Source organism: Indicator indicator, chromosome 11, assembly GCF_027791375.1.
Source record: "Indicator indicator isolate 239-I01 chromosome 11, UM_Iind_1.1, whole genome shotgun sequence".
Classification (NCBI taxonomy): domain Eukaryota; kingdom Metazoa; phylum Chordata; class Aves; order Piciformes; family Indicatoridae; genus Indicator; species Indicator indicator.
In genome coordinates, this window is record NC_072020.1 from 8,549,182 (window position 1) to 8,621,270 (window position 72,089).

At 42.2% G+C, this 72,089-nt stretch overlaps 1 protein-coding gene across 1 annotated transcript; it reads right to left on the reverse strand.

Moving 5' to 3' along the window:
* Positions 1-32,930: 32,930 nt before the first annotated feature.
* ABHD5 (abhydrolase domain containing 5, lysophosphatidic acid acyltransferase) lies at positions 32,931-57,888 on the reverse strand. The gene is made up of 7 exons (XM_054384923.1): positions 57,856-57,888; positions 42,741-42,826; positions 42,108-42,480; positions 39,100-39,254; positions 35,974-36,085; positions 35,146-35,332; positions 32,931-33,104 (listed from the first exon to the last, which is right to left on the reverse strand). Exons 1-7 carry the CDS (start codon positions 57,882-57,884, stop codon positions 33,015-33,017), a joined length of 1,032 nt encoding a protein of 343 aa, XP_054240898.1. The 5' UTR covers positions 57,885-57,888; the 3' UTR covers positions 32,931-33,014.
* Between the last annotated feature and the right edge of the window lie 14,201 nt (positions 57,889-72,089).

Below are 72,089 nucleotides of genomic sequence, written 5' to 3' on the forward strand. Positions count from 1 at the left end.
CCCTTTTGAATGAGGTTGGACTGAAGCCTCAGACCCTGGTTTTGCTCAAGACATAAAAAAGCCTTGGATATAAATTCCCTTGTGAAATACACCCCATGGAATATGGCTTTAGAGCTATAGGTAACAGTCACAGGATCTGTCTCAAGCCTCTTAAACATCAAATCCTCTTTGTTGTATTTTCAGCATCTTTTACTAGTTCTGAATCTGATCTGTTTGAAAAGTGTGTGCGTGTTAGGGAGCACAAAGACAACTGCAAATTACAAAATATTAAGAAGGCTTGTGTAAAATCTGGGTGATGTCAAAGTATTCATGATGCAAATGAGCTTACAAACACAGCCCATCTGCTTTGCTTCAATACTTTCTGACAATTCAGTGCATTACTTCTTTGGTTAAAGCATTTTCTGATATTCCTTTTGCCCTCCTTCCTCAATGAAATTACCTTGACCTTTTTTCTTTGCAGAGAAATCCTTAAGTGCTGCTTCCGATCAAAAACACATGGAATAAGAACAGACACCAGTCATGCTATAAATGAAAACAATTACACATCAAGAGGCACCAAAATCTTGTTAAATATCAAAAAAAGGCACTCCTGCTTCTGAGAAAAAAAAAAAAAAGAGACTTCATTCTTCTAGGTGATGCAGACAGTGAGAGGAAGGATTCAGTAACAATGGTAAATAATTCATGGTTTCAGCCAATTTGCCCCAAATCCCTGAGGAGCTTTATGTGCTAACTCAACCACAGCAGAAACACCTCCTCAGTTGCACTAGACAGCAAGGTATCTGCTCTGTACCCCAGTTCAGACACAACCCATGTGCTCTTCCAGGTACCACCATGGCTGGCAGCACTGAGCATCCTGAGCAGCTGGGCCATGGGTGCCAGTCTGGGCAAGGTGAGGCACAGCTGGGGTAATGCTTAGCTTTCAAAATGGAGAGGAGGGAAGACTCACCACTCAAACAGAAACATTGTCAGAATCAAGAATATAAAAAGAAAAGATAAGGAAAAAAAACCCCAAAACAACACCACCAAACTTTTAGAAGTCTCACAGCTGCTACTGCAAATTGTGTGTGACTCAGAGGGTAGACTGCACAGCTATAAATGGAACTGGGTTACTTAAAACTTGATTGATAATGTCTTCATTTTCATAAGAAAAATGTCTCTTGAAGAAATACTACAGTGGGGTGGCAAGCTGTACCATATGTTCTTTGCTGCAGCTGACTTTATAATACATCTCAGCTACATTTTAAACTGTATAGCACTGATTGCATGGCAGTCCCAATGTCCCCTGCAGATAAAGTCGTGGAAATATAATGACTGTGCTTCAGGAGACATGCCAGCGTTGCCTGTACTATTTAAAATCAGACAAGAGAAGAGCACCTGCTTGCTAGGCTTTCCCTGCTTGTTTACCACTTCCTGCACTAACACTGAGGGAGGCTTGCAGATCCCTCAGGGAGACTAAGCACCAAAAATAAAAATCCATGTGTACTGGAGCCATGCTTTGACTGTCTAGTACTTTGTGACCAGAGATGGGTGCCTTGTGTCCTAACACAGGGCAAAATTAGCAGCTACGCTTGCTTGGGCCACTTCTTCAGAGGGCAAACCAGGGAGAGGACAGCCAGGAAAAAATCCAGATGATACTCTCCTTCTTCCTGAAGGAAAATAGGTCTGGAAATGATGGCTTTTGCCTCTCAAATTAATCTCAAAATGGCTTGTCTGTTGGGAAATTCCTTGGCCTACCTCCCGCTGTACCTCCGGGAAATGCCGCCGGTGTTTACCAGAGCTGTGATCTCTCCAGCATGCTCATGATTATTGCCCTATTCAATGTTGACACTGTGAGGAGGCTGGAGCTAGCTGAAACACTGTGGTGTGGTCTCCTGGCAGTGCCTTGCTGAGTTAGAGCTGGCAGAGCCCTACCTCTCTGTCTTTGGATAAATAAAGTGGCATGATGTCTATCTGTACTTGAGAGCCTGGCTGTGTACTGACATTTGCAGGGCAAACACTTTGTCACTGTAAAGCTGTCTTGTACAGGATGAACCACAGAAAACAGCTGCAACAGAGCTTTCTCTCTGAAGATTTTGGTGCAGTGCCTTTGGTGGTGGTTTTACCAGCAGGTTGCCTTCACCAGTGCTTTACATATGATATTTTAATGTGGGGCTGGTTGTCACTCCAGAAATCCTGTTTGCATTGTGTGGTTGGCTCTTCAGGGGCCTCAAAGGTATTGCTGTGTCTTGGTGTAAGGAGTGCAAGGAGTCCCTGAGTCCCTGTGCTTACCATTAGTGAATTCCTACAGCCACTATTGCTACTCCTCTACCATCTTTTGCAATACAGTTGGAGTGGTCCTGTATGTTGAGACAGATTTTGGTAGCACTTCCCCCGGCTGCTTCCTCCCTGTCTCCTTGCCTTCATCAACTTTTTTTTTCATGATCTGCAACTTGGGGACTGTGCTAACCTATGTCAGCCAGGGCTGGCTGAAGTCTCAGGCAGTGCAGATGTTCAGGCTATGTTTTTCCAGCAGTGGCCAAGACCCTTTCTGTCTCCTGCAAGGCTATTAGCTGTGATTCACTTCTGATGTACAAAAGATGAAGTTTTATTGCAATTTGCGAGTAATTAATGCCCATTGCTCACTGGTTTATATAGCTAGGTGTACCCTTTTGTTTTAAGATACCTCAGATGAAGTACAGTAGAGGAAAAATGTGAAAATAGTCCTTGCATCAGTATTCACCAAATTTCATGACTACTTGTACTCTTATCCTAATTTCTTTGACAGGCACAGAGGAAACACAGCATTTGCCTAGACTGGGAAAAGAAATCCCACATTACTACCAGGCCAGATATTAATACTGTTCCAGACTGCCATGTATTATTATCCAAATATTCTTCTCCTTTAGCACTTGTGCCAGCAGTGATGTCGACGGACCAGCCTATGGAAAGGACTGGTTGAGGTCGGTAGAGAGGTTTTACAAACATTCTGGAAAGGTGTTTTCCCTCCTCCTCATGCACCAGATGACAGCTGAGTCTGGAACTGACTCTGCTTGGTTAAAGCATCATCTTGTGGCCCCCCAGGAAACTTGAGTACAGGGAGGAAAGGAGCCCCTCATTGTCATGGCCTGTGAGTTGTCAATCAACAGAGTGCCACACGTGGACACATCTGTTCCCTGCTCTCCCACCACTAAGATATCATTTAGTAGTAAGACACAGAGGACCAGAGACCTCAAAGCCAGCAAGGGAAAATTTACAGCACAGTGGTTGCTTTGGTATAATTAAATGGCTTCTGTCTCCTTGAGTTCATTTCAGTGGACTGGGGCTTGGTTTTAGCATTAAGGAAGCATCTTGGCCACTCACTGTTACTAATGTCTCCCTTCCAAAGTGTGACTGTGTGTCTGAAATAAGCTGCAAAACCCCATTGTTGCTTTCCCACCTCCCTTTGTGGGCCACTAGACATCTCTCCTGGTGGGTGCCCATGCCTGGGACAGTAGCAACAGAACCCATGGGGCAAGGGTCACCACAAGCAGGCAGCTGGACATGGGGCTGGGTGCTGCTCCCACTGCCACCATTGGATTCTCTTTGAAGGTGTAGATATCTCCCTACCTCCTTTTCAGAGGACAATGGTGGTGGTAGAAGAGTGCTCTGGGGGTGGTCCTGTGAGGTGCTCTCCATACAACTCTCTCTTGTACAAAGGTCCTTCCCTTTTTTGCTTGGTGCTACCCTGCCTTTCCTAGGGCACTACCTGCCATGCCCTGCTGCCCTCCAAATTTCTAAATATCTGGCAACAGAGCTGACTGAGTCATTGGTGACGAGTAGCTCCCCCAGAACCCTAAGTCCATTTTTTCAGGTCAGTGAAATAAGGAACAGGTCACAGTTTGAGTAAATTTTTTTGATTACAGGTTATTATTTGTGACTTGTTAGCAAACTGGCTGATGTTCATCATCAGACCACATTCCACCTAACTGGGCTTTTACATCATAAAGTATTCCCTCCCTTCCCTGACTGGATGAATTAAATTTAATTAAACAGCAGCCTTCTCTCTTGTTTGTAGATGAAGCATGACCATTTGTAGCTATTTGGCAATTCTGTTGTGAGACAAGTAAAGAACTTCTCAAAATGCCAGGAGAGGAACTACAGCGTGAATACTCTTGCAAATATTTACTTGCACCTTTATTTGCAACATTTTATTGTGTAATGGATTTAATGATGCTATGTATCAAATAACTATGATTGTTCTCTGCAATGAATTCAAAAGTAATACCTGTCAAAATTAAAAGAAAGTTCCAGTGTACTAAATGCACAAGATAGAGGCAAACATTATAAATAACTACAGCTGTTTGGTGCTTAGATGTTGCACAGATTGGTGTTTCACAAACACCTTATGGCAAAACCAAGAATAGTTACCTCTGATGCAATAACAAATTAGCAAATATTGAATCTCCTTTTCCTCAGCTTAGCAGCACCAAGTTAGGATGCAGTGAATTTGTGTTTTCACTGCAAGCAGAACTAAGACGACTGCATCCGTCCGCCTGCTGCTTCAAGAGAGAGCTGGGATAGAAGCAGTATTTTAGAAACCTGAGATGTTTTCACAGTTTGGAGATGGATCAACAAGCAGGACTACCTCATCCCTGCAGCCTTCCCAGCCCTCCCCTGGCAACCCAGGCCCCAATGCCACTCTTTCTGCCTCTTGGTGAAAGAGTTTAAGAGTCCCTCTGGCTTAACACATTGGCCAACCAAGTCTGGTCATGGAGCATTGGCAAATGTCCAGACTAAGGAAGTGAGTGTGGAGACACCACCTTTCCCTACTTGTTTTCTGCCATGCATTACACCTGTGAAGCTTTCAGCATCTGCAGACATAATTTCTTGCTACTTGATGTATCTTTGTTGGAAAACAAAAACCACAAGAAAATGTTGAATTTCAGAGGTATTCAAGAAAATTGAAATGCGCATAGTAAGAACTTTCTGAGAGGGGGAGCAGCTATGCTTTTCATGCTTTTCTTTGAAGGATCTTCACAATGTGCCTAAAATACTGAAGATGAGGCCAGTCTCCAAGACAATTTTTTTTTTCCTGGAGTAATAGGGCTAGATATCTTCCAGTGGCGATGACTTGAAAGGCTTCATCCATATGTGACAGGATCATAGGATCACAGGATGTTAGGGGTTGGAAGAGACCTCAGGAGATCATCAAGTTCAACCCCTCTGCCAGAGCAGGATTATAGAATCTAGTGCAAGTCACACAGGAATGCATCCAGATGGGTCTTGAAAGTCTCCAGAGAAGGAGACTCCACAACCTCTCTGGGGAGAGTGTTCCAGTGCTCTGTCACCCTTACAGTAAATAAAGAAGTTCTTCCTCATGTCGAGATGAAACCTCCTGTGCTGTAGTTTATATCCACTGCCCCTTGTCCTATCACAGGGCAAAACTGAGCAGAGCCTGTCCCCTCCCTCTTGATACCCAGTCCTCAGATATTTATAAACATTTATTAAATCCCCTCTCAGTCTTCTCCTCTCCAGAACAAAAAGCTCCAGGTCTCTCCTCTCAACCTCTCCTCATAAGGCACGTGTTCCAGTACCTTAATCCCTTAAAAGCTGGAGGTCCCTCAAAATCTACAAGATCTAGGCAAGACCTATGACAAAGAAGCAACAAGGTCATGTTCTTAGCCCAGTCTGAAGGGATGCCTGGTGAGCATCAGAGAATAGGATGATCTCCAACCCACTTGAGTTTCACTGAAATCAGTCTATCCCAGTCCAATTGAAATGGAGGTATTGCCTTCTTTAACATTCCTATTTTGATTCATACCTTGTTTGAATATGCATCACCAGCCTGTTTCCAAGAAATACAGTAAATGGGGGTTCTTGGAGAGCCAAATTCCTCTTTGCTAGTTCTGAAGCATCCAAGGCTTTGAAGCAAGCACCAAGTGTCCATGCATGAAGTTGATTTATGACCAGTGTTCTGGTCAAACCACTGTAATTTTGTGAAATGATAACAGTATTGATTCTAGCAAGAGTTTCACTTTGCTGAAACTACCAGGGCAGAGGGACTAAATGGAGCCTTGGAGTGAATAATATAGCTTTCCACTTTATCTGTTTCTTCTGGTTTGCTCCCCACCTTCACTTACCAACCTACATCTCTTCTTTCCTTCCTTCTTTTCCCTTCAAGGCACTTGTCTTTTGCTGTGATTCACAGCTATAAATGATGGAGTGTATTTTTCTTGCCTGAGAACCCTGAGCAGCATCAAAATACAATCTGAGCAGAGAATAGACTGCTCAACATCTCAAAGTGGTTTGTACTGCTGTGTGGAAAGCTGAATTCTGCCTCTGAAAGATACAGAACTATGGAGATTAAGGATGATTTTTTGTTGTTGTTGTTTTGGTGTGGTTGTTTTGTTCTTGTTGCTGCTGGTTTTGTTTTGTTTTTTGTATTTTTTTCTTGGGAAAAAATATTTCTGGTTTAGCTTTTCTTAAAATAAGTGAGCAAAAATATTTGCTGAGAAGAACTGGGAAGTTCCTTAACCTGGGCTAGATTTGGCTCTCAATTACACTGATATGAATGAAGATAAGCTTTGATGAAGACAATGAAAATATCTTGGCATAAAACTGGTCTGAAAAGCAGTTCCACAGACAAATCATCACCTATGCAGGAGATAAACACAGGAGATTTGGGTGGCATTGCTGGACCAGTAACCTCAAGAACGTCCTGTTTTAGAGAATAAACAAAAATTGCATATGAACTCCACGCACATTTCATTTCTAAAGTCAGGAGTGAGAAAAAAAAGTAGAAAGCACAAATCCTTCAGTGGCAATATTAATTCAGCTACAGGCACAGCATGCATGTCAGCATAAATTTTCAGTAGCCTAGCCAGCCCCTGAAACTGCTGCTTCTGCATTTGCTTTCTCTGTACTTACTTAGCTAAAGAAAGAAATTTCTAAAACCCACAGGACTATAAATGTGTTAGAAGCAAATGCCACTTCAGAAAAACTAGGAAAAAGATAAATATGATATTTTTCTGGGCCTACATACAACATAGTGGGGGGTTTTGTTTGGTTGGGTTTACTTTTTTTTTTTCTTCTTTTTTTTTCCTCCTCTTTTTTTCTTTTTCTCCTTTTTTTTTTTTTTTTTTTTTTTTTTAAATCTGAGGCTTCTCCAAGCACATTAAATGTTCAAAGGCTTTGAGGCAAGTGTTCAGGAAAAGAAATTACAAGTGATGCAAAGAGATTTTATCATGATCAAATAACAGTTTAGATTCTACCACAGGAAATATGGTTTAAAGTAAAGCTGAGACACATTGCATTTCTCAAATGTGCTGCACAGTGGTGGGGCTCTAGCATGATGATGCCAGCAGTTAACACATGGGGTCAGGTTGGAGGTGGAAGTCAGTTGCTGCCTCCATGGTGATCCTAAACAGCTAAATGTTGGCCATGAAACCTCTCTGCCTGCAGCATGTCTCCTCAGCCTCAGGGAGAGGGAAAGGCAGGTAATTGCTCAGCAGCTTCTGATACTGAGGAAAAAAAAATCACATTGTGATGCAGAAGGGAGAAGGCTCCTGCTTAAGAACCAAGCCAACCATGAAATTAATATTTCCTTTACAGTTGTTAAAAAAAAAAAAAGAGCAAAGGGGAAAAAAAAAGAAAGCCTGCAACATGGGAATAAATGTAAATTTGAGGTGGGAACAGGCTTTGAATGTCTTTGTGAGGAGGGGAATGCTTTGGCTTGCTCACATCTCTTCCTGTTAAGCACCACAGTGCTGAAGGGGACTAGGATGAGCCACATAGTTAGATCCTGCCACCCAGATGAAATTCCTGGAGGTCTTATATTCTCATCCTCCTCAGGAAAAGCTCACCCTCAAGGTATAGGCAAGGCCTGTGAAAATCTTTAAACCCCCAGGAATAGATTAGCTCCTTCTCCTCCAGCTCTCAGCACCATTTGCTGCCAAAAAACACTGCAGAAATCTGGTGGGGCTTCAGAAGGGTGTTCCTGTGGAGGAAAGGGTAGCAGTGCCGTTGCAGGGTTGTTCATCAGTGGGCATTTTGCTTTCATGTAGAATTTCATAAAGCAGTTTGTATTTCTTCGTCCCTCTGTTTACTTTAATAAACCACTCCAAAACATCTCACGTTTGAACCAATCAGCACTGGGACTGATCAAAAATTGGGACATGAAACTAAAGCCTAGGCAATCCAAGAGGCAGAGGATTTAATCAGAACTGCATTTGGATTGAAAATGGGCACCCTCCCATTTCCCCAAATGAAAATTTCTCAGGAAATCTTATTTTATTTGTAGCTTTTTTCCCTCTCCCCCCCAGTCCCCCCCCCTTTTTATTTTTTTTGACAACCACCTCTCAGCACTGCCCTACTCTTCCCTCCTGTCTGTGGTTTCTTGGGGAGGAGCTCCTGGCCCAGCACAGTGTGGTCAGCAAGTTTCTCCTGGCTGTCTGATCACAGGAAAGGAGATGCCCACAGCATCCCTGACAGTCCCCAGGGGAAGCAAACTCTGGTTTTGTGATCATCATGAAGTAGCCAAAGCAAAGTAAGCAAACAGCAGAATCTGGAAAACCCCTTGAGTATCATGAAGTGTCAGCCTTCCCCCAGCAAGAAGCAGCTGCATGGACACATTTTGGAGGACACCAGTGTGGGCAATCAGACTGTTCTCTGGTGATAGCACCCTCCTGAAAAATATGAGCTGAAGGAAGGAGAGATGGCCATTCTGTGGTGGAAACAAATAAACTAGCTTTGCTTATCTTGGGCACAACACACGAGGGAGGAAAACCAAAACGATGGGAAAATGTAGCAAACTGTAGCTAAACAAATCCCTATGGCTTGTTGTTGTTTTGAAAAGCTTGTGTATGGGAAACTCTGTTGAAACTAGGCTTCATCTGCCTCTGCTCTTCTGCCTCTTCTGGGTTAAGCTGGTTCTTGAGATCTGACATGCAGCAATGCTGCTGTTAAGTGTATTGCCTTTTTTTTCCTTCCTGCTGGCCTTCCAAAGTTTTGGTCACTCAGACATATCAAAGCACAGCTTTTCTTTGAAAAGCCACACTCTCCTAAGCCACCAAGCTGCTCCTCCTCTCAGCTAGGAATCCAGAATACTTGTTTAAAAACACAAAATAATTCCCTTTTAGCCTGTAACTGCTGTTTCAGAGAAAGCCTGGCCAGTGCAGCAGAGGCTGCACTCTGGTCACTCTCTGGTATCTACTTTCACCCAGAAATGCTGTGCTGGAAGAGGTCTGACAGGAGAAAGCAGTCGGGGTGAGGAACCACTTGTCATGCTTGGAATGCCACCATACATTTTCCCAGCAAGCTGCTGCCCACCTCCTGCCCTCAGCGCACCCATAGGCCTTTAAATTCAACAAAAGCTCTGGGGTTTTTAGCAAAAAATGACTGAAAAGGAAAAAAAACAACAGAGAGAAAGAAGCAAAGGAAAATTCCTGCTTGATTGCAGAGGTGTTAATGCAGCACCTCTCCTCCCCAGCAGGTTTCTGTTCTTGCCAAAGCACTTAATCAGGCTGGCCCCACAGCAGCAGGTCCCACCAAGGAGGCCTGGTGGAATCTCATCACTGGCAAATGGCTCTGATGAGGTCACAGCAGGTGCTGAGTGAGGCCAGCCTTTGGAGAGCACAGGGGAGCTTCACCAGCAGTGCTGGAGGCTCCCATCTCTCACCAGTGCCAGCATGGGAGGAGGCTGCTCTGCCATGCCCTGGGCAGATCCCCTGGGCTCTAGCTGTCAGGTGCTGATGCTGAGGGTGCTCAGCCCCAAACCCTGGAACTGGTGGTGACGGCACAGTCCAGTGGTCCCCAGTTGTGAGCAAGAGGGCTTGTAGCTCCTTAGTCAGTGAGGAATTGGGATTTCAGAGGAAGGTGGTATCAAGGGGCCACTTGTGACACCAACCAGCTTGTCTGACCATTTTCCCTGTGTTGCACCTCTCTTTTGCTTACAACCATTGGGCAGGCACTCACTCATCATCCACTGGGACACTGTGCTTTCACACTGTGCCCCCATACGGGGCCCTAGTCCAAATCTGAGCCAATTTTTGATGAATGACAGCAGAAAGCACAAGTTTGGTACAACCCTGGTGCTTCAACACCATGAATACCAGTGCTTTCCCATGACCTGCAGCTCTCTGCCCCAGGCATTTACCAGGGTTACATGGCTGCTCTCCCAGCTGTTCTGAAGGTGACATGATTACAGTCCCTGTCTCTCCTGGACAAATGTCTTCAGTTGCTCAGCAACCTCCACACCAGGATTAAATTATCTTTGATTACAATTACAGACAGGAGGAATGAGCCTGCACCATCAGAGGAAAGCAGAGCATGAACTGTTCTTGTCTTCAGGATTTTCTTCCCAAAGCACCACTTTTGGGGGAATTCAGCTTCTCCCTTTGCTTTGTGCATCCCAGCCCCCATGCTTAAATGTGCAGTGGGGCTGAGCACAGCAGAATTTATTTACATGCCTGAAAATATTGCCCTGCACAGGGAAGGAAAGCAGAGAGGAGGCTCAAGTGCTGAAGGCAGCTTTGCTCTTATGCCAAGGTCCCAAAACTTCCTCTGGTGAAACTGATAGGCTTAAATACAGCTGCTCATCTCTCACAGGGCCCTTGCTGTCATGTCCTCCAGGTTCTCAATTTAATATATGGGAATGTGGAGTTGCTATATATAGCTCCACAGCTCCCTGGAGCAGGCTCCTCAGCTTCAGGGAGCATCTTTAAGGACCCCCTGGGCAATGAGGTGTTGTGGGTAACTGACCCCACAAGGGACCAGGCACACTGGGCACAAAGTGAGAGGATTAAACACTTTTATCTGCTGCTCATAGGTTTTCTGCCAGCATCTAGGGCAAACCTGCCCAGCTGGTAGGATGTTTCATGGTGCCCACCATCTCACTACATGGGGTGTAGTGGGAGATGCCTGGACTAGCAGGAAATCCTTCTGCCCAGACCTCAGCCCTTTAGAAAAAAGAGAGATGACTGAAGCACTTCCAGTTTGCTCCTGACTCTAGCAGGGCAGTCAGGCTGCTTTGGTCCCTGCTCTTTAACCTCTGTTTCACCAGCTTCTCTCAGCTGAATGAGAGTCTCACTCTTTTCCAGCTCATCATGCAGGAGAACTTAGTGTTGACCACCACCAGTCTGCAGAAGATTTGCTGGCATCACTCTGAAGTTCTTGCTGAGCTGTTTGTTTAGGTAAGAACCTCCTTCAGGTAGGTGGAGAGGAAAACAGCACAGGACAGTGCATCAGTGTGGGAACTGAAACTGGCAGCACCAGCGAGAGGCATGTAAAGTGTGAGTGTAGTGACAATGGAGGGTGGCTTGCTAAATGCTGTGGTAAAGGGGCAGTGCTGCTCCTCTCCCTGGATGATGAGGAAGAAGAGGAGGAAAGGGCAGGGCAGGAGCTTTTGCTTCTCTCTGTGGCCCCCTGGCCAGGAGATTTTTGCCAGCTCCATAGCTAGGGGCATCGTTTATTGCAGGAATTGGACAGCAGCAGATGACTGCTCCCACATGGGAGCAGGGAAGGAAGTGTGGAGGCTCATTACATTTAATGTAATTACTCTGGACTTACAGCATGGTATTTGACATAGGAATTTGGCTTTCTCTTTTCCCGCTTCCTTCCCCCTTCTCCCTCCATTTTCAGTGATATAAGGCTCTGGTCATACCAGTATGTGGTCCAAAGTGGTTCCACAGCTTCTGGACTTGCACAGGCAGAGGTAACATGGCAGAAAAAAACGTAAATAAGCTTAAAATTTGGCCAAGGCTGCTGCTGTGCAGAAGTCTGATGCAAGCAGCTCCTGCCTTGACATTGCTTGTCAAGGCAGGTCCCTGGGAGCACCGCTGCGCTCCCAGCTCTGCCGGGGAAGAGTCGGAGCTGTTCCTTCACCGTCTGCTTATCTCCTGAGTAGGAGACACGGCCACAGGAGGCAGCAAAGGCCTCCCTTTGCCTGGCGCCTACCACTGCACCCATGCTGCCTGCCGAACCGCTGGAGAAGCATCAGCCGCGGTGGGCTACGGGGACTTTGATCGATTCACCCTCTCGTCCCTCACCAGCTCTTGGTTTTGCCTGCCGTGCTCATTGCTGGAGAAGATGTAGAAGGCTTAAAATGCTGCGGCCGTGCTGTCCTCTTTCCCTGGGCATGTGTCCCTCCTCAGCACGGGGATTGCATCTCTGTGCCGGCATGGATGCCCTGGGTCTGGGGTAGTAACCCAAGGTTTGTCTGTGCAAACCAGGCTCGGGTCACCTCCTGCCAGAGGCCTTCACGGGTTATACAGGTAGGTTCCTGGGCTGTGTCAGAGGGCTGTGTCATCTGTCACTGCCCACAGCTGTCTTTCAGTATCTGTTTTCTCTCTCTTTGTAAGTGTCTTGATGCTTCCTGACACTTTCCTCTTCCTTGTGCACACTCGGGGGAAAGCATCTTTGGCTCACATTCCCATCACACTGTGATAGGTTTCAGTTGTGCTGCAGCCTGCCCTGACCACTCACCTGAGTGCAATACAGCAGATAGACCAGCGACTGACAGGGTGTTTCTTTCCTAACCTCATTTCTTACGAAAGGAGCCTTTGCATAGTCCACCTCTCATAGATTTAGTCTAACAAATCACTTTGAACTTGCCATCATCAAAAAGTTGATGGTCCATGTTTGCCTTTTCCTAGGGTCAGGTTGGACTTTGAAATGGCTTAAATTTGGCTTTCTTCTGCCCCTTGCTGTATTCTTAGCAAATAACTTACTCCTCATTCTTTGCAGCAGGAAATGTTGTTTGTGGCTGATCTATCTCCTTGAGTGCAAGGTTTATCTGTCTCATGTTGCCAGCTCTATGTTTGGACCCATCCCCGAACAGACTGCTTTTTAAAAAGTCCCCATCTGTGTACACTGCTCCTTATTTTCTGATGCTGGAGGCAGCACAGGACACTCAGTCTTTGCAGTCTGGCCATTAACAATTTGCTGTCTTCAAATCATCCTACACCCAACCCCACTCAACACCTGACATGAGTGCCTGTAGCCTCCCACCAGAGCGGCCAAGCCACACAGCAAGGGTGCCAGGTCAACCTTTTTTTCATTGAAATATCTGTGTTGTATTCTGCATGTCCCACTTGTGTGGGAGATACCTCCTGTTCCACATACATGTGGAACCAGCATTCCTATGTTTTGCAGACATGTGGTGCAGTGGGTCGTGGCTCCCTCCTGGTGTTTTCTCCTCACTGGTGATTAGGCTGTGCATCCTGTTGGCACCCAGTGATGCCCCGTGGTAACCAAATGTCCCCTCCCAGTGTCTCTCAATGCTCTGCTGCAGAAAGCCCCAGGTTGTTAGTTTTGCACCAGTGATTCTCAGAGTCCCTCCTCTGTGGTGGTGCAGCACTAGCAGCTCCAGAAGTCGCCAGCATGTCAGGCCTTAGCCATAGAGATTATCTTCTTGACAACTCCAAGTGCAGAAAGTGAACTTCTTTGCTTCATGCTACTGGTCACCAAACAGTGGCATGCTACAAAAAGGGAGTCTGAGATACAACTTGCAATAGCACCTCTGTCTCCAGAGCTTTTATGATACCCTTGACTTGTTTCTCCAGCAGCAGTGGCAGAGACATCCCAAATGAGATGCCCAGGTGTTCTCACTTTCCCCTCCTGTCTCTCAACAACTATGGAAACACTGTTCCAGGCCATGCAACCCACACATGTCAGCCTGCAGCCTCCATCAACAAAGGTGCTGCTGTCCTTTCTTTCCCTTTCAGGAGTGAGTGTCCATGGCATCCATTTCTCCTATGCAGATAAATCCAGCTTTGAGAATATGAAGGACTTTAGGCACATTTAAATACTTATTTGCTAACACAAAAGCAAGTTCCCTCATAATTTAATATTCTTCTGTAAGTAATTGGATATAAGTCCTTAGTTTCTTTTCCTCCTGTCAGCTTGCATTTGTTTAATTTGGCTGTTGTGACAGGAAGTGACAGACCCCATACTTCGTTTTTACAGATAGCAAAATTCTGGAACTCTTCTTCCTGCATTGTTAGAAATTTATGTATTCTCCCCACTCACTCATACATCACTATTGTGTCAGATTACTGACCCCCTTAAGAATAAATGCATTGTAATACAGTTGACCCAGAAACCTCCCAGAGGGGAGATAAAGAGCAGCTCTGAGAACCAGCTGAATTTCCTGTAGCTTAGAGAGGAATAAGGGAAGGGCCCAAAGAGGGCAATGGCTCAATGCCATGGCTATTTCCTATTAACAAGCCTCCCACCATGTCCACATCTCCTGCTGCTCACAGCAGTCTGATCCCAGGGCTATGCCCACCCCTCTGGGTGTGGAGGAGATGCTCACTGACTGTTTTGTAACACTTTCTTAGAGAAACAGATGCAAGGGAGGATGAGGCTTTATCCCTGTGCAGAGCAGGCAACAGGGTTGTCCCAGAGACTGAGGATCCTGGTGTGAGGCACAGCAGGCACCAATGGCAGCAGCATTCAAGGACAGGTATTACTCAAGCTCAACATCTGCAAGGGCAAGGAGACAGGGGACAAAGCTGTCTGCAGGGATTGAGGAGGCATATTGCAAATAATGCTTTATCCTACACTTTCCTGGTTGGCAAGGTTCCTGGCACTTCTCTTTAAGGAATATTTTTCAGAAGAAAGGAGGAACAGCAGGAAATTGCAGATTCTACTTTGTATGGAAATCCAAAGCTGCAGAATACAGGAGAAAAACAAATATGATCTCTCTCTAGAAGTCTTTATACACTTTTCTCAAATTACATGCAGGGAATCTTGCTCCCTGTCTGTTTTAGCAAGTTGGTTTAGAATTATTTCTATAGAATGCATTCAAATCCTGAAGGACTTGCTCAGCTCTGAGGACCACAGGGCAATAGCACTTCTCTTTGCCCTGAGGTTTCTGAGTTGTGTGCTTGGGTCCCTGTGGGGGGCTTCATTTAAAACAAAATGTCCAGATTATGGCTGTGGCAAATCGTTGCACGGAAATTGGTCACATTAGATGATTCCAGTTACTCATTGTGCTATTCTAACACCCCCCTCAAACACCACAGGCCTTAGGTATTTAATCTCTCTACTGTAATGTAACAGTGACCAAATAAAGACCTTTTCAGGCAAAACCTCTTAATTTCTGCACTGCTTGTTGAATGTTATCCTCAAGCAGTTTATAATGGTTATGGCGCTGTTAGTCCTAAGAGGTTAGCCCTGCAGTAGCCCTGGCAATGACCTTGCCCTTAGGAACAGCAGGTGGAGGTGGATGCTGCCTCCTGGGAGTCTGCCCACACATTTAACTGGCCATCAAGGCTGGCCCACAGAAAGGGACAGAGCCTGTCTCCAGTGAAATTCCTACATAGCCTTACTGAGGCCACCAGGAAGGTCCTTCACCCCAGTAGCACTTTGCGTAGCCACCCTTGAAGGGACCAAACCCTCTATGATGCTTGTCAGCCCAGGCCCTGCAGTCATGAGCTGAAACAGGTTGCTGCTTTCACTGCTGAAGCAAGAAGTTGTGGGCACAGCACGTAGTTTCACATGTGCTGGTGAAGATGTGCTTGCCATGAAGATGTGGGGACAAGTGCTTCCTCATGTGCTGGGAGCCAGCACACCTTGTTTAACCTATTAAAGCAGTAAGGGGTGAGTCATTCTGTTGTTTTATTACTGATGATCAGTAGTGCTATAGGGATGGATCAGAAAGCAGCTACATTCATTTGCTTGATCTTCCAGGGTAGTGAAGATTGGGTAGGCTCTTCTAATCCACGTTTCCCTTCCCTGAGGAGGAATGAAAGCCAAGAGGAGAAAACAGATGAGGTTTCATAACTCAGGTTGTTTTTGCAGCATGGGCAAAAAAAGAAAGCAAGATTCTCGTGGTGTTTGGAGCTGAAGAACATTTTCTCTGGAAGCCCTTGAAAGAAAATAAATGTGGTGCAACCATTTTGGCGGGTGGAAAGCTTTAAATGGTTGTGGACATCTGGATTGTGTTGATCATACGTGTGAGTTTAAGGACTATGTAGTAGTCAGGGTAATAGTTCTGCAAGTCAAGTTGCAGAGAAAGATGCATTTCTGAGGGCCTGTCTCTGACTCTCCCAATATAAAGAGGCTCACACACACACATATATGCATACATATATATACACATGAGTTTATTTAGATCTAAGGCCCATTACACAACCTGGCTTTATGACTCAGGATGAGATTAATGGAGTATGGTAATTATATGTGCTCAAAAATTACTTAGCAATTATACTTGAAGTTACCAAGAATTTCTGCGATGAATTATCTCAGGATTTAATTCCTAAAAGGTAAGGACAAGGTTAACAGAGCTCTAGTTTGAAGACAGTTGAGCACTAGGTTAACTAACTCATGCTGCTGTGTATTTACAGCATGTATGGCTGCCATGAATCTTCAGACCTGTTGCAATGTAATTGTTTCTGTTTTCCATAATATGAAATTAATTCTGCACCATGTCTCAGGGTTCCCTGATCAAAGCTGTGGGTTTTTTTGGTCCAGAGAGGGGATGTGGCAGTCCCTTGTGTCACCAGGTAGCTCATCCCGCTCTAGTTTCCTTATGCACCAAGACATAGATTAAGATCCCAGCCACCTACTTTGGGAATTTTCATGAAAAAGGATTTTTTAAAATTCTGCTTTCAAAATCCAAAACATTCAAGTTCTTGAAAATGCAATATAAGAGACTGATGCTTGCCTGTGTCAGCTGAACTATGGAAAAGATGGAGCGTTGTCATACAGAAGCACACTTCTTTCATCTACAAACATCTGTTCTGTCCATTGAAACCAAAGAGGTCATAACCTTCCTTTGTGGCCTCAGACCCCACCCAGGGTGTATGAACCTGTGGTCCTGGTGGGAGCTGAATGGAGCAGGGGTCTTAGCCCTGTGAAGGTCCAGGGAATGGCTTCAGCAACCAGGCTTGGCAAGCCATGTCTGTAGCAGCTGCATAGGTGTCCCCAGCACAGGATCAGTCCCCTGGTGCTCAGACAGGACCAACACCCTCCTCATAGCAAAGGACAGGCAGAACCTGGCTCATCCTTGGCAATATTACTGAATGTTCAAAGGAGCAGCACAAGAGAGAGGTTTCATCTCTGGTGTCCAGGCAGTGGGAGCAGGGGATAGGTGGGGCTGAATGAAATCTCTGCAGCACTTAAGTTCCCAAGTAAATACCTAATTAGAGAAATACTTGACTTCAATAATAAATGAACAGAACATCAGGAGACATGACTACTGGCAAAATACATCTAGGGCAAAGTTTTTACAATGGGGGCATTTTTTTGGCCTTCTCTCTTATTTCAGATCCTCATGCAAATGGGAAAACCATGTGTGCAGCTGCTGAGGGTAGGTAGGGCATGACTTTCCTTGTTCTTGCTTGAACAGTTTGGAAGCACCCATCAGCAAACTCACCCTCATCAATTCTGCATCTTCCTGAAAATGTACTTTTAAGCACCTTAATTGCATTTCAGAGATAACCCTGCAGGCAAAGTGACAGGAAGAGAAACCATATGGAGCAGTTTGGCGGTTGGGCTCTTTGTTTTAAATCAATCAAACATCTGCGGCTAATGTAGCTTTGGGCTGCTCCTCAGGAAACATTAGCCCTATTAGTCTGGGCTGGCAGGAACACAAAATAATATATTTATGGACAAAGCACATGTACATTACTGCTGGAGGAGGAGGAAGAGATCTGTGGTCAGCACTTTGCCTTCTTGGGAGGTCAGCACCAACACACAAAGAGCAGGGAGCTGAGGTCCTGTTTCCTTGCCCCAGCCCTGCACTGCCCACCTTCCCAGGCACATGCAGCCTCAGGACCTTTCCCCCAAGCCCAGAGGGGAAAGACACCCCCCCCAAAAAAAAAGCTCAGTGACTTCTTACCTTAAAGGGAATAAATTGGAACTGTGCAGTGGGATGTGTTGCATTCTGCAAGGTCAGCAATGGGGGAGGAGTTCTAAACTGTGTGGCTGGCTCTAGGGCTGCCCCACACCCCCATAGGACTGAGGGACCACCATGAGCACAGCACATTGACCACTCTCATCACTTACAGGGGGAGGCAAGGACTGTATGTGTGAGGGAGCACACTTACAGGTGGAGGCAAGGACTGTATGTGTGAGGGAGCAGAGTGTATTTCTGGGCTGAAACCAGTTTCACACCAACTGCTATGAAAGATGGAGGTGGACTGGTTCCCCATACAGCGTTCACTTTTAAATCTAGACAGCCTCCAGGAAGTTCAGATCAATTTTCCTCCAATGTGGCGTCTTTCTGTGTGCTTACATAACAGCAGCAGTCACAAGCAGCACACAGAAAGACACCACATGGGAGGGAAATAGGTGGGAGATGGGAAGAGTAAAAAGACTTTCACAAGTTAAATTTTCAGGCAACAAATAAGTGTGCATTTGTACAGCCATCCACAGATACGAGGCACAAGGACATAGGTCTGTCTGACAGAACCTCCATCCACTCATGCCTGACTTTCTCTGGAAAATTACAGATTCATAGAATTATTTAGGTTGGAAAGGACCTTTCTAGGTCGTCTAGTGCACTCCTCTCACGATGAGCAGGAACATCTTTAACTAGATCAGGTTGCTCAGGGCCCCATCAAACCTGACCTTGAATGTTTCCAGGGATGGAGAACCATGACTGAGAGGAAGAACAGCAAGAGCTTTGGGGCTGCTTTGCAACCAGGCACTGCCCTTGTGCAGAAGGGAATTTGCACTAGAGAAACCTCATAAGGTGTGAAAATTCTGTACAGAATCTTAATTAACACCCCAACCCACACTTCCCTAAGGAAGTGTTAGGCTTCCTTGTTTCTATTCCCCTCTACAAGGGAGAACTAAGACATTGAGGAGTATATTTATTATAAATATTCCATATTGAAGGAAAAATGGCAGGTTTTGATTCTGCCAAAACAAAATGTTGCAAATCCTGAAAACACAAGTAATTGTTGAATTTAAGAAGAAAAACAAATTTATTCAGAGTATTCAGGCTGAGACAAATCTTAACTCTGCCCCTTAGTGACACTGTGAAGTAATCAGATACTTACGACAATTAACTAAGTTTTCAATCCAGCACTAGATGAGGCTGATTTACAGAATATAACCTAATTAATCCTTTACAATTCTTTTCTGGGCAGAGTCAGGGACTTGGAGATGCCTTAATTGTGACTTTCCAAATGTTCACTTCTTCAGATTATAATGCCAGGGGCTGGGGAGAGGAGAATGGCAGCATATGCAGTTTGGGTACTCTTTTTTTTTTAACCAGACATTCATGGATGCATTTATTATTTGCATGTATGTATCAGTTTGAAAAGATTCCTCTTTTGCCCAGGCTGAAAATGTCATACTGATACAGTGACCATCAAATGCAAGAGAACACAAAGGACATGTAATTACTTAAACCTGGAGTGTACCAAGTTTATTTACATTTGTGGTCTTTGAGCATGCTCATTTGGTAAGCTCTGGCTTTCTTGCAGGGGTGCAGAGAAGCTAAGCTGGTTGTGTAAAACAGAGCTGCTGAAGTGAGTCACTCAGCATGCCCTGCAGACCTCCCCTCTGCCTCTGCAGCTTATACACCTCACATGCCCTAAGTTGTCCTCCTGCCCACATCCTCTCCCCACAACTTTTGCACACACAAGTCCCATGCAGAGGTGTGGGTGCCTGAACACACTCCATTGTCCTGCTGCCTTTACAGCCTTTATGCTTTTCCAAACCATCTGGCAGCCCACAATGATTTCAGTTACACCAAGGGCATTCCTGCCCCAGGAAACACCCTTGTTTCTGAGCAGGTATGTGCTTCCACATCTCTGAAGAGACGGATGAATTGTGCCAACTCATGACTCCCATGCTCCCAGGAGAGAGCTCCATTTATTATGAAATGGGACAATCTCTGGACAGGCAAAACTGCCATTGTCTTTTCCTCCTCCAAAGGCCGACAAAGCTTCAGTGATCAGTGGTGACAAAGGGACTCACCTACAGTCCTAAAGTCTGTGTGAAATACTTTGCTCCTAAGGGAAGGCTGGAGAAACATCTACACATTTCCTCTGGTGCATTCATGAGAAGGCAGAAGACTGAAGACTGCTGCTAAATTTGTCAAAGGATGTATTTTCCAAAGTACTTCTAACTCAAGCAAATTATCCAATTTATTTGCAAATTATTTGAAAATCCATCCTCTATTCAGAAGAGTAAGTGCTGTAATTCTGCCAGAAATCCACTGCATCTGCACCAGTCTCAACCTTCTCCAAGTGCAAAGTAATGTCATCATTCTTAGCAGGATCCTCATCATGCAAAACACACAAGTTTGGTTTGAATTTTCTCAGCAAAAGGTTCCCTGAAGTCATTCAGAGCTGAGGAACTTCTGGAACACACTGATGTATAGTTCCACGGTGAGGATATGATCTCAGGGGTTTGTCCCACTGCCCACACACCATTTTGGATAAGATTTGTGGTGTCCCCCCTTCCAAGCAAAAAGGATGCACAGCGTCAGTACCAAGTGCTCTTTGGCCTGTGGCATCCAAGCTGGGCCCTGTTTGACTCTTACCCTTTGTTAGTTCTTCAATGACGAGGTTGTGCTCAGGTGGACTGCAACAACCCTTTGCAAACAGGTGGCAAGTAGCCTGCAAGTGGGTCAACAGATATGGTTGGTTGATAGTGGCTCTTTGCATCTGACCAGCACTGCCTCTGTGAGCTTTGCAAGACCTGTTTTCCAGTAACATTAAAGGAGTGCCACTAACCTTCCCCCCAGGTACCAAATCAAACTGTTTGTTTTCTATTGCTTCCAACTGATTCTCTAATTATTAACCATGCAGAAGGGCTTAGGGTTTAGTGTGCAGGTTACTGTGGAGCACCTCACTCTGGGAAGGTGCCCTGCACAAGCTGGGGAGACTCATTTGCTCCTTGATGTTTTTTGCAAGATAAGAAAGCCATGGGAAAATGGGAAACAAAGATCTTCCTTTCTCCCCTTTGGTTGCTAATTTGATTAATGGTACTTTTTGTTTGCTGCTGCTGAGTAACGAGCTATTTCATCTTCACTTAAGGTCTATGCAGAAGTAATAGGTACACATCATGCAATGTAAAAGACACAGACATTTAACTCCCCTGCCCAACATGCACTGCTAATGATGTGCCTCAGAAATAGTGCTGTGGGGCAGAGGGGAGATGTCATGTTTTGTTTTGTTTTAACAATCTACCTTCAATTAGAAGCATACATTTTTGGAGTGACAGCCTGTCAGAAATAGTGTTACACAAGCTCTCATCACCTGAACCAGCGTCCTGGAGTAGATAATTTTTCTTTCTCAAGGTCATTTTGTTATGTAATTGCACAAGCAAGGCAGGGACTAAACAGGTAGAAAGACAAAGAAGGTTTTGATGGACTCCCTGGAGTACCAGGTCTTCAGGACTGCCAATTTTGGTACACAGGTTTGAAATATTCTCTCTGTTTGTCCATTTTTTTCAGTTGGGTGCCTTGAAGCCCCATTCTCCTATGCCAGGCTGGAACTGTAAAAAGAAGGCATATATATTTCCTTCCCACCCATTCATAGCATGAGGCATCTTCTTCAGTCCTACCCTGAGCAATCATATCCAGCACCCCCTGTGCCAGGTTAGCCTGGTGGTCTCTCTAGCCCCGTCCCATTTCTCTAGCAATGCCCTATACAGCAGAGGCTTGGTGCCTTTGGGACCAGTATAGCTTAGGGGCAGTGCCACTCCATCTGGCAGGCAGCCCTTACTCATGGTTCCCCAGTTCAACCAAAGTGCTGGCAGGAGGATATGTATGCAGGTTAACAGTGGTGCCGAAGCAGCAGTGGCTTTTCAGAGCCCTCCAGAGCTGACTCATGCAGCAGAGCTGAGCCAGGGATAGAAATCAGGGCCCTGAGAAGCTTCTCTGTCAATTATCTATTTCGTGCACCGTCTTCTCCTTCTGCCTGTTGGCAAGGAGGAGGATTCATAAATGATGGCAATAAATGCGAGATGACAGCTAATCTTAATTGATCAAAGCTTCCCTCAAAAGCCCGAATTGTGCTGGGTATAAAACGCTCTAAATGCAAAAATACAAGCCAGGAAATTATACTGGTGGCTTTACCTTGGTGGGTTACCTATTTTCTCTCCACCTAGCATGCACCACAGACTGTCATTTTTCCAAGAAAACATTTTTATCTCCCAGGAAACGAGTGTTGATAGCAGGGTGCCCCTGATGTCCCATCAACTCCAGTATGTTTATCTGTGAAAACTGGCACAGGATGCCCCAGGACTCTTTGGGGCTGGGGGAGAAATAGGCCTGATACAACCCCTGCTATTCCCTTCAGGACAGGCAGTGAGTGCTTGGTGCACTTCCAGCAGATCTTTCCTCCCATGGGACAATGTCTGAAAGCTCCAGTATTTTCCATCACTCTCTGTGGGAGCCATGCACCTGGCAGTGAGGGCTGCAGTGGCTACTCCCAGTCTTGCCTTGGGCTTGTGGCATCACCTCACTCCCCAGATTTCTTGGCACAGTGGACACCAGGGCTGGGACATGTAGAGGGTGAGGGCCAAAGGAGCTGGGGAGGTGAGGAAGGAAACCTGAAGAGGAGAGCCTTTTTGCAGTCCTGCCAGGTTGCACCTGCTTGGGGTTTCTTTCCCCTCTCCCCAGCTTGGGTAGGTCCCTCCCCACCTCCAGCCCCACCTACCATTCCAGCTTGGCTGGGCTCCTGCTGTGGCACTTTTGTGAAAGCATCCCAGAGACTTCAAAACCTCCTCCTGTCCTGGCAGAATGACTTGCAGCTTTTCTGAAAACTGGCAGGCAGCCTCAGTGCTTCACTATGGGAAGAGGGTTAACCCCTTCCCTCCTTTTGTCCTTCTCTCCTCTTCTCTCCTTTTGACCTTCTCTCCCCTTCCCTCCTTTTCTCCTTCTCTCTCTCTCCCACCATCTCCCCAGGTCAGTGTGTTGTCCTGCTGGTTTGTCTGGAAGATGGCTGTGAGGAACAAGAGGGGAGGAAAACATCTATTTTTAAGATCATTTAGCCCTCACAGCCCTGTGGCTCAGGGCAATGGGAATGCAGCTTTGCACCTACAGCTTGAGGTTTCCTCTCTCTAAGGCCAGGAGATAAAATCAGTTGCATGTGGATTTTAGAAGAAACCATTATTCAGGATTTGAAAGTTGGTTGGTTGGAAGTAGTGACACATTTAGAAGCAGAAAGGAAAGATTTATCCTTGAGGTGCTGCAGGGAGGAGAAGGCAGCAGCTTGAAGGGCTCCCAACCCCAAAGGCATACTTGAAGATTTTCCTAGTTTCCAGCCCTGCATAAGAGCAACTTGAAGCAAGTGCACAGTGGGCATCAGGGACTTCACCCTTCTCTTCTTTCTTTCCCACTGCAGGAAGGTTTGCAGGTACAAAACCTACAGGGAGTTCAACACACTGCAAATGCAAAGCCAGCTGTCCACTTATGTCCCTGGTTTGCACCCAGTTAATATGGAAACTGGGGTGCTGCCTCCATCTCCCTCTGCCCCTGTGTTCCTCTGCAGCCTTTGACTTAACAGGACACCCCTGGCCCACTGCCACAGTTTGGGCAGCAATAATTACCCTTCACCCCTGGCAGAGGCTGGATGGGACAGCTGTGGGACATGTAGTGGCAGTGGTGAGGGCTGAGGAGGAGGAAGACTAAGGTTGCCACAGTGAAGTGGTCCAGCCCAGTAAGCCAGGCTTTAAACTTTTTCCTTCTTCTCTTGCAGACATGATTCCCACTGCTACTGTGTCAAGACTTCAGATTACTGGGAGATAAATTTAGAACAGAACTGAAAAGTAATTTAGAGACCTAAAAATAGCCTGTGAGTCCGTCTATCCAGTGACTGTAAAACCAGAAGTGAGGAGAAAGAAGAAAAAATTCCTTGGGTGGCAGGGAACAGGAATAAACAACTATTAGAGGGGTCAGCCATGACAGAGAAATCTCAGGCACCTGTGTGTCTGATGGCTGGGATCAGGTGCCATCCAGCAAGCTATCTTAACTTGTCCCTCCACACACTCATAAAACATGGCCAGCTTAAGGTGGAAGCATGGCTGCCCCAGAAGGCATGAGTAGGGGGCAGTGGGGGCTGCAGATGTTCCCTGCATGCTGAACATGAGCTGTGGAGAGGAGATAAATGTCAGCACTGCCAGCTAAGCCTCATCTCGTATCGTGCCTTGCTTTTATGACCTCTTCTTTTTAATATCCTGTTGATGGAAACAGCACACGTGTGCTGGGGGGACCTGCCAAGCAGCTGAGTGTCTTCGAGCATCTCAGCCTGAAAGATGTTCAAATGTCTCCTTTGGACAGAAATTCAGTATTGCAGCAAGTGATAGGCTGCCAAATTGCTCCTGTCCCCATCTTGGCTCCCTCAGGGGCAAGAGAGACACGTGATGTGGCCACAGTGTCTGGGCTGGGCACTTTGGTTTGGTGGTGACAGACAACAGAGAGCAGGGATTGCAGCAGGACAGGGATGCAATGTTACTGGTGCTGAGGTGATTAGGCCAAGCACTGATGGGATACCACAGACATTTTCCATGCAATCTTTATGAATGCTGCCTGGGCACTGTAATGTTTTTGTTTAGCTAGAGCTGGCTTGCCTGGTGACAAATATAGGTGTTGGGTATATAAAACATGGCTTCACGTGTGATGACACTGCTGGTCACCATGAGTCTGTGCATTAAAAGCACTCCTGGCTGCAGCGATGTCACTCCTCCTTCTCTAGCTCCTATCAAAAGAAGTGATGCTGCTTCAGCCTGAGGTATTTCTCTCAAATCCCTCTTTCTAGATGGTGTCATTAGATGTCTAGCAGCGCATTGGAGCAAGGAGGCAGAGAGCAAGAGCCTCTCCTCTGCATACACCTTGGTGCCCTGCTGACTGATGCTCAGCACTTGGTGGCATTTCAATTTTTCCCTTTGAATCATGAATCACGAATCACATCCTTTTTCTGTAACAGGCAATTTTGGGGCAGACACATCAGCTCTCATGCAGACTGTCACCAGCTGCCACCCCTGATCAGAAGGATGGGTGCAGAGGAGGGTGTGGGCACAGGCAGTGGGATTATCTCTTATCGCACCATCAGCATACAAGAGGGAAGGCAGGGGTCCAGCAGCCACATCCAGCAGCACAATGCCCACACGGGCTTAGCCATGGTAATAATCCCCAAAACTGTGGGGTTTGCCCCAGCACCCTTTGGTATCCTGGCCAGCCCTACTCTCTTATCATAGTATGGCCAAATCCTGCCTCCCACCATGGGCTGGTCACCATCTTCACCTTGCCCCAGCTCCCACAGTGACCAGCCTTCATCTGCCTCACCTTCTCCCAGCTCCTACTACCACCAACTCCATCAGTAATGTCTGAACTGTCCCTTCCCCTCAGCAGAAGATGTTGCGTTCCTGCTTGCCTCAGTGAGGGACAGGCTTGACTGGGAATGGCCAGAGGGGCACTTTCTACTCCCCTGTCCCCAGTTATCAATACCCAATGCTGCTCTGGTGCCTCTCTTGGAAAAATCCCCATCCTTCTGATTAAATATGTAGCTCAGACTACTCATTTCTATTTCTTTGGGGACAACTTATTTTTGCAGAGTGCACACAGCCTTCGTTTGCTTTGCCCCCTCCCTGGGGCAGCAGGCTTTGGGTGCTGGGCTCTCATAGCCACACAGGTGATCCCTCCCTCAGGGACAGTGGTGTGTGTCCCTGCCAGAGCTGCACAAACTTCAGCCAACCCTTCCTGTGTCATTCAGTCCTCACAGTGACATGCAGTGGCAGCACACTGCAACAGAGGCTGGGGATACCCTTGTGCTCCACCCAAGCAACCCTGTACCAGTTACAGCACCTGTGAATGAATGGTTCAATATAATCTCGTTAATGAATCCTACTTGTTTTGCACAGTGTTGTTCTCTTCACATTCCCTTTCTGTCAGCCCCATGCATGCACACAGGCCTCAACCCCCAGAAATGTTCTGTGGAGACCAGGCTAAGCTGCAGTACAGCTGCCACTGGTTTTGCTGCATTTCCCAGAGCGAGCAGGGTGTATAGAGGCTGACACAGGCTGGGGGATCCCAGCTGCCCCTGGGGACCTGCTGGTGACAGACTCCCTGGAACAAAAGCCATTTCTCCCTGCCCTCACCAGCCACGGGTGGCAGCAGCCTTCCTCCTCAGGGGCTGGCAGACTCAAAGCCTCTTTTGCCATGGGCAGGCTGTGCCCCAGTGCATACTTCTGCACTGCTTACCTGCTGCTGCTTGCAGATCAAGTAGCTAAGCAGTCCAATGTCTAAGCAGTCCCATTTAAACCCACAATCAAATTATAGGAACAAAATTAGAAGCCAGACTGGAGCCACTTAAAAAGTTATCCTTTATTTAATAATTCTGTTGCAGATATTTTTCCTCTTATCACCATTTATTCTCATTCTGGGGGCAGGCTGTAATAAGAGAGGAGGTTAATTTGTGCTCCGCCTCCTCTTTCTAGTGTCTAGTTTTTCTGCGTGGGTTTAATTTCTGCCTTGTGAAAAAGCATAAGGATAAACAAAGCACCGATGCAGCACCAGAGAGTCCCTCCGTGTGGCCAGCGGGGATATGGCGGTGGAGGGGAAGCACAGCCCCAGCTGGGAGCTAGATCACACTGAAGGAGACAGGGAAAATGCTTCTGTAATCGTTTGTCTAGTAATTAAAGATGTGACTCGATGAGGGTTTGGATTCGTTCACCTCTGTTTCAAGATAGCAGCAGGGGAAATGTTAGCTCAGCTTCTCACTAACCCTTTAGCATTTAAGTCAAAACTATTATTAGATCCCTTTTAAAATCAAATCTGTACTCATTCTACAGTAGGCAAACACTGTTGCGTGGTTACTCACTGCTGTTACCCAAACTACTGCTGAAATCTGACAGTATTTAAAAAATACAAAATAGTTTATGCAACATTCTGTAGACAAGTGCCTCCACGCTTGCAATCCTTTTTTCTATGAATGTGGTCTGACCCTCATTCATGGTTGGGCATTTGCTGTCAGAAACCATGTCAGGTGCCACACACCCTTGAAGCTGCTTCAAGGTGAGATGTGAAGTCCCAGAACAGCTTGATCCTGCCTGTGCATAAGAGAAAATTACCCACCAGCATAGGCCTGAAGCATGGCAGATCTCCATGAGGAGAGGATCTGTGTCCAGAATGGGGTATTCCTAAGTGCCATATGCCAGGTCCCCCGCAGGGCACAGAGAGGCGATGGAAACTGGGTAGGAGTCAGTGTTGTGGAATAGGCCATCTGGCAGGTCTTCTCCTTGACTTTCTCTGTGCCATACCTACACCCACAACTACTGCGTAAAGTTTGGTTGTAGAAACAGCCAAGTGTTCCTGAGGGCTCCAGCTGTGAGCAGGCTGCTAGTGGATTGTTTGGACAGATATGCTTTAAGATGCCCAAGAGGCTTGAAAGTTTCATCCTGCAGCTTGGGCAGCTGGATGCAGGGAATTCAATTGTGACAGCAGCACAGTGCTCAGGACCTGCAAGCCTGCAAACAAGCCAGAGCCAAGGCCTGGATGAGGCTCACCATCCCACCATTCTTAGGAATCACCATGTGCTGGTCCTTCTCTCCCATGTCTGACTCCATTACCAGAGTCTTCCTGCCACCCACACACCCTTGCTAAGCAGAGTGTTTTGCAGAATGGTTGTTTTCCTTAACCCTGTACGTATCAAAGCATCTGCTGGAGGTACTTAGGAGGCAAAACTGACCACGAGTGCCTGGTCAAACACAGGCGTTCAGCTTCCAGCTGGGCAAGCTGAGAGAGAGAGGAATCCTGCTCCTGGCAGGCACTGAGGAGAACATGAACCTTGGGTAAATGTGAGCAATAATCCCCTTTCCAGAGGGGATCTATCTGGGGGATTTGCATCCACTGAGCTGTTTAGCCTCCATTTTAGGTTCAAGCTCTGAGTGAATGCAACTGTCTTTAAATAAAGTCAAAGCAGAAAGGCTACTAGATATCAGGCAAGCATTTAAGTATCACGAAGATACAAAGGAGGTGACAGCCTCATCTCGCTCCACACACAGCTCCATCCATTTACACAGCAAGAGGGTGAGTTCAAGAGTGCAGAAACAGACCTGTAAATACACAGAGATTCAGCTTTTGCAGTAGTTCATTTTCAAAGCACATCTACTTCTTAGCATGTATTTGGGGTCACACTCTGCCTCACAGCTCTCAACCAGCTTTGCAAAGTTTCACCTTGATCGTTTCTTCTTACAAGGAAAGCATAAAACACAGGTAAACACCTAACTTCTAGTGTTCTCACCTCTTTCATTTTGCTGATTACTTTGGCAAATTATGCACCATCCAAAAATGTCTGAATTTCAACACATTCTTGCTACTTGTGTTTCTCACTTTTAAAATGTGTGCCACAAACATTTCTTTTTTTTTTTTTTATGCTTTTGCATTCTGCTGACCATGTCCAAATCTTAAGGCAGGGTATTCCTGTGATCAAAACAGAACGAGGCAAATGGAATAGACCCAAGGTCCTCCACTCCTGTTGTAAAATAAAGATTCATGATCTTTAGTGACAAGTGCTGTTGCACATCTTGATTTTTTATCTTACCTCAGGCAGTCCAGTCTGCCCTCTACCTCATGCTTTGCCATCAATTAATTTTTGACTTGGGACAATACAGTTGCTCATGATTTCCCAAGCCCTGCAGGCAACAGCCATTCTTTAAATGTTTCACATCCAAGTACCAGTTTGAGGCAACCATATTCAGATTGTGAAACAGCACCTGCATTCAGAGGACAAGCTTCAGCCAAAGCAGGTGTACCAAACTTTACAGTGCCCCACACAGTGCAGATCCAAGCTCTCCAGCCAGCCTTACCTCTAGCTGCTGCTGCAGGCATCCTCCACATTTGTGGGGCAGCCTTAATTAGCCCAATTAAAACTGAAGAGAAGGGAGCTTGGAGGTGGAAATGCTATCTTCCTGTCTGGTACCAGCACCCAGATAGAAAGCCATTGCTAAGAGAAAGATGCAGGGTTTTAGGAAGGCAATGAAGAATTAACTATACCAGAAGATACTTCAGTTTACCATTTCACTGGATTATAGATGCTGGCTGCCTGAGGTTTTCTTGTCTCCTTGCAGGTGCTTCCTCGGAAGCAGGCTTCTGCTCTAGCCTAGAACTTCACATCTGACCCAAGCACCTTCTTCTCTCCTTGTTTGCCAGTCCTCATTTTCTCAGTGCCCTAGGTCCCCATAACCTTTCTCTCAGCATTTTCCTCACCCTCACCAAAAGCTGAAACAGCTCTTGAAGCAAATACTCACCTTGCCCCATTCTTCAGGTGCATGTTGCTGGTGTCAGCTGCCTCATTTCTTCTTGGTTCTTACTGCTCCTTATGGCATATATGCTGTGATTTTGGTTAGGTGCCTCTGCTCTACAAACTGGTTCATCCATCACCTGCCCAAACCCCTGAAGTTTCCATCCCTTTTCATCTATTGCCACTAACACCAGAAAGCAGTTACTGTACACATTTGTGTCCTGCTTTGCTCTTACCAGGCCCCACTAAAACATCTCTCTCTCCAGTTACCTTTACTGACTCACTCTTTGACAATTTTTACTTGGTTTTTCTATGAAAAAAAGATTCCCACATGAAGGTTTCTGGCAACTTTGGTGCAATGCCATTCTTAAACATTACAAGATAGGCTGATTGTGAACTGTCCAGTGTAAAAGAACCCAACAAAATGACATGGTGGAGGACCCTCAAGAAATTATCCATCTAAACAGTAGTTGACCATTAGCCACAAGCTCCCAGAGGCTCACATTTTAATGAATGCTAGCAAAACAGACATTCCTGAAGATGCCTGCCCATACATTGACTCCAGATGGTTTTACTGTATTTAACCTTATCTTGAGCAAAAAGCTGAATAACTGTGATCTGGAAGGGATAGGAGTTTGAGGAGCCACAACGGACCGCAGAGAGCATTTCAGACAGAGACTGTCACATCAGCACAAACAGTTATGGCAACCTTAAAAAAAAAAAAGACAAAGGTTTAAAAAGAAATGCCAGCACTGGGTTCATCAGAATGAAACCAGATGACAGCCTTTTTCCTCTTTGGAACCGTTTTCTAAGCTCAACACCTATGACTTCACATTCTCCATTTCCGTTTCACAATGAAATACAAAAGGACTTCCTCATGATGGTTGTGAATGCTTTATTATACTCATCAATAAATTACTTCTCTGAAAATCAGTTTTTCAGAACTAAAATTTAATCTGGTAGGGTTCAGTAAGTAACAAGACAAAAACTCAGCCATGCAAACAAAGTATTACTAAGTTACTTTAATAAAATTTTATCACAACAGCCTCAGGAAGAAGAGCATGTCCTGGAGATTTAGACAGTTAATCTTGCATATTTATTAATGTTTTGGATTCTTTTTGTTATGTCCTAGCCTCTGGTACACTGCTGTCTTCATTCTGATGCCAGAACAGATCTTTGGGTGCCTTTATGCCGACGATTCTTGTCTTAATTTATAGTGCTGTAATAAAAATAGCACCATCAGTGTTCAGTGCTTATGGTGGTACATTTCAGCAACCAGTCATCACACTGAAACAGAACCTCTGGGGAAACAGAGCCTATTACTAGAGTAACTGCTCACCAAAGGTCTACTTCCCAAGTCTTTTCAGTATGTGACGTTCATTTTCTGTCCAGTACCTCTTATCATGTTTATTAAAATAACTTTATTGGGTTATGTTGCACACAACAGGATATTCAGAATTCCATCTTGACCTTCACAGTAGTATCTGATACTGCCTGGAAGACAATCAACACACATCATCTTTGTACATACAATCAGCATTCTGAGCCTGCAGTTCCTTGTTGGCAAATGTTTAGCAGTTCAGTAAAATATAAGAAAACCTGAGAACGTTGAGATGCCTGAAAACAAGCATTACTGTATTTTTATGTCTGCTGGATAGTTTAGCTTAACTTACTGATTTCTTTTGATTTCCAGGGCTTAAACACACATCATTATTACAAAAGCAATATAATGTCTTAACATTAATCAAACATGACATTTAAGATTATTTTTATTGTGCAAAATGTAAGCAATAAGCCTTATTAGTACAATAAACTCGAAAAGCAAAGGATATTTAAAACAGTATTCACATTCAGTGTGCAATTTTTATCCCTGCTTCCATCTTTTGATGTGGAATTTAGAATTCCCATCTGCAAGTGCTATCTGAAAATACCAACAATTTGTTTCACCTTTTGCATTTGGAGGAGGAAACTCAGAATGTATTTTTGCATTTGGTTTTTACACACAACTAAAACAGCTCTTTACGTCAATAAATACAAATTAAGACACTGAAAAGCATGAAAAAATACATACTGAAGGCATCCACCCAAATGGTGGCATGACTGACAATTTTGTATTAAAAACTGCAATTCACACTGTGATTTTCCATATCAGCAAGTAACTAAAAAAATTGTTTAAAAATTCTGGCATCAGCTAATTGAAAAAGTAATCTAATTCAATAGTTGACTTTCATTAAAGTGCTACCAGTCAAGACAGTCACAAAGACTGTTTGATGTTTACATAGCACAATATAGATAAATATCTCTTTCAGAAAGAAAGGGATCATGTTCAGCTGGGAACATAAATCAGAGTGTCTTCTGAATATTTGGGTTATCTTACCTTCCACATCATAAATATGTGCAACAATTTCTTAATTTGAGAAAAAAATTGCACAGAATTCCACTTAAGCTTTAAGAAGGTGCTATCATTAATTCAAATTCTTTGTGTATACAATTATCAAGAACTCTTCAGTAGTCCATTTAATATGAAAAAGCAGATCAACAGTTTTATGTAAACTCATTAAAAAACAAACCACCACATGATTTGGCTTTAAAGTGACACAGTATTTTGCTTAATACAATTTACTAGGCATGTGAAGAACTAATGTCGAACTACATCTTAAAAAAGAAGAGACTGGATTATGTCTGATATTGAAATAGTCAATTTAACGATGTGATTATATAAGGAATCTCCAAATCATATAATCTCAGTTTGTTACAGTGATATTCTTCATTCCAGTAATAATCCTTCCTTCAAGGAGATGGTTTCTGAACTAAAATGCACTCACCTGTAGTTCCCAACCAGGGAACATCACTGTTCTCCCTCTGCCTCTCCTCTGCCCCAAAGCAGACTAGGTTTTCTACCCAAAGAAACAGGGTATTATGCTCACTCTCCAGATGGTCATTCCTTAGCCCTAATCAAATCCTGTCAACTTACCTACCATTGTTAGGTTTAGCCTAGTAATGTATCTTGCAGTAAAGTGTTAAAAATAGATGGAGTAACTAACAAGCCATCTTCTGTATTTTAAATCACTGAAATCTGCATATTAAATATTTATAGAAGCATGTATGCTGGTGACATCATCAACTCTTACAAACTGAGCCTTCCATAAACGTTGCACAGTTGGAAAAAATCCTTGAGAGAAATGGAACTAAATTCCAAGAGAAGGAAGAGAGATTTCCTAATACTGAGCCCCAATTCCTTACAAAATAACAGATATTTTATTGATGGACACTGCTCACTATTTTGGCCCTGTCTCTCTCCTAAAACCAGCTTCATAAGCTGTTATCACTCCAATTAAAAAAAAAAAAAAAAGACATCCTCTTAAAATATTGTATATGGAGTTCTGGATTCCAAAAATAAAATGTATAAGCAATTTCATATGCTTGCTATGAAACATCAACTAAAAAAATATGGATGCTTATACGGAGACCAAACTGCATTTTACACATTGTATGAACAGAGTTCTCTCTGTTAGTGGAGAATTCAACATCTTTAGAAGTTCAACATGTGCAAAATCAAATTACACTTTGAAGAAAATTCCAGTTTAAAAAGTTATATGTAATTTCATATAAGACAAACCAATAATCTAAAGACCAACCTCAAACAAAACTGTACAAAATTTGTTTCAAATCTCCCTATACCCCACCCCCCACCCTATAAGGCACTAAGTGATTTAAGTGTGCAAATAGCTTCTTAGAAGAAACAGTGTGCAAACAGAGCCTGTTCCATTAGCTCCACATTCTTTAGTGATTTCCCAAATAGTATTGCTACGAATGCTATCTAGCCTTTGACTTCCTAAGAAGAGAAGACAGTCAGTCCACAGAATCACAGGTATCTTTCACTTTCTCATTGAAGTCTTCTGGTTGATCAGCATACACATAATGACCTGCACCAAGGATAGCCTAGAGGAAAAGGTGAATAAATAGGTCAAACTCACAAGAGCTTCACAAACAAGCAAAGGGATATGCAAAGAGCTCAACTTACACACACCACCTACTTGATACATTGCTACGTTTTAAAACCTGAACTCGACTCTCACACCCAACCTGCGTTAATGCAGTTAGCAAGACTGCTGCCAGGAGGTGGTATCAGACAGTCTAAAAGGGACTACCATTATAAGGAAAACCAAGCTTGTTTCACCTGCTGAAGGAACAGGAAAAGAGGGTGAACACCAACTGTTTATTCAATTGCACACCTTGTTGAAAAAGAAACACCATTAAAACAGGTCACTACAAAACAGAGTGAGAATATGCTTTACATAGCATATTCTGATTAATTTCCATCACCTTCATTCTCCACTCAGATAATTCTGCCAGGTTGCTATTTAGTTCTGCAAGTGTTTGCAGAACAGAGAGTATCAAATAACTTGTATTTTCTTATTGTAAGAATGATATGGACTAGACTAAAGAAGGCAGAAGCTTAAATCGATGTGGATTTTCTAGACTTGCGGAATCAGACTTCAGCCCTCATAATTAACAATAACTATGTTAAGCAGGGACAAGTAAAATCCAAACGATACCATATACAGGGAGAAAACCCCACATTTGTGACCTTAATTGTTTCATAGCAATTCTCTAACAAAACTAAGGGCTTAAGTAACCACATGTTGGGTGGTTACTCTGTAATTTATCATTCACTGACAAAACTAGTACAAAGCAAGTCACACCATAGTGACCTGTTTTATTTCCATCTTATAATCAGTCCAAGATTAATCTGTATTTAAATCTACTCTTCTCATCTCTCCATTAAAACTCCTTAAACTAATTGAAGCCAATATTGTATAGATATGTTACTGTGTTAAAATCTACCACAAATTCAAAGTAAAAAAATGAATTAGAGACAAACACACATAATAACCCCCCCAGAACCTCTGTGCATTTCACCAAGGATGGCACTGCCAGTCCATGTATCAGCCTCATGGGAACCCTTTCCCTCCTATGTTTTTTTCAGCGTCCCTCTAATTTCTCCCACTCCAGTTTACCTTTTGCAATCTGTATTTGACTTGACAAAATTTAATTTTGAATACAATAACAGTTTCCACAGTCCCTTCTAAAAGCCACTGACAAAAGTGTTAAAACCTGCCTGAATGGTATGTGCTTGTCCCAGCAATATATTGTACACTTTTTTAACACTGACTTTTGTTACAACTTCCTCTCTGGTTAAGCAGTGAAGTAATACTTTCGGTCCCAACATCAACATTTCATAAATGTGTTTGTGCTCTTTAACACATGTGCATAGTTCAAGGTCTCTTCTCTGAGTTCCAGCTATATAAGGATCATAAAACTTTATGTGACTTCTCATAGAATATAATCAACATCACACAGTGTGCACATTCACATCAAGGTCCAAGTACACACATTTTAAATGATAATGCCATAATGCTGAGAGATGTATTAGTTAGGAAGACTAACTATGTATTTTTTACTGACTTAGAAGGAGATACTAACAAGAACCTAAGCACCAGGTACAAACCAATTCTCTTATGGGAGAAATAAAAGCCTTATATAGCCAGGTTATAACAGTTTAGGAGAGTCTGCTCACTACATCATACTTATATGCAGGTATTAGGACTGCTGTGGTTTAAAACACAGACAAAACTCCAGATACTTACCAGGGACCACAAAACCTACTTGTATTAACAGATTGTAGAGCAAAATACTTCGTAGAGCAGAAAGATGACCTTACTCAAAGATCTAATTCAGCTTCTAGTGCTACAGTGTTTCTGTCTTACTCTGGGAACTCAATGCTCTTTTGTCTAGGTTTTCTCTGACATAACACTTGTTTTCTCTCACTGTCTATACAGAAATCAAAAGTTACTTCCCCAGGCTTCAAACCAGAAGGGCTAGCATTTCCACAGTTGGTATGAAAATACCCAAATATAAATATAACTTAAACAAATCCACAAATGAAACCCCCAAACGACTGCTTTAAAAGTCAACTTACGATTGTCTTCACATAGGAATTTGGTCTCAGAGACTGGATAGTGCTGCCAGAATTACCATCTATACATGACCGTGCTCCATAGACCACAGTGATAGGAACGTCTTCAGCCATGCGTGCAATCCGCTGCAGCATCGGTCTTTTCGCCCATCCGTACGGGATAGTCATGTTCTTGAAAGCTGTTTCACCACTTCAAGTCATTCAAAAAAAGTGCAAAACCAGTTAAATTTCCATAGGACCTGCGTTTTCTCTAAATGGGAGTATCTGTGCCTTTTGGTAACAGAATGCAACAGTACACAAGGCTGCTGAGATGTCTCTAGTAAGTTTTCAAGGTTTTTCAATAGAAGGATTCTGTGTTTTCACACTCTTGAGTGATAACATCAAAAGTATGAAATGCCTTAAAGTTTTTAAAGACATGATTTACAAATTAAGCTACTGTAACAATGTTTCTATTCAAAATTAATATCCAAACTCTCTCATTATTAACATATAGGTAGTATATATGTATAGGTAGTATATATAACATATAGGTAGAAACACAGAATTAGGATAACTTTTACATTTATTTGTTTCTGGAATTCAGAAGTAGTGCAATGCCTGTGTTTTGGTAGGGGTTTTTTTCCCCTCTTACATTAATACAATAAATGTTACCTTTCACACACACACACAAACAAACACCACCAAAACCCCACCACCAAAACAAAACTAAACCCAAACAAACAAAAGCATGCACAATGTTGCCATGGCCATTGGAGGGAGTAGCAGGCACTCAGTAAACAGAAGAGAGACCGTCAGAGACTTCAAAACACAGACTGGGAAGCTCATACCAACCTGGGTGACTGCACATTGCAGTGATAGATATATTCAGCCACGGTGTTATCATCAAACATTGATGAGTATTTTCGCTTGAAATCTGGTCTTAAACGCTGAACAAGGCTTAATCCTGTTAAAACAGAAAGCTTCATTAGAGGAGGAATTTATACAACTTCATCAGACTGTCTAACATTTCCCATTACAACCCTTTAAACATGTACCCTTGAACCTCATGGCTAAACTTGATGACTTCTAAACCAACGTGGAGTTTCATCACTTGCATGTATTTAGAAAACATGATGGCATCACACCAAACTGGAATGAAGGATTTTACTTGCATGAGAAAAGGGCAATTCAATCTCTGCCAAATACATACAGGGAATGTTGGAGAAGGGCTACTGAACCTGCAGAAGAAACACACAACGGGAACCAGCAAAGGGACCAAGCAGAATTGTCCTTTTGCTGCCACTTCAGTCTCACACAATACCAAAACTGTCTTTCTCCTTGCTCTGACAGCTCTGGGTGGGCCAAAGCATTCCACCTTTGAGAACCAGAGGCAGTGCTGAAAAAGCAGGGCTTTATTTCTTCATTAAAAGAGACTCTGTTCTCCTGTTATGTAAGTGTTCTTCTGAAGCTAGTTCGCCTATCTACTGCCTAGATGAACAGAAGCCTATGCTGAAAAACAGGTGTAGAAATCTCGACTTGAGTCTATGACCCAAGAATTAGTACACATCAAGAGACTTAACCTAGGAAAGCTTTTGTCCCCATGTGCTAACAACCAAAGTAGAGAAGCAGATCCCCTCACAGGCCAGTTCAGGCTTTCTAAAGTTAAGATCCTATTCTGAATCACTTCTTTAAGAAAGAAGACTCTTCTGTTGACAAGACAGATCTTTGGGACAAGAGCCTCAAAAAGGCTAATCTTAATCTACAGATATTAGTCATCCTTGAAGAGAAAGGCTCACTGTATATCATTTGGGTTTACTGACTACAAAGACTGTTGTTAATCTGTGCAATTATGATGGTGTCACTTCTTTTCCTCCTGTCACTGGCCAAAGGCCTGGTGGCGCTAGTTATACACACCTTGTCACAGTGATCTATGCTTTTGTAAACTAAGATTAGACTATTGCAACACACCCTTACACATGCTTTAGATCAATTCAGAAAGCTAATACAGTGCAAGAGAAAAGAATGCCCTTATGAATCAACCATTTCAGTCCTGAAACAATGAACATGTTGCAAATGTTCTACAATTTGCTCTGCTGCTTGTATTTTCTCTATGGTGATTCAATTGCTGGACTTCTGTCTTTTTTGGTGGGGTTTTGTTTGCTTGTTTGTTTTGGTTAACAAAAATAATTCAGCCAGCATGATACAAGAATACCTGGAAGAAAGAGACCAATTCTGTCTCTTTTCCTGCTATCAGTACAGAGGCCACAGCACCCTCATTTCCAATAACTATAGGGGACTGAAAGTTAACAAGTTTCAGAATTCACTTTCTGTTTTGATAAAAGGTGGTGCCTGTGAGTGCAAACTGTTCTCCTTCCATGAGAATTTAGAAAGGAGAATGAAATAAGGAGTCAAGACACTCTGGAACAAATCCTACTGGTTCATTCCTGTAATGTTTACTGAAGATGCTTTCAACTGGCTGATGTTTTCTGTAGTGTCTATGGAAATACTAAAAGAAATACTAGCATTGAAGACTGAGTTCCACAAAAAGGTTTGGTCACAGTGACATTACTGTTGACCTGAGGAGTTGTTAGGCATTCAGCTCTAGGAATGAAATTCACAAATCCAAGCTAAGCACTAAAACCCCTATACTACAAGCCTCCAGGGTGACTGTTCCAGTTAAGTGAAGGATAACATGCAAGTCAACTAAGTGGAAAGCACTCAAAGAAAAAGATATCTCTGTGTTCCACGTCTCCCTCACGTTCCACAGTGACCTACAAGTGAGGCTAGGCCTGGGATATCTTGCCAAGGCAAGGGTCTATTTCTGAAGCATGGTTTTGACTGTGCTCTCTTGCTAAGGGAGACAGTTTGAACTTTGAGTTCTTTCACAAGGACTGATTTACACAAGTATTTGTTACTGGATAAAAAGGCATTAAATCAGTGCTTATCACTCAATATGCTTCAGGCTGTTGCTAACTGAATTAGCATTTTATCTAAATAAAGCAAACAACAATAACAAAAATGTTTGTACAAAACCTGTTGCTTGTCTGAAATGCTAATTTTGTCACGCTCCTGCAAACAATTAAATAGATCAGGACATTAAAAATATACATGCTTTGCAAAAGAGATTTAGAAACAGATGTGATTTGAATGTAACCAAAAATCTAGAAATGTCAGTAGTTTGTCTTCAGACTGATTACTAAAGGTGATGAAGAGATGAGTAACTTGTGAATGGCCTGAAGGATATCTTTTTCTGAGCCTCTGCACCAGATACTCCTGTAGTACAGACAGGAGCAGACAAGTAACTTCCTTCCCCACTAGAAGGAGTACCTAGGAAGAATTAAAAGATTTGAGCACACCCTTCTCCCCTCCCTTCTCCTAGCACTAAGGGTATATGAAGTTTATTTAATATCTCATCAGTACCATTGAAGAAATGTAGAAATAGAAATGACAGACTGCCACTGTAATGCAGGACCTCAATGAGACCCACAAAATTTATTAGAGTAGTAAGAAAACAGATAATGGAAAGAATCCAGTTTCAATTTCATGTCTCCAAATATATGCCAAAAGTAAATGAGTTTGAGACACAGCCTTTCAGCATCTTAGCAAAATTGGAAACCCTGTTTGACCATCAAACTGCAGTTGGAAGGGAAACTAAATGGACTTGTGACAAGAGGCAACAAGAAAGAAAAAAAAAAAATCTTTTCACCTTCATGCCTCTTTGTCAGGCTTCTGTATCATCTGACTCACTACTGTAGCTTATAATAATATAATGTAGCTTGCTATAAACTGTCATACTAGTATTTCTAATAGAAAGGGCTTGCCCTCTTGTCCCAAAGAGTTCATCTTTCCTCAATCCCTCCCATTTTCTCCTCCAACTCTTTTCTCAGTGGGTGATACAAACAACAAATTTTTTCTGAATGGGGTATCTGCCCCATGGTTAACAAGAACAAATAGCATTTAAGAGCAGCTAAAACTCACCAAAGGGTCCTGCTATCCTCAGCCCAGCTAATGGATTAAATGGACTCAATATAGCTCCTAGTGCTTTGATCCAGATTGGAATTGGCCTTTCATGTTCAGCATTGTCAGGCCTCTCTGGAAAACCCCATGGCTCCACTAAGATAAGATGTTTGACCCTGTTGACAGAAAAGGTTCAGAGGTTTAGAGTGCATTACTTCTTCAGCTGAGTACCATGGAAATGTGCTATCTGTAGACTATGTAACCTGTTTTAGTCACTTCTATCCAAGTGGCATATTATCTAGTTTCTGATTCATCAACAGTTTCAACTGCTACATAGAGAGAGCATGAATTGCAGTTAGTCACATGTATGAACTTGGAAGCACGTCACAAAGCATTCAACAGATACCCAGTGTCACACACGTATGAGAAAAAGGCCAATCCTGTTTCTGTTTTTAAAACCAGCCTAACCTATATGCTCAGTCAACTTTATTTGCAGGAGCACTTTAATTTGAGATACAAAGAAGACAATTACATCTGTTTCACTTAATTAAACTTGCTAGAAATCTTCTTCCAAGCCATTTAAGATCTCCATTGTAAGAGATGCAATTCATCTGAAAAATCATGTTATGAAAGTAAAATTTGAACTGAGAGAGGCAGAGCAAAATTATCAGATATATTCTAAGTTTATTTGGTTTAGGTCATCAAAGAAACATCAGAGAGACAATTCATAAAAATATTACTCAAGGAAATCTCAGTATAGAGAGCATAAAAAGAGTCTCTAGCACATGCAACTACCAACTGCTTCCTGCTGTGAGTCCCCCTCAAGCAAAAAATCTGTTTCATTTTGGTAGACTGGAATTGTCCACCTACTCTAATTGTCCTAGATACTGTCAGTTTCTGAAAAAAAAAAAAAAAAAAGTTTTGTATGTTTAAGGGGATTTTCCATGCAAGCTTCACCATCTTTACTTTCTTCTTCTTGACTTCACTCTCTTTCAAAGCCACAAGATTAGGTATTTAATAAAGCAGAGCTCTTAGTGCCTAAAACTATGGCAGAAGTGATTCCAAAGATTATTTCTGGACTATAATCAGTTGGGAAACAAAAAAATCTGTGCTTGAAATGAGGGGTTGAAAAGGATTAAGTTCATAAAGATGTGTCTTGGCTGTCAGCTCAGCCATGAGCACATTCGTACACAGCAGCAAACAGTGAGAGGGGAAGGAGTAGAATTTAACTACACCAACTAAGCAGGAGAGATTAGAGGCTAAATGAGCACAAGCAACAAGGCACCATGCTACTAAAGAGAACACAGCAAACATGAATAAAAACAGAGTAAGCTTTTTTCCGTGTTTCCTTTCTCAATACTTTCTTTCCTACTGGACATTCACCTTTTTGGTAATCAAGCCTAAACCATAATCCAAGATAACGGGAAGCTGACCATGAGAGTCATTCCAGAACTAGTGGTCCAGAAGTTGCAGTATTTTAAAATCATGACCCACCACCACACAGGAATATTCTAACTGGGAATCTTTTTGATTAGGAACCTTGGCTGTCCCATGAACAACTCTGGTATAACATAGTAAATTAACTGTTCATGTATACTTGGAGAAACAGATCTATTTTCCTAACAATATGTATCCAGAATCCCTTAAGCTTCTAATGCATTGTTAGATAATCTGGTTGAAAGCTGTGCTATATTTATCACTTGATTCAGTGCTGTCCTAAGACCCTACCAGTAAGTTGGCTAATTTTGGGGATGCTACTTCAGTTTCAGAGAAACATTCACCTGGAAGTACAAACTGAAATACCTCCAAATTAATTAACCCAAACTTAAGCACAATGAGGTATGGGGAAGAAAAAAAAAAAAAGTGTCACTTCTGATGTAAGTCAGCAGGAGGCAGAAACAATATCCCCATCCAAAAAGATATTTCAGAAAAAGGGGTAAGGGACTTGTAAATAATCCCTACAGGAAACAAACCAGTTATCCTTCTGAGCATAAAGCAAATTTTGGCTACCAGGTTTGTATCCCTACAAGCAGAGGATTGCATTTCTCAACTGCAACTATGGGTTTAGATGTACACCTACTGTCATGTGCCAGCCAGCCACATGAGCCAGCTGTCATCCACTTGGAACGACAAAAAGCGAAGTGTTTTAGGAAAAAATGGTGCATGAATTTACTCGAAAATCTCCAAATAAGACACAAAAAAAAAAAAAAAGGTATATGGTATAAATCTGGCATGTTTTGTGTAGTATAGAATCTGCCATATGACATGGAAAGTAAAATTTACATTCAGTTTTTCACAGCAGTCCACTATGTATATCAAAACAAAAGCATGTCCCTTGTTTTTTTGATACAGAATGACCTCAGCTGGTGGGATCTTAAGCTCAGTAAGAGCTATATAAGCACATAAGTTAAAAAGGAGAGAAATTATTGGTTTAAGGGGGAAAAATGGATTAGTTGATGGCCACAATGTAGCACAAAAACTGCTGATGCAATCCCATTATTGGACTGCTGCAGCTGGGTTGTTTTGCAAAAAAAAAAAAAAAAAATGAAGTGGAATACAGACAGTTTACATCAAACAGTCACTAAAATCATTTTTACATCATCATGCTGGCACATGCTGACTGCTACCATATAGGCATAAATGACCTAGGGGAATTATGTTCAGAAGTCTCAATAACTCAGGAACTTTGGCAGAAACTATGTTTAATCAGAGATGTCACAAAACATACACTTACAAATATAATCTTTGCTGTTTCAACCTTGGAACATGGCAAGGAGGTACTGAACAAAACCAGGGAGGAACACAAAAGTACACAGAACAGCATGTTTATCACATCAACTCATTTCTATTCACCTGGGAAACAAGCCATACCATTAACACTTTGGTCTTAAAATTCAGTGACTGTGCTGATTTAAAGAAAATTGATATTTACTTAACAGAATCTATAGAGAGACTGATGAAATAAAATATGTTAAAATCAGTGTTCAAATACAGAAAATCAATTCCTTCAATCCTTTGTTTTCACATACCTTGATGGGTATTTTAATGAGTAAGCAGCAGCCAGGAATCCACCTAGGTTGTGTCCAAGTAAAATCATTTTCTCTAACCCCATCTCCTTTCTCCATGCTTCTATGGATTCCACAAACTGATTTTCGGCTTCCCGAGCATCAGTGTCAAATTGTGGTCTACTGCTACGTCCAAATCCCAAGAGGTCAAAAGCATGAACGGTCCTGTTCTCACTGAGATCTTCAAGATTGAGAGCCCACAGTCCAACACCTCCTCCAAACCCATGCAGCAGAACAAGAGGAGTTTTATGTGAAAGGTCTGGAGACAATGTCAGTGTCCATATTTTATTTCCATTAGGTAAGTACACATATCGTTTATTGTATGTCCTTGTGATACCTGAAGAAAGAGTAAGGAAAAAAAAAAAAAAGGGCAACAACAAAGATGTTGCTAGATATGCCTGATAAAATATAGTCTACAGTAATCACTCTTTTACATAGGAGCTCCTTTCAAAGGAGAGAGCCTACAAGCAAATTTAGATAAGGGAATGACAAAAATCTAACTTTAAATCTATTTATTTCATTGATTTGATTATAGCTAATGTAAATTGATAGAAAAATCTAGTTATCTATACAACTTACTAAAATCCAATGACTTACATTTTAGTATTTTATCCTCAGCTTCCTTAAGGTGCAGCAGTGACGTGGGACACCAGGCAGGAAGCCAGCTGAATAGCCATCCTAACCTACAACAACAATGCAGAATACAAATATATTGAGCAAGATGGCACCATTTGATACTTGGAAGACTCTTAATACAAGAACCCACATAAATTACACACCATGCAGGACAGGAGTGCACAGTGGAAGGCAAGTCATTTTCTCTTGACTCGGTGTCATGATCAGAAGCATTCTTTGAACAGCATGCTATTTCTCCACTGTGTGTTGCTTACCACAGTTTACTGATACACATTTGTCAGAGCAGGCTTCTTCTGAGAACCTAGGGACCATCAGCCCTTAGGCCAACCTGTCAAGCCTGGCAGGATATATAATACTATCCTTTGGGTTTTCAGACTCCTCTCAAGTTCCCTTGGAAATCTGCCTGCACACACATCACCTTGCATGAACCTACTATTTCCAAGAAAGCAGTAACTTGTTCAGCCTAACCTCAACTGATTCATACACTAGATAAAAAAGGTGGAAAATAAACAGGTTCATTCGAGTTAAGCAAAAGCCTTCATTAACAACTTGGAAATAAAGTCCCTGAGGAAAACAAAACAGTGTTTTCCATGAACAGAAGCTGCTTTTCCAGCTGTCAGTTACTATCTTGGTAGTACTATCTTGAACATGAGAGCGTGAGGAATGACTCAGCTAGCAGCACTGCCTCACAGCAGTGCTTCAAAGGACACAGCAACCGGGTACAGCTCTTCCTTATTTTCAAGATGGAATCTACTTTTTCCCTCCAATTTGTTTTTGATGTGGCTCAGACTATCAGTGCAAGGGCTGCTACTGTAGGACCTCAGACCATTCCTTATTGTGAAGGTAATCAACAGTTTTTTCTTACACTGAACTGCTTTTCTGTTAGTATTTTCAGGATTGAATACTGCAAATATTTATTATACAACACTTAATGCTAAAAGACCGTAAGGTTACTAATGTTCAGCTTTTCAGAGTGTACAAAAAGCACTGACAACGAATTACAGATCTGCCTCCCAACATTCTTTACTCAAAGTACCTTCTTCTGACCTTTTCAAGGGGCTGAGCTACTCCAGAGTCATAGCTCCTAAGTTTACGCCACAGCACGGAAGGTTTTCTGAGGATGCACAGTGCATTTGCAAGCAGCACTGTGCAAATCCATAGAAACACAAAGGAGGGGGAAAAAAAAAAAAGAAGAAACAACCAACAAACCCAAACAAATAACACCACACATGATTAGAAAGGATTAATTATCCCACCACCCATGCCCACTGTTACCCAGTATTATTTACTTTTCTGCAAAACACTGTTCTGCAAATAACCTTCCAAAACTACCAGACTGTGAGAAGTGGTGTATTGAGGGACTGGAAAAGGAGAGTTGCATATATCCTTCCACAAAATCTCTTCAGGCAGTCTGATAAACTGAGGAACTCAGTAGCTTACAGGAATGGGCACTGAAGTGTTTTGCTTCCACATGAATCAACATATTTATTTAAAATTAATTTTTTTAAGAGATTAAAGCTCGTACCAGCCAAAAGCAATTTCACCAGTAAATAACTGTAAAATTTGTGTTTAACAATATCACTAATTATGATGTCCAATGTTATGAACTACTCTGGTAAACTATGAAACAATAGCTGTATCACCACCGTTCCGAAACAATCTTTCTGCATCTTCATTCATAACCTTTCAGTCAGAAGCACAAATCCAGTGACTACTTCCCTCAAGCCAAAACTATATTAAATGTTTCTTCTTGGAAAAAAACACACTGAAACTCCACAATCTCTCTGGGCAGCCTGCTCCAGGGCTTCAGCATCCTCAAAGTGAAGAAGTTTGTCCTTAAGTTCAAATGAAACCTCCTGTGATCTAATTTGTACCCACTGCTTCTTGTCCTGTCACTGGCTGCCACTGAAGGTAGCCCAGCCCCATCCTCTTGACCTCCACCTTTTAGGTATTTGTAAACATTCGTAAGATTCACTCTCAATCTTCTCTTTTCCAGGCTAAACAGCCTCAGATCTCTCAGCCTCTCCTCGTAAGAGATGCTCCAGTCCCCTAATCATGCTCATGTCCCTCCATCATACTCTCTCCAGTAGTTCCCTGTCTCTCTTTAACAGGGGAACCCAGAACTGGACACAATATCCTCTAAACAAACACAAGAATGCCATTTGCTTACATCTTTATTTCTGTGATACAGAATTAAAAGAGCTAAGCAACGTCAAAAAAGAAGCAATGGGCCTTTTAAGACAAGTATGGTCACCAGCAATGAAGACATGAAAGAAAACTAAAGATTTCAGCAGTAGTGTCACATTCTAAGTGCATTACTCACTGGCAGACCAGGCAGACCTTGCTCTGCTCTCATCACTCACCATTTCCCAGACACTCTCTTTCCATCTTTGTTTTGCTGAAAGAAAACTCAGAGGAATCTTGTATTTTGTGGAATTAAGAAATCCATCAAGTTTAGCTGTTTGTTACATCAAAAAGCATGAAATAAATCTGGCAACCAAAAGCCCAAATTTCTATCCATTTTAAACTGAACATATGGGCATTACATGTCAAATCACCAGGGCACAAATTAACAAGAGGAATTTAATTCCTGAGTTTGTTTATGGCCATGAAGTAACATAAACCAGCATGCACATTCATGCTAAAATAAAACAGTCATCAGTAGGGCAGAGCACACCATAGGATGCTACCCTGTGTCTCCTATTTGCTTTTCACAGCCACCTGATAAAGCCTAGAGTACTAGAGGCCAGAAAGATCAGAGGCAGCATGTGGAGGGCTGCTGACCTGCCAGATGTTCAAAAAAAATCACACTCTCTGCCAAAAGACCTATATACTTCTTGTATCACTTCTGGGGCAGAAGACCAGAAGGTAAGGGAAAGCCTCAAAGACACAAACTGAATGGCATTAGATACAGAGAAAGTCAAAGGGATTAGTGTGAGGCTAGATTAGTGAGACAATCAGCAGCCCATGCTGATGGCCAAATACAGTAATTAGTAACAAAAAAAAGGGACACAAGCACAGACATCTGACAACATGGAGCTGCAATCACTATATGCAGGGACCAAGCCACTGGGGAGGACCTGACACACTGGCTGACTGGAACAAGCATCCTGTTTCCCTGGGACCAAGAAAGGATTAAAAAAAGGAAAAAGGGCAATTTAAATAAATTATTTTAAAAAAATAATTATTACTATCTTTAGACATTGATGTAAAGAAGTTGGACACTGGAGTAAAGAACAATGGAGTATTGTGTGAAATGTAACTAAGGATAATACCACTTTTCCCTAGCTGCTTGAATGTTAATTTGAATCAAGAACTTGCTGTCACTGCACAGCTTAAATTGCCCAAGGGTAACTTTCAAAATGACTAAGAATCAAGTAGAGGCAGAGGCACAGTGAACCTGACCCACCCATCCACCTCAACTAATTAGGTCAAACTGGATGAAGAATGTGGCAAACAGGCAACTTGGATACTACCATTCTGTCAGTTAGATTAATCCTATCTAGCTTGTGAGAACTGATGACATGCGTGACAACTGATGGATCTGTAGCCAGTTACAAATTTTACATGCTCCACAAAAAAGCTCATGAAAGCTTAGATAATACTAAAGAATTGAAAGCATCTATTCTAACACTGAAGTATATACTCAAACAGCTGAACAGTCTGTTTTCTGGCTTGTAATGTGGCTTTAAAAAGGAAGCTCCAAAGATGTTCAACAAACATTCAGCAAAAGCTGCTTAGAATTCCACCTAAGTGATAAAATATACATACATGTAGCTCATTCTCTCACTTTTCAAGCTCATATTTTACTTACATTAGATTTATATGAATGCACGCTTACAAGATACACTCAGAGGTTATTCTCCCATGTACACCACCACTATGGAGACAGTTCTACTAATCCATGCAAAGCCTGCCTGGCTAAAAAGCAAAACAAAAAACTGTAAACAAGAGAGATCTACTAAATCAGAGTAAACGAAGCAACACCATTTGCCTTCTGATGATCTATTGAAAATTGCTGACCCAGTGAGACAGGGCATGCAGAGTTCTTTCTACACTACTGAGAATCCACTGAGAATTTTGAAGTTAGTAAGGTAAACAAAGTTCCCAATATAGACCAGGAACACATGCTGAAACATGCAGCTGTGGCAGTGTGGAGAGTAGGCTTTCCTGTCATGAAGATTACCTGGACTTAAAAATGCTATCAACAGGGAAACCAGAGCTCAGGCTATACAACAATTGCACGATACTCACAGGCAAAGAATGACAGGAATGTAACTGAAAGCAGCAGCAAGAGAGCTGCCCATCCCCTGTTTACCAACAGAACTTATCTTGAATGTAGGTTGTTTAACAAATCACTGAGGGAAGAAATAAAAACCCACAACAACAACAAAACAACAAAAAACCCAAACCAAACTAAACAAAAAAACCCAAACCAAACAAAACCCAACTCAACAGGAAAAACAAAATCCAAAACCCCACAAACAAAAAACCAAAACAACCCCCAAAAAAGGCACAAAATAAACAAACAAACAAAAAATCACAAAAAAACCCCAACCCCAAACACCCTCCCCCTCTCCAAAAAACTCTGGAGAAAAATGCAATAATGCAATATTTCAAATAGCACATTAAATAACAACAAAACACGTTTCTAGAACTCAAATTGAAAAGTGAACTTGAGGAGAGACAACTCAACTATTTTCAACTCAAAGATGTTTAAAAACTATTATATATTGGGATTGCGTATCTCTGAATCAAATTCGGTAACACAACAGCAAACGACTAACAGTGCTAAGAAATTTTAAATGCATAATGTAATACCACTGAAATTAGGATATCACTTAGTCATTGCTGATTTAGTATTATGAACAGGTTCAAGTTCTCCTATATGGTTTCAGACAAGCCAGCAGTCTCTTCAGCACTTCAAAAAACTGTAATAATTTTAAATCCCCCCAAAATTACACATTCAAGATTGGTAGTAGTTTAAAGCAGAAATCTTGCTATGAGAGAGAAAGCTGGGGTGGAAAAGTTTTAAGAATGGAATTTATTTACTTCCCTGCATTAAAGACTAAAATAAATACTTCTCCTTTTGTTCCAAGAATATTTGTTCCATAGAACAATACATTTGTTCCAAGAAATTGTTCCAAGAATGTAACAGTGAGATTTCATTAAGTATAAAATAAAGCAGAACTATAAAGCAAAGCACATTTAATTGAAAATGACAGAATGCATTACTGATTAGCATGGAAGAGGACTCAAGTTTCCTCATTAGATTTGAAAGTTTAGGAAATTATAAAAATGTTTATTGTGTTGTAACAACAAAAACCACATGAAACTGAGAACAGGATGCCACAAACAAATGTATATTAGACTTAAATCTCTGACAAAAAGAGTTGACTGCAGTTAGTATTCAACTCTAGTCTCTGTTAAGTCAAGGAAAGGCAATTTTTAAATTGGGATAGATAAAACACTTGGGAGAAGACCATGTGTTAGTCCTCACCTGAGAAGCACCCTGTTTCTGTGTTTTCATTTCTCTCTTGGGGTTAGTACGCAGTAAACTGGGTGTTGCATGGCCTGAATTTTCAGGCTGCTCTCTGCTTTCTCTATCAGCTTTATGGAATGATTCAGCCTTAAAAGAAGCTGTTTTAAACCAGGTAATAATGGAGACCCAGATACAAAGAAGCCAAACAGTTAACCAGCAGACCTAGCAGCTAATAACGTGCAAAAACAGATGGGGGAGGCAAAGTAGAGGACAGCAAGCTTTTAAATTAGAGCTGCCAGTGACCAAGTGTAACATATAATTATGACCTTAGTCAGCCTGGATTTAACTAGGCAAGGATGTCTCAGGAACAAGGTTCAGGATATGGTTTCATGAGAACTTTAAGAGCACAACCAATTTTAGGAGTAATCACAATCCTTCATTCCTGTCCCCAGAGCACTGCATGTTCGTTAGCACTCCAGTTTTCTGAGAATAATGAATGCAGTCAGAATCACTCAAGCATACAAAATCTGTGTACAATAACTGCTATTGCAAAAGCTGTATATCCAGAAGCAGAGCTTCTGGTAGAAGTCAGATGTAGTAACCACAACAACAATTTGGATTAGATGTTCTTAGGACAAAAAAATAAGACTCTGTCACAGTTGCAAACAAACCTCAGAACAAAAATATTTTATGTTCCACTTCATAATCATTGCATGAAAAGACCAAAAATGTTGTAATCCTCAGGGAAAGACCTTGAGGAACATACTGAAGAGGTGAGACTCAGAAGCAAGGATGAGGAACATAGTATGGGCACAACAGACCTGAAGCCTAATGTCTGTTGCATTTACCACTTGCAGGAGGTGACACCAAAAAAAAAAAAAAAAAAGTGAAATTGCTGTGAGTTGAAAAGGAAACCACTTCTTTTCCCCCCCAGATAACATTATACCTCTGCCTATAAAGTTCTGTTTAGATGAGCTTGGAGCCAAGAAGTTCCATGCAATTAAATGTTGTGAAACTCTTGGGATACTTGAGCAACATTAGAATAGAATGTTTTGAAAACCCCTCTGTAATACTTCTAGGAAGTGTAATGCACATCATTCCTATCCCAACAAAAACCCTGTGACAGGTCATTGCAGAATACTGCTATGCTAGGTCAGAGGTAAAAACAATGCATTCCTCATGTACATCTTGAACTCTGTATTCAGAGCATTCAAGATTGGAATTAATGTAACAATTCAGAAGCAAATTTTATTACTGCCTTTACAAAAACAGTGCTACACAGGACTAACACTATCATAATTAACTTGAGAATGTAAATAATGAATGTGAATCTACAACCAGAGAGGGTTTTCTGGTCACTTTACAGAATCACAGAATCAACCAGGTTGGAAGAGACCTCCAAGATCATTAAGTCCAACCAATCACCCAACCCTAACTAATCAACCAGACCTAAGTGCCTCGTCCAGTCTTCTCTTGATATTTAAGTTAAAAATTCACCTGAGAAACTTGAGCAGTGAAGAGGACCTAGAATTTTGTTCCCCTGCATACTGGATCTCAGTCATAGGTATGCCTTGCTCCCACAAGCAAGCCTTCCCCAAACCCGCAAAGGTCAGGAGGGAAAGTAACACAAAAAGCCCCCTGGTTGAGATAAGGAGTTTAATGAAAATAATACAAATGTACAATTACCACAGCTATTTCACAGAAAGCCAAAAGCAGAAGCCCTCTAAAACACGACCCTCCCACCCCAAAATCCACCACCAGCCTAACTGAAAAGACCAACACCCCAAAACCAGAAACAGCAACCAGAAAGAGGAAACCTCTCCTGTTACAATCTGAACTTCAAGCCCCATGACTCTTTGCTCCAGCCAGCACTTTCATTTTAAAGGCAGCATGACCTGAGCACAGTAATGAATATTCATCAGCAGATGCAATTGGCCAAGCCCACGATAACTGTTCCTCTGCAATTTAGAGCACAATCTAAGATGCAGGCATTTTCCCTTAGAAACTTTATGGTCCACAAACTGCTAAGAGTAACCAGCTAAGCAAGCTGTTAATTCCTTACATCTCACATCTCTTCTTATGAGCCATAATTTTATATTTTGATTAAAAAGCTAAAATCAAACATAACCTATAGGAAAAAACCCTATAAATAAAGTATGGAGGAATACAGAGATAAAGATGCAGAAGAAACGGGAGAACTGCACAGTCCCACTAAAACTACTCAACCTTGTGATGGAGATCATGTCTAACACACAAGTTAGGTACCACTGAGGACCTATGTCCCCCTGCCTCCTCCACAGCAAACTCACATCTGATAGAACTTGGCATTGATGACAGCTGTTAAGTGTTTTTACAAACAACACAGTGCATTAAGAATTTGTGAAGAAAATAAATAATTGAAATAAAGAAAATTAAAATACCTTCTCGGTGCTCTTCTGATGTTAACTTCCCACTACTTCATTTTGTTCATCCACCTACTGGTGTACTCCTGCTGCCCTTCAGATATTGCATAAGCTCAACCTTGCTTAAACCTTGTCAGCTTTCTCCTACCTATCCAAAGTACATGATTAGTTCCCTTGGCTCCAAACATGCTGTATACAAACCCCACTTGTAGTCAAGTGTGAATACACACAGAAAACAGGTTGTTTCACTACAGATCATTACTGCTTCCACCTTGTGTCCCTTTATCACAGCCATCTATAACAAGACTTAACAGTTATGTCAAACTTCAAGAACTGGTATTCAATGTTTTGGGTTACCTAGCATCATTTCCACCCCTAAAAAAAAAAACTTAGAAGTGCACAACCATTTTCATAACAGACTGTTGTGTGGACATGCCTACACAAGAAATGTTTTAGATGTCAAGGAAGTGTAAGTAGTCTTACAAATGGGTGAGAACTTAAATGGGTCTAAAAAGCCATTGCATCAACTGTCACCTTATGCAAAAGTACAACACAAATAAGCCTTCAGCGTCAGTGTGACATTGAGTAAACAATCTTGAAAAGTAAAGTCTACAATAGTTTGCTAGCACCAACCTACCTAATTTTCTTTTTTTCCTCTTTGCAATACTCTCTCACTTCGAGCGGACATTCTCAACAGCAAGAAGCACTCCTGCCTTTTTTGTCACAGAAGGCATCTTTACACTTCTGTCTTCCCCTCCTTCCTGCTGTCTCCTACAATCCTGAGTTTTTTGTTACAATTCATTCAGAGCATCTTCCCTCCTCTGCCATTCCTTACCATATTTCCTTGGTGTCTTCCTCTTTTACCCTCTTAACCTTATTCCAGACTGACCTCATTCCCTTACACAGCTTCACTGACCTCTCTCCTATTCAGCTTCTCATATGGATCTTACAGAGTCCATGCAAGTGCAGACACTCACCTTTCCTCCCATGCCCTCTTCTCTCTGGCTGTCAATATAAATCATGTACAAAAAAACCTATCATGAAAGAACGCCAGAGTTGCAAGTAAATACTCAAAAGTTATGAAACATGAGAATAAAGATTTCCTCAACAAGCAATCCTAACAAACCACTAATTAGCAAGGAAGAACACACTTTCATAATTTAGCCGTTGGGAAAGTTGTTCAGATTCTCCCACAAAAGTTCAGAAAAGTCAGAGATGCTCCTGGCATAGACACTGTCCCTTTTGGAGGGGTAGGTCTCTAACTGGGCCTACCAGTCCCCCCCCAGCAGTCTTTTAAAAACTTTGTATATATCAAAATGCATGCAACACTGGCTGGAGTTTGTGTTCCCCTATGACCCACAGTCACCAACACTACGCCAACCCCACAACTAGTTGCCCCTGTGGATTTATGGCTCTACTTCAACTTCCACTAGGTCTATGACCCCCCCTCACTCATTGGTACCCTTATCCTACTTTGACAGCTTTTGTAGTAAAGTCTTTGCTTGATATGTGGAAAGTTTCCACTCCACCCAGACAATTAATAGCAGAATTTCTAATACTGCTTCTTTAGCCTGTTACTGCACCAGAAACATCCTAAATGTAAATTTAAAACTACTACATAATTGCTATCCTCCTTCCTCTGCTTTTATTTTTTCAAGGACCTGAGCCAAACGGCTGATTCATCTAACCAGATTTTTTTTAATGGGGTATTTCCATCATAGTTGTCTTGGCCAGGTAATTACTGAAGAGGACTTCCTACAGGAGACAGCAGAAACCTTCAGGCCAGACACTGAAACTGTCTGTTTTCAAAACATTATGTTCATCTAGTGCTTAGACAAAGCACGAAGCACACACAGCATGGGATCACCTGCATGCCCAGTGGTGGCAGTGGGAGCCATGCACTTGAATGCTGCTTCACCAAAGGTGGCAACCAGTGTTTCCACAGGCCACTGGAAAGGAGCAATGGAGGATGCCCTGCCACTCCAACAGAGAGCAAGAACCAGTACCTGAAGGTAGCCCACAAGAAAGCTGGGAAGTGACTATTTACAAAAGCACATGGAACTAGGACAAGGGGCAATGGTTTAAAACAAGAGAAGCGTAGATTTAGACTGGACATTAGGAAGAAGTTCTTTACTATAAGGGTAGTGGAACACTGGAACAAGTTGCCCAGGGAGGTGGTGGAGGCCTCATCCCTGGACACGTTCAGGGTCAGGCTTGATAGGGCTCTGAGCAACCTGACCTAGCTGGGGACATGCCTGCTAAGCGAGGGTGGCAGGGGTGTTGGACTTGAGGACCTGTAGAGGTCCCTTCCAACCCAGTGCTTTCTATCATTCTATGATCTTGACAGCTCACCAGAGCATCTTGGTGGCCTTTCTTCCTACAACCTAACATAAGAACAAGTTTCAGAAAGAATGGAGGAAAAAAACCCAAACTTTTGAGCTTAGACATATCCAGCCTGTGGCATTCAAACCTTGAGATATTTCCTAAGGCAGTCTTCCCGTAGAAATCATAAAGGGCTATAAAGAACTAAAGAATTCTCAAAAACAAACAAACAAACAAACAAAAAATCACAAACATATTTACTGAATTATAAATTAAAATGTATGGGATGCCCCAATTTTACTTATTTTGTTTTTAAGGCATGAAGCAATGTCCAGGGGCCTCTCTGTTACCTCATGAACAAATCTTGACCAATCCTGTGGTCCTTTGGCAACTCCCTGCCATCATCCCTATCATCTAATTTCCTGCTAGGCTGAGGAAAAAAGTGGTAAGGCCTAACTGAAACCTAAAAGCCCCTTCATGATAGTATGTCAGGCATAATGATGGAGAAGTAATGTAAAACGGGTAAAGCAAATTAAAAAAAAAAAAAAAAAAAAAAAAAAAGAGACAGGTACACAAAACAAACCAGAAAACTCTTCTCTAAATTCCTGTCCTAAACATGAGTCAAGGAATATCTAATAAACAAGGGAATTCAAATTGGAGATCAGACAGAGTAAGAAGAGCTGAACGGATCATTAACTTCAACATACTTGTCGGAATTAATTATTTTTAACTCTTTTACATAATGTTTGCCTATAGTTGCCAGTCAGGAAAAGCTGAACATTACTGCTCTACATCCTCTCAGGTTTAACCGAGCCTCTCAGAGCTACATTTAGACGAGATTCTTCTTCATCCAGTGACAGGGCCATGACCATGACCATCTTTTTTTCCTGGCACTGGAATGAGAAGATATCCCCTATTGTATTTTGCCATCTGTCATTCTCTCCAGTGAGTCTGAGTTGAGGGAGAAGAGAGATCTTCCTGATGAACACAGACCTTCTCTTCCCAAATTCATATAAGGACACGAAAGCCATTAGAAACAAATCCTGTAAGTGCCTGAAAACCTGCTCATACATACACTTTCAGACGTGCACAAAAGGCATTAAGCACTGAAGCTATCACTGAAACAAGCCTGAAAGTAAAAAAAAAAAACACCAACAAAAATCAGAAAAGAGGAAGGAATTATCTTTTAACTTTTTTCCCCACATGCACTTTCCATACTGCTCTTATGCCTCACTCACACTTTAAAAATGCCAGTTGTAGGTACATGAGCTACTGTCAGTTGCCTATGCTATAGGAAAGGCCCTCTGGAAGTTTCTTTTCACAAAGCAAGACCCTATTTTTGGCAGCTTACCCACTCAGTTTGCTTCATAAACTACATGGTGTAATGAGCAAAGAAATCAAGCAAATATTTTGAGTTGAGTGCCTCTTCATACTTTAACATATTACTATGATTTCCCCATGAACCATTTGACTAAGAGGCAGATATAGACTCTATTAAGCCTAAAAATTATTCCTCTTTTGCCAACCAAACAGCTCACTTCAATATTGTATAAAATAATTCTGCAATACAGACAAGCTTGAAGATAATATAAAAATAATTGTGATGGCTAGTGTACATTTTAACCTGTCACAGCAAGCAACACTATAGGCCACTTAGAAGCAATGTGAAGTAGCTTCCTAAGTGCAGATCCCTTAAATTTTTTGTTTTAAAGAAAGTTATTCACTTATCTCAGCGGGGGAAACCCCCAGCATTTTCTTTTGGTTTTGTTTGTTTGGTGTTGGTTTTGTTTCAGTTTTTTTGTTGTCCAGGTTTAGTACCTGGTATTCCTAGTTACATTCCAAGTCTCATGGCTTCAATCCTGCTGAATGCAGAGTCAAGAAGTGAATCTAATATATAGAGAAGGTCCAAGGGTAGTTTGGAAAAGGTTTGGAAATTGTTAGCATGTTAAGTGACACGGTAACCAAGCAATCACTTCCACAATGAATACTAGAGCATTTTAGTTAAATGTCTGTCTCATTCCAAGTTAGGACAGTGTCCTGAGTATCTTTCAGCTCAGATCTAGAAAGCCACTGAGACACTGATACTCTGTTTTCACCAGCCTTTAGGTAGTTATCAGACTGCAACAAACTGAGCCTGTTGCACCACTTGAATCACACTATTTTCTTCAAAGCAGATAAATTTCATATACACCTGTCACTAACAATTTGATGATATATTGTAACTCTTCCTCTCACTGACAGTATTAAATAAAAAATATTTAACATGCTTCACTTGTTTATGAATCTCCTGTGGATATGAGCTTTGTCTGACTTCAAAGGATGAAGAAATGCTGATTTTGACTGCTGTTAGAAACACTAACAACCTGGAGAGCTAATCTTTCATGAATTCTAGTGCACTTTCTGAATTCCTGGAAAAGAAAGAAGATACTTTCTTCTTAGTCTTTAGTGAATCTTACTTTCAAAGATTTCGCATCAAATGGCCTGATTGTTCAGAAGGTAGACACTGACAGCATCCTGAAAATCAACTCCCTTTAAGAGCTATCTGAGTAAACCATGACAAGGAACTTGATGTAATACTTCTGAAAATTTAGCCAGAGATTCCTAGCCCTGTATTCTGATCCTGCAATCCTCATAGGCTACTGAAGTTGAGGGTGCTTGGCACAGTCTTAGCAGCACTCAGGACTCTGTGTGATCAAACCAGACAGCTAAGACAGTTCAGGCTAATACGCAAAAAGAACATACAAACAAAACATGCTGAGGGAAAGCTATTTTAAGAGTCTTACTTAGAAAACACATAAACCATCAACAAGAGGCTTTACAAATGACATGTACTTCATGAATGTGAATGGGTCAGAAAGAACACAGTACCAAGGAGACTCTAGTTTCAAAAGGACAGTGGTGAAGAAGAGGGATGGGGGGAGATAATTTTGAAAAGCTATTTTGAGCTTGAGGAAAGGAGGAATGCACAGTTACAGGGTCGGCAAAACTGCAAAGTGCTTTGAAAGGGAAGCCTTAGAAGTTTAAACCTGAAAAGAGAATGCTCTGTATATACAGTGATAAAGGCATAATAGGGAGTTTGGAAAAGATGAATAGTCCAGTTCTGGTCAGGTTGAGATGGCAGAGCAGCAAACTACAAAACACAAAATACCAAAGCCCAAAGTTTTAAAAAGAGCTAAAAAGAGAACATGACTGAGAATGAAGTTTTGAAACATAACAGAACAGACATGGCAACACAGTAACAAGCGAATACCAACATCCTTGAAATTAAGTCATGAATGCACAGCATGACTTTCATGCAAGTAACTAAAGAATTTCCAGAGTAATTTCCACAATAATACGAGATTTGATTGTGAGAGAAGGGAGATGGAGAAGAAAAGGCAAGAAGTTAGTTTTTGAGGGCCAGACAATCAGCAATAGGATGCAACATCTGATATTTAAAAGATGGAGAAATGGGGAAAATTCATGTAACCAGTGGACAGAAAGTATATTTACACACCCGAGAGTGGAGGAAAAGCAGATGTATGAGTAGCACACAGGTGGGTATCTTCTGATAGATTATTTTTTTTGGACTAGAACCATAAAATATGATGGAACAAAATGGGAGGTAAGTAACCAGAACACTTACTATGTATGTTTGGTGAACAGACTTAGAGATAGAATTACTGTATTATTCTGTAGTGGGATAATGGAGGACAGAGAATATATCAGGGGCAATGAAAGGGTGTAAGACCAGGTCAGAACTGCAAGCTTAAGGTTAAAACAAGAACTAAAACATACACTGACAGACAAGGTATGAGAAGCCACACAAGAATAAAGAACATGCAAATGCAAGAAGGGCAGACCACTGGTTGAACACTTTGTTATTATGGAACCACGTGAATGCACATAGACAAAAAGATACAGTGTGGAACTATGTCATGTCAGGCAGAAGAGTGACTAATAGCTATAATGAAGCTACCGAGGTGTAAGCAAGCAGCTACAAAACAAGTACTAGGGATGTATGTTAAGAATACCAGCAGGATAATTTATGCCAAAGGAGCTAAAAGACTTTCTCTCACCTCCTACTTGTATCAAGCATTACACGGACACGGTGGCAGAAAGGCTAGCAAACTTTACTGTCTGCACTACATCTAGGAATGGATGGAAGGAGAAGATATTTGAATGTGCAGGTGAAGTTGCAAAGGCACACAAACGCACGACGCAGCAGCATATACAGATGCGTGCGTGTTGGACTCAGGGTGCAAAGGACGGGCAGATGACAGCGTAGGTGCACACTTAGGCCCAAACAATGAAGACAGCAAAAAGTGTATGTACGCAGGCAGGCAGGTGCGCCATTATAGCTGCTGGGGCAGGAACTTCGAAGCTCGTAGGCCGAAGGTGAAGCAGCAGAGCAGAGGCACGGAGTTTGCACGGAGATGGTGACAAACCTCCCGTGAGCCAGCTCCGGCGAGGACGCACCTATACCCACACGGAGAAGCCGTAGCGGGAAGGAGGTCCGTGCGCCGGGAAAAGATGGCAGCCAGTGTGTCCGTACGAGGAGAGGACACGCGAGGCGACCCAGGAGCGCTCAGGGGCAGGCGAGTCGGCCGGAACCGGAGACGCTGCAGGGCGGGACCCCGGCGGACGCTCGGGGACGAGGGAAACTATCCCGATCTGTAGCCCAGCGGCACGGAGCCAGCCAGCGCCGGTCTTCCAGCTGCAAACCTGCCTGTACGAGCCGCGGCGAGCCGCGCCAACGGCGGGAGGAGGCGGGCAGGCACAGCCTGCAGCGGCGGCATATGGCCGGCCGCGGCGCCCGCGCAGGCTTCCTCCCCCCTCTCGAACACAACTACGGAGAAAACGAGGGTCAGCGCGGGTCCGCTCTACTCACCCTTCGCTGGAGGTCTCCTCCTCGGCCATGACAGCGACGCGGCGGCCAGGCGCTGGCAGCGGAGGAACGGCGGCGGCGGCGCCCGGCAGCGCAGTGGGGGACAGTGCGACGGCAGCAGCACCAGCCATCACGGGCTCCTCCCGCCTGCCTGCTCGCCCGCCCTGCCGGCACCTGCGTCATCCCCGCATCATAAAGCAGGGCAGCCGCGCGCGGCCGGGGAGGGCCATGGTGCAGTCTCTGCCTGCGGGGGGAGCGGGTGTGCGCGTGCGCCCCCGAGCGGCTGCAGGGGCAGACGCTGGGTGGGGTGCGCGTGTCGCGGCGGCGGCGTGCGCGCGGGTCTCGGTTGCTGAGCAGCGCTGGGGTTCCGGCCGCCTTTCAGCCGCCGGTGGCCGTGTTCTGGCAAGTCTGCCAGAATCGTCTCTGTGGGCCCCGTGCCCTCGACCTGTGCAGAAGGGCTGCTACCTGCGGGCCAGGCCGCGGGTTGGTGGTCCGCTGTGGACAGGGGGCCACTGGAGCGCGGTTCGAGTACGTGATTACAGAGCGAGGACATCCCCACTGCCTCTCCACTCCGCAGCACGGCCTAACAGCCGCGAGGCTGCTCGCTAGGCCCGTACACCGGAGGGGTAGCAAAGCCTGAGTGCCAGCACACAGCTGACAAGTACAGCAGAAGGGAGAGCAGAACCCAGACACAAGGCTCACCGGCTCCCCAAACCGATCATTCGCCAGCTTGTTTAGCCTGTTCAGCAGAGACGGCAGCAATGGTAGTTCGCGCTAGGTTTCCAAGTTCGTGCTTTCTGTATGACTTGACATAGAAGAAAATTAGGAGCTCTGGATGTAATTTACAAATGATTTGTCCCTAGGATGATTTACGAGTGGAACACCTTTTGCGATATTCCTTTTCAAGTGTTTTGAAAGACATAAGTGCAGCCGTGCCTATGGGGAGAATGCTAGGGGAAGGGATATGCTTGTTTTAGACAACATTTAGATTCATGCTATAGGTTGTGTTATTCATCTGCCTAAGAACTACGTTCACACTGAACAAGCAACAAACCATAATTGAAAAGAAGCAGAAAGGTGCAGTGAGTTAAAGGAGTGATTACTGTTTCTTTTGGTTTCCGAAATTCTTTGACTTATCATAAGGTTAATTCGGTAAGAGCTGAAATTATTCTTAGCTAAACCCATTCTGCAATTTTAACAACAGTGATTGCTGAGATTACACAATCTCAGCTAAAGCTTGTTTGGTTGTGTCACAATGGTTTGGCAATCTGATATTTTTCTCTGGAGAGTGTATTTATGTTTTATTATTGCTCTGAAAAAATATTTACTAAAGATGTGAATATTGAGTGCATAAATGTATGAGCACTGGCAAACACTTTAAATGATGGTCTCCAGAATTTGCAGTCAGCATGAAACAATAGCTCTGGAAGCTGATTTTTTCTTTTGTTTTGTTCTTGATTCTAAGGGAATATTAAGTTTAAAAGCTCAAAAGCAAGATTTACACCCTACTTATGGAACATACAAGTGCTCACAGTTACATCTGTGATTTTAATGCAGTGGTGCTCACACAAGCACTATTTGATTACACTTGTTTAGTTATTTAAATTCAGATGTAGAAGTAGCCCAATTTGACTTAGCAGCCTTTCTTTCTGTTACTGAGAAATGACTCAGTTTCTTTAGAGCTCATTTGATTATGTGGATAAATTAGCTGTATTTCTGTGCATGAAGAAATGACTGCAATAATGCCAGTTGTCAGAAGAGGGTCATACGTCAGTTGGCTGATGTTATAGTGTAAATGAATGGACAGCAGTATCATAATGAGAAGCAAATATTTCAGATAAGTTTTCCCATTTTTTTCTATTTTAGAGGAATTTCTGACCACTGAAAATGTCTGTAAGGGAATGGTCCATGCTATTGTTTAACCTCTTACTTCTCCCTGTTGATTTTTAGTGGGACTTGTATCTGGCCTTCTTTATTGAATTAGTGTAATGTCATTCTCTTTAATAAGAAGTAGGTTACCCAATGTTGCTACTATAAGAGAATTTTATTTTCACGTTCCATTGTCTAACTTATATAAGGTTAAAATAGAAAGACTTCCTTCTCTCACAGTGACAAAGTAAAAAAAAAAAAAAAAGACACAACAGATGTCTGCTTTCTTTGTTGTTACCCTTACAGCATCATTTGTTTTACATTTTTTCAGGGCAGGTACCTTTTCCTGCTAGCATCAGAAGAAAAAAGCAAGCTCCTTTTGCTGGGAGAAGAAAAGTAATCTAGTTGATCTCACAAATTCCCCTTGTCTTGGAATGAGATAGAGAAAACCAATCTCTGTGCTAGAGAAATACTCCAGAGGATGTTACAGAAGTTTGAGTGTCAAAGCTATCTTGTTTACTCTAGATTTCACATAACTTTGTGACTATGTTAGAGGCCAATTCATAGTAATTGTCATTGTTCTTCACTGTTTAACATTTGGGGTTTTACTACTGTCTATAACAATATTCTTAAAAAACATAAAATTTCTGTATTAGAGGTACTATGCTTGTGATCCCACTCTCAGTCAAACAGAAATAGCTACCTGTCAGCTACAGCATGTGACTTAAAGCATGAAAAGAGCAATAGTGTTTAGCACCTGTGTTTCTTATAATGACTCACTTAATAAACTAATTCTCCAAATTGCATCATAAACAGCTTGCTAAAATCAGTCTGCACAAAAACCATAGCCAAGGTAGACCTGGCCAAGTATGCACTCACTGAGCAGAAAAGATTGTTTATGCTTGTTGTTTATATGAAAGTGATAAAAATGGCAGCTTGATGAAAGTAACATTGTATACTATGCATATATATTTTTGTTTTGTTTTGGTGGCAACAATCAGCTCATGAGCAAAGGTGCTCGCACCAGTTGCATCCTCATGGTGTTTCAGCAAGCATGCAGCTGATTATCATACAGCTTCTGGAAGCGCTTTGTTTCTTGTTCCTGTAGAACCTCCTGCTCCACATGTTCTCCATCTTATAGTTTAGGCATAACTTCCAGCTGAAAATCGGAGCCTTGCATACCAGATAGCCCAAATTAAAAAGGAGAGCCACCTTGTTTTGGTGTTTTCTCAGGACAACAAGGAAAAAGCAGAACAAAGCTGCTTAGTTTCTGCAAATGAATGTGTTCATGATGGCAAGAGAACTTTGAAGCTGTCATAGGATGCCCCTAGCAGCTTCTGTCTATGCTGTGCTGTCACTGGAGGACTTAGTTTATCTGCCATGCTGCTTTAGGGGAGAAACCTAATATTTGTCAGCTGTCTCAGGGACTGGAGCTGCAGGTATTGGAGCTAGCTGTGGCTAAGTCTGAGCAGAAACCTAAACAGGGTTGGAGGAGAGAAGTTTTAGACAGCTCTCAGGATGTGTAAGACTTCCTGTGTGCCCTGAGTCCTGTTTCCTGTGTTTCTCTGAGAAGACCTCTTGGTGTTGCTGGGGTGGGGGGAGGAATTCTGACATCATCTGAGCCTCTCCTGCCTGATTCTGGTCTTCAGTATTGTGGCTGTCTGGCAGCTGGATGTTTCAGCCTTAAGTCAGTGAAGAAAGGAAAGTCAGTAAAGAAAGCAAAAATCATAACTGTGTCAGGCTTTGGTAGAGTCTGGAGACGAATATTACTAAGCACTCATTCTCCAGTGATCTACAGGACCACTGTAGCCCACAGCCAGCTTGTTCAACTTACATCTAATTGTAGATCCTGTCACAGTACTCCTCTGCAAATTGGAGTGGCAGTCTGAGACCAATGGTAGCATGCTTGTTCTGCTCCTAGTGTAACGTTTTCCTAGTCATATCTGTGTGTGGGAGAAGAGTTCAAAACTCGTGTCAGTTGACCAGGAAGTGTTCAACTGCTTGGAGGTCCTTTACATTAATTTTGCCAGCATCTTCCAACTAACATGTCTCTGCCTGTGATGAGCATAAGGAGGCTATTTCTACAGATACCCAAAGCCCTTGAAGCTGTGAGGGATATTGGTGATATGGGAGACTCTCCTTGAAGCAAGGCTAGTGTTTTGTTATGGTCCTTGTGCCTGAGGCCAGCCCTGGATACAGAAATAATCTGCCTCAGCTTTTTGTCCCTTCACAGCCTTGCTGTGGCAAGTTTCTCATACCCCTTCCAAGAGTCATATCTGATACTGCTCTGGTAGCAGGCTGTGCATGGACTGGGAAACTATGGCATCGTGGCTATGACTGTGAGGTGACAGTCCTGGAGTGAGTGGCTGCGACAGCCTGGCACTTGAACAAAAGAGGTGCATTGGAGGAGAATTGCAAGAACAGTTTTGCTGGTTTCTTCACCAAGGTCATGCAAGCAAAGTAAACAGCAGTCCTGAGTTGCTGTTTACACCATCGCAGAGTGGGTTTGCATTCAGAGCCCCTGTAGCACCATTTTAAAACCGCACCCACAGTGGTTGCAATAGGAGGTTGAGTAACTGACTGCAAGAGTCACCTATGGCAAGGCCAAGAAAAGTTTAAGTGCTTCTAAGCAGCAAGTGATCTGCAAAGAAGGGTGCCTAGATACATCTTTATTGATGTATGAGTATCAGCAGCAGCTGAGGCTGTGATAGGCAGTGTTGCTAGCCAGATCTTCCATCTTGTCATACTGGGCTATTCCAGAGTATATGACTCATGTGATTAACCTGAAATTCCCTCCTGGATACAGGAGTGGCTGGGGAGAGACTAGGTCTCATTTTCAGGTGGGTAGGAGGTTGCTTCCATCAAGGGTGCTGTGACTGTGCCTGCCTAGGTTATATGTGCTAGCTGTAAGAATCCATGCTGATAAGACATTCAGCTGTACGAGACAAGGCCTGGAATCTGCACAGTGTCCCTGTGCCCCAGCCTTGTTTTCCTCAGCTGTGAATACATACATGAACACACAAGCTGGAGACAGGTGAGCCTTCCAGGCTTTCTGGAGAAGTCCACACAGAACAATGAGGCTTTTCTAGTTTTGATTACAACCAATAAGAAGAAATTAGCTGAAAAAGTCTCAGTAAACATTAGATGAGACTGTCCATGAAATAGCAGAGTGAGATAGTGATCTGCAGGAGCAGGATGAGGAGTAGGATCGATATCAATCCCATGAAGGTCAGGAATGCAGTGTTCAATGAACTTGGAGAAGAGGAAGGCAGGGGTCCCCAGGGAGGCTTGTGTAACAGGTAAATGGAAAAGTGTGAATTCACACGAGTTGTTGTTGTTGTTATTATTAAGAGCACAAATACATGTTTACATTGTGAAATAAAGTTAGCAACTGTACTTCGGAAAGCAGATGAACTCAAACTGAAGAAAAACCTACAGGGAAGGAGAAAACAGGTTAGGCCTGTTAGGGCTGAGTATAAAAGTACATCGGAAGAATGTATGAAGGAAATCAGAAAGACACAAGCATGAAAAGAAATGCAGCTAGCAAGCAAAATAAACCACATCACTCTAGAAGCCCACTAATTGTATGAGTTAGAAAGGATTGTCTACCTGCAAAGCAAGAGAACAAAAATATGTCAGGAAGGCAGTGCCTTCTAGACTTCACTACAAAAGATCAGTGAATGGAAATGGTGTATCAAATTGGATAGCACCAGAATCTGGTGACCTGGATGAATGATTATAAAAGGGAAAATGCTTATTCAATTCACATATGTATTGGGCTGGAAAGGAATAAGTATGCCTGAGGACATGAACAGAATAAAAAATTATCTTCAGTTAGAAATATGAAAAAAAGGGAAGCTAGTCAACCAAAACAGTTGCAGACCTAGGCAGGAATAATCAGCTGGTAGGGAAAACTGGTTAGGTAGCAGTTCGTACAGTAGTAACTCAGGCTTTGGGTAGTCACAGATCTGGTGTGAGTCAGCCATGGCTTCTTACTGAAAAAAAAAAAGAAAAAGATTAGCATCCTGCTGTGATTATTACGAGTTTGCAAGACTTGGCAAGAAATTCTGCTTTGCTTAGCAGTTGTAAAGCTAGTTTTGGATGTTGCATGTGAGTAAGGATGTGGACCACCTGGAGAGCAACCAGAATGTCAAGGGAGCTAGAGGAAATAGTTATCTCAGATTGGTTAATTAGGGAAGAATGAGATGAGTAGGAGAATGACAACAGTCTGCAAATATGTGAGAAGTTACTGGAGAGATGGGAATAACTAATTTTCTGTGTCAGGGCAGAAACTGCAACCAGGATGTTTTAGGTTAGATGTTAGGACGGATAGATGTGCTGAGGCAAAAAAAAAAGACTGCCAGTGTGGTCAGAGTCTGTCACTGAGGTCTTTAAGAACAGGCTACATATATATCCTTCATGATTGGAAATTTAGGAAGTGTAGTAAAGCTGCTTGGAGGCAGAGAGGCTATCAATGTGACTTTCTGTGGACTCCAACCATATGTTTCTATTGTTGCTAATGTCAGAGAATCATAAAATGGTTTGGGTTGGAAGGGACCTTTAAAGGTCATCTAGACCAAAGTCCCTGCAATTAGCAGGTACATCTTTCACTAGATCAGGCAGCTCAAGGCCTCATCCAACCTTCCCTGGGCAACCTGTTTCAGTGTTTCACCAGCCTCAGCCTAAAAATATTCTTCCTTATACTAAATCTAAATCTACCCCTTTTCAGTGGTTGCCTCTTGTCCTATCACTACTGGCCTCAGTAAAAAGTGGATCCTGTCACTCATTGTCCCATCTCATGTCCTGAAGTTCATGCCACTCCACTTGATAGCAGCTGAAGGTTTCAACCCCCAAAATCCTTCTCATAATCCTTCTCCTAGTTAAATTAGTCTACGTATGAAACAGTGCAACTTCTCTGGTATAATCCTGATCTCATCCTAATCCTGTTAGCTGTAAATAAAAACTTGTGCAATGTTTTGGAGTTCTCTTTCTACACAAAACTACGTCTCTGTTTTTAACTTTAAAACTTATGTCGTAATACACTACTGGTCAACAATCTCCAAACATCTGCCATGCGGAAATAACACTACGTGTCTTGTGGGTGTTGTACTTGATATATGGTAAGCTCTAAACCTGAAAATTTCCAGTCATTATTCCTGAGAAAGGCTTTTTTTTGTTTGTTTTTGTTAAAAAAATATGATTTTTAATGCTTTTCTATACTTGAAATCATAAAACCTTAATGTTTTCAGCCATATTTATAAGGATATCTGATTGTTTTCCAGCCATATTGAGTCCCAGTTATTTATCTATCAACATGAATAAAGAATAATTTCTTTGACTAGTAAAATATTTTGCTTTGTGTGTGTGAAGAGAATATTGGAAAAAGTATTTCAAGTCAGTAAACACATTTGGTTACAATTTTTTAGTTGTTGTTTCTTTTGAGAGAAATTGCTATTTTGTTCTCTTTTAATAATAAATCATTAGGGCTCAATAGGACAAAAAATGAAATATTTGGGTTTTGTGCTGATTCTAGTAGGTAGAAAATAGTAGTAAAGATTAGAGTGGAAAAATACTTCTCTCCTTAGAGTCTGACCTTTTTAACACAAGGATCACCTTTGTAAGGCAATGTTAAGATGAACAATTACTTAAATTCAGTTTAAAAATACTTTTTAGGGGCGGCTTTGTTTGTTTGTGGGGGTTTATTTATTTATTATTTTAAAATTATTTCTCTTTTTTTTCCACTTTGTAGCCTCTGTCATTGGCCAGATTCAGCCATGTGAGTTAGTGAATGCAGTGACAGAGAACCCAGTTATGTCTGTGGAGCACTGTTTTTCATTTACAAGAAATGTTCACAAAATCTTATTTCCCCCGAAAGAGGGAGAATCAAACAACACAAGACAGATTGTCTGCTTACAATTCTTTTGATTTTCTCTTGGCCATATACAACTGTTGCTTCTCTTGCTGTCTGTGGCTTTGTTTTTCTGTTAATTTGCTGGGTGCTGATGACACAGATACAAACTGTCCTTCCCAGTTATACTCAACCTTTGCATTTGCATTCAAACTGCAGTGCTACCCTTTATACCACATATCTTAGTTCCTACCCCAGCCTTATCATGCTTGTCTGGATTTCAGACAGTATTTTTTACTGTGCAATTTTAACATGATTGTATAATTCTGTTCTGCCTGCTATTTTCAGCAGTGCCCACAGAGCAAAGTCAGCGGCTACTCCTAGTGACAGCAAAGCTACAAGAAGAATTTGTATTAAAAATTAAATTTGTATTTATGTGATGATTTCACAGTGCTGCAGTATATGGCAGCATGTATGCTGCATTTTAATTCTTTGTTTCTTCTGGATGAAAATATACCATCATTTCTGAGGGAAAAGGTGTTTTCCACAGGACTTCAGGAGAGGGCTAGCTTTGAAACTACTGCTGCCCACAACAACAGAATGGCTAAACAGGAGGAAATACCAAGTGACTCTGCTGCTCATGGAGACAGCCCTTTCCTTTCCTGGATGCTGAGACTTTCTTTGTTGCAGCTGAGGTTGTAGTTCAGCTGTCCCACAGCTGCTATCTATCATGGCTGCATGATCTGCATCTGTGTTGGGCAGGGAGTGCTCATGGTGTGTGGAGGGTGGGTCCAAAGGTGGGAAAACCTGAAGTTCAGCAATGGAAGAAGGGTTGGTGCATCTGAAGTAGCAGAAACTCCATTAGTGCAACAAATGCTATCCATACAGGTTCAAGGATTTAACAAATTAAGTAAAAATCTTTTGGTGAGGAATAGTGTATATTTTTCCGCAACTGGTTGTAGAGTTATTCTTTCAGTGTAACTACATCTGTGCCTCAAGACAGCTAGCTATCACTCACACCTCCAGGTAAGCTCCTTGGTGAACAAGTTCTTCAGCTGAACTAACTGGAGACAGATGGGATGCCAACAGCACCTGTGGTCACACCTTTTCATTAAATCAAGCATATGATTCTTTGTGATGTGGGGGAGTTTTGTCATTGACCCAGTAAGGATCAAAAGCAAATGCTAATGGCTGCCTGCAGGACCCCATGATGGCAGTAAAAGTTTTGCCATTGTACTTTTGTATGCATTTCTTATCGTGACATCCATGTGCATGTGCACAGAGACCATATCAACTAGCACTCTTACCAAGCTTCTGGGATAAAGCTGATCAAAACTAAAATACTGGACCAAAAGCTGCTGGGAGTTACTTTTTAATACAAATTTATCTCCATAATTTGTCATAATTTCTTTTCAGTTACACTGTCACAACCAAGTGCAGAGCTTTTGCCTCAAATGTCTCCCAGCTTCAGAAAATGTTCTGATCAGGAATCTTTTAATTTCTTTCATCTTTCTTGATGCTCAAGTTACTTCACTAACCATTCTTTATCTTTGCTGCTGAATATACATTATATTGCTAAATCTAGTGCTTTCCTTCACATGACCCATTACTTTTAAGTCTTAATGCTGTTGCTTGGAAACGCTTTCCTAAGTGAGGCAATTAGTTTCATCTTTTTTTCTGTGCTTTAAGCAATATAAATGGTTATTGTATAATTTTTTAAAGGTTTTTAAATGTATTTGGTTTGTTTGACACCTTACTTTCCACTTTTGTCTTTGATTGCAGATATGTGGGTTTGTGTACAGTATATACTGTATGACATTGAATAGCTTGCTATTTTCTTTACAATCAGTTACAAAAAAGATACCCTTATGCTGAGTAAAAGCCAATCACTACAAAAGTCACAGGACTACTAATATTCATGGATAATCAGGGAGATACTCCCTATCTGTATGTGTACTGTAGTTGCAAATTAATTCCTGGGGCACCTTACATGAGTTCATCTTTCTCTTTTAGCCCTGGGGTCATAAGGTATATAATAGGAATAAACAAAAGCATTTTAATTTGGGCTGGAGTATTCTTAGTCTGGTATGGAGTTTTGCTTATACTACTTTGAAAAAGGTATAGTAGACTAGAACAAGAAAACATTGAAAGAATGGTGACAGAGACTTTCAGAAGTGGAGAATAGCTACCATGTGTGGAGAAGTTAAATAGGACACAATTCTTGGCCAAGAAGAGTGACAGAAAGCAGAACACAAAAAAAATTATTAAAGCAATGGGTGGTGTAGAAGTAAAGAAGTAGCATTAACTTCGTATCATAATTCAAGAATTACGAGCATCCTGTGAACCATGTAACAAAAAAAAAAATTAGAACTACTTTTTCATGTAACAGAAATAGCAGAAAGTAATGCTGTTGAGACTAAGGAGGCAGTACTATAAAAAAGGGAGTAGATAGGGTAATGGAAGGTGTCTGTTAGTTGCTGTAACAGTTACTTAGGAAGACGAGGGCTGTAACTGCAAACATTCCCCCTTCCCCCTTCTTCCTCCAGTTTTACATGCTGAGCATGACATCATTATGGCTGCCCAGGGAGGTGGTGGAGTCACCATCCCTGGAGGTGTTCAAGAGGGGATTGGACGTGGCACTTGGTGCCATGGTTTAGATAGTTATGAGGTTTAGGGTGACAGGTTGGACTCGATGATCTTTGAGGTCTCTTCCAACCTTCTTGATTCTTGATTCTTCTTGATTATGGTATGGAATATCCCTTTGGTCAGCTGGGGTCAGCTGTGCCAGCTGTATTCCCTCCCAACTTAACTGTACAGTCCCAGCCTACTTGCATGAGGGGCAGAAAAGGCCTTGACTCTGTGTAAGCACTGTACAGCAATAACAAAAGCATCCCTGTGTTATCAACACTGTTTTCAGTCCAAAACTATCAACACAGTTTTCCAAACCATATCTCCCTATTGTACAGGCACATCTTGATTTTGCTCTGTAGGGTGTTTTGAACATGGAGAGTAATTCTGAGACTTTCACTCTTTGTTGAAATATTCCACATTCCATGTGCTTACTAGTAAGTGGCTAAGTAATCACACTGACGTGAACGGTTAATCCTGTTTATTTTCTTTGTGGGCACACCTGAAGTTTCACTATGCTTAGTACTACTGGAGTAATAATAGAAATTAAGGAGTTAGAATACTGTGAAGAGAGCAGGTCATGTGTTGTGGAAGCAATCTGGATATTCCATTTATTAACAGTATGACCAACTATTCCTTGTATGAAGATGTTACTGTGGGCTGGATAAAAGAAAATTAACAGACATGCTTATTTACAATCAAAATGAGACTAACATATGTGTTGTGTTCATGATGGGTAACTTCTCGTGCAAAAAAATGTTGGCTTTTTGAGGCTGATGCAGAGCATTGCTCTGACAAGGTATTAGTATAAAAAAGTACTCACCTATCTAGAGAAGCAAAAAGCGAAACAAGTTGCTTAAACGTAGCTGTCTAGTACTATTTTAGTTGCTGTGTGGTACATCTCTTCCTGCTTCAGAAAGCTGTAGATCTATCATTAGTCTTGTGGTGTATCTAGATGCCAGCCCTCTGCAGATACGTTTGATACCCAAGGGTGTGTCAAGTGGCATTTCATGATGCAGATGATCTCTGTAAATGGCAGCTGAAAGGTCACCCAGGGCTGGGGGGGTGGGTGGTGGGCAGGGGCTCTGGCTTATACTCCTTCAGGAAAAGAACTGTAGGAAGCTATCTGGGGAACCAGTTCTTCACTGAGGTGTGTCAGAGTGCTGATGTACAGCCCCCAAAATTGAAAAGTTTATACTTTAGTTACAGGGGCTGAACTTAAAGGAGTCAATACAAATAAATGACATTAAAAAATCATGTATGGGTGAATTATGCATGAGCAGATTCCACACTGCAGTACAGTATTGATTAATTTTTTTACTTGATTTTGGTATCTGTTATGGAAGAAACTTTAATAAAGGTCAGTTAAATGCCAAGTTATTTTTTCTTCTAGTATTTTAAGGAACTATCATTTATTTGCCATTTTCCTCCCTACTCAATCATGTTCAGATGCTGCTGAAATTGTCCTGTACCAAATACACACATTTAAAATAGCAAATAAAGGTATATGGCTTTGGAAATTAAGAAAAAAATTGGTTGACTAGCTTTATTATCCACTGCATCCCTCAGAGAGTTGAATAATGACACATAGTGAATAAATAATATTACACAAATAATACTGCATCTTACCATAAGAGCTCTGCATTTTAAAAATAAATGTTATTGTGTTGTTTTTCTTAGTATTTATCACACAACATTACTTTGGTCATGCAACAAAATCCCTGGAGTATTTTGAGACTTTCTGAAAGGTTATTTAACTAAATGAGGCACAAATGTTGTCTGTTGAAGGTAAAACACCTTTCACCTTTGTCTCTTAAAAGTCCTTTAGAAAAAATGTCAGAAAGTGATGTGTGTTTGATTGCTAATGATTAAGGAAAAAAATCTAATGTCTCTGATAACTCAATATTGCTTCTTATTAATAGTTGCTAAGCAAGGGATATGGAAAATCTAAGTATATTCACGAGATGTCTTTCATCTGACTAGATGGTTCTAATAGCTCTAGTATTACAGCACTGTTGCCAAGTGGATCATTACCTTCAATGTGAGACACTAATTACATGATCTAACATTGCCTATACTTATCCTAATTCTGCCATTTACCAATCTCCCTACTTTCAAGAATGTTAAATGCACAGAATGTTTTATATTGGAGTGTTTCAAACTCAGGTTAATTTCAGTTTCAAATGTTTCTGAACTGATAAAGCTCTGCAGCTGCAGACATTCTCAGTGGTTTCAGAGTAGACAACCACATTAAGGAACAACAGGCCCAGTACAGCCTGTTCTACCAGTTGTTGCACAGATTCATTATTTCCAGACATACAAAGATGCTGAATCCCAGCAGGTCCTACCTATCTGGCATGTGGAGAAACATCTCTCTAAACGTGGTTGTCATATACACCTAAGGGCAGCCTTTCAGCCCTTACCACCAGCCATTTATAAATGCCTGAAGGAGCGTGTTAATTGTGTTCTTACACCAGCATGGTTAATACTTGTGGACACCTGAAACCACCTCAGTTTGGAGTTGGGAGTTCAATTCAGACAAGCCGGCTCAGCTGGGACACAGGACCAGCCCTGCTTCTTACTCTCATTTTTGTTAGGAATCTGCCAGCTTCAGAGTGATGACATAAATGAGTGATGACAGTCACCCAGTATTTCTCAGCATTCCCAGAGTGTCCAGAAAAGAGGACAGATTCTCTCACTGTTAAGACAAAAAGAATCACAGACACTGTTGCAGGTGTGGATTTAGTAAAGCAATAGAGGACTTAATCCTCCTACACCTCGACATCAGCCTTCACCACATAGTTCCCTGCTGTAGCACAGGGAGCCAGTGCTATTAGCACAGCACCGCAGCTTCTCTCAGTCTTCAGTTCCATAGGCCTGGGAAGAAACTCTGGCTGTCTCTCACAGCCAAGAAAACTATGCCTCTGCCTTTACTGCTGGTCCATGCCATTGTGTGACAGCCCAGGGGACTTGCCTACCTTATATGACCTCTGAGGGAGCATGTTCTTGCCACATAGGCTGACATAGCCAGGGTGTGTCTTCATGTAGAGCCTTCAGTACTGCAGTAATATTAAAACCATTATGCTCCCGTCAGTTCTAGGGCCTTACATGCAATATAGCAGGATTCACTGTGACTCACATATGCCTTTAAATACACCCATGCACACCCAGGGCTGGACATTGCCAGTACCCAGACACCCATCATTCTCATTACATCTGAAGTAAACACAGACTTGGTTATATAACATAATACCAAAATACAATTTTAGTTTTCCTGAAAAAGAAGAAACCACAAATGGAACCTGTATTCCATACAGTGTTCAGTATATCACTTCAGATCCTCTGGGAAAAAGATTTTTAAGGGAAATATCAATTGTTAATCTTTTTTTGACTTTCACTTGACATTTGATATTAAGAATGGAGAATCCTTTTTTAATGTAATGTTCTGCTTAGCTTATTTCACTGTAGTACTAGCACAAAGGAGCAGTCCCTTCTATATCCTAAAATGGGGCAAATAATACACTCTTCTGCCATTCCATCTTGACAGACACTAGACATCTGCTTCAGAAGGAAGTAATTGAGAAGAACAGAAATAGGGTTCCTGCTTTCTACCACATTGCTGATTGGAGATGATGTTCACTAAAACAAAAACCTCTAAAAATTAGGTTTGATACATCTGAGTGTACTTCAAATCAGATTATAGGTTTATACATTACACAAAGAAAAGACAAATTCAATGACTGATAAAATGGTTTTTTTGCACAGATTTATGGCACTAAACTTGAAGTGGACCACTTGATACTAATAAAGATAATATACTAGTCTCAGTTAGAATTTGTAGAAGAATTCTTTACATTTTCAAACATTATGTCTTTGGTATTTCTGAATGTAC

What these genes read in the sequence shown, in the direction of transcription:
- ABHD5 (XM_054384923.1), bottom strand. Translation starts at nt 57,884, where the DNA reads ATGGCCGAGGAGGAGACCTCCAGCGAAGG. An exon ending in TGAGGATAAAATACTAAAAT is followed by an intron (nt 42,481 to 42,740) that starts GTAAGTCATTGG and finishes CTCTTTCTTCAG; the next exon opens with GTATCACAAGGACATACAAT. An exon ending in TCATTAAAATACCCATCAAG is followed by an intron (nt 39,255 to 42,107) that starts GTATGTGAAAAC and finishes TTCTGTCAACAG; the next exon opens with GGTCAAACATCTTATCTTAG.